Raw genomic sequence first — 72,089 nt, 5'->3', positions numbered from 1 at the left:
GGACAAGGAATTATTTTTTTTAGAGTAGTTGGGACCCAACTTCGGCCGATGAATGGAACGGTGAAGATGAAGGTTATGCGACCCCCGAATCAGATGAGGATTGGGACTGGGAACAAGGCGATGATGTTGCATCAAGTCAAGAAGAAGAAAGCGAAGATGATAGTGAAAACGACGATGATGTGTCTAAGGATGGAAACGAAGACCTTTAGAATATTATATGTTTGGATATTCATTAGGGTTTCGTGGTTTGTCTTTTTTAATTTAAGGTAATGATTTTGTTAAATTATGCATGTAGTTTTCTATAAATTAAGTTTGTAACTTATGGTTATCGGGGTCAAGTTATGTAGGTCATTATTGTGTACAGTTTTGGTAACATTTGGTGTATTAAAGTACAACCAAATGTTTCATTCAACTAATATCAGCCCTCATATTAGAGGCCTCCTTTTTATTAAATTATTAATATTTTTCTTATTTCATAATTATTGTACATGATATTTGTTTTATGATATTTGTTCATAATTAGAGTAGGATAGGAGTGATAATTACTCTTTACTTTTGAATTATTATGTAAATGGTTGAAGTCAATTCGAAAAGTTATAAAGGAAAGGAATAGACTAATTAAATCTAAAGGATTGATTGACTAGATAGAAATGTAAATGGTAGATGACTTCTAAAAATTAATTACAAAAATAGGAAATAAAATCCTATGGTTTGAAGAACAAAAACACCAAATGACAGTATAAAATCTCACACTCATTGATGAAGACCACATGCACAGAGTATAAAAAGTGAACAAAAAATCCCTTTTGCCTTGACAAGAAATGAAAGTATATTAGAATACTATATCTAAAAAGTGAACAACTTTTGGATTTTTTTTGAAAAAAATTTCTTTAATATAATTACTGTTACAAATTACTTATGGATTACATTTCCTTACACAATTTGTTGTCAAAAATTATAAAGCACTTAAATTTCAGCATATACTATCCCTTTGCATAGTACGGTCCTGTTTTTGTGAACAGACAAACTGAACTGAATTGAACTGAATAGAGCTAAAATGAATTTATGACAGAAGGACGTTAGGAGCTCAACTTAACTATAATGAACTGAAATAAAGCTGTACTGAAGAGGCCCCAAAATTTTCTTTTTAATATTTATTTTTATGTGTTTACCACTCCACTCTATAATAAATTGACTCTCAAATAAAAGAAAATTTATAACATTAATATCAAATGAATTGGATAGAGTTATACAGCTAACATTTACTACCAACCATCATATCATTATTACTTTACTAATATTCTACGGTAAGATTTATATTTTAGGGCCTGTTCTCATACGATTATTTTCAGTTCAGTTCAGTTTAGTTCAGATCCTAATTTCCTTCTCTTATAAAATATTCATTTCAGTTTAGTTTAGTTTAGTTCAGTTCAGTTCAGTCAATGAGAACATATCCAAAGTTCATTGCATATTCATGACTTCTTTTCTACTATGGCGAGAATTTGCCGTATTATATTTTGGTCTTAACTAAAAGGTCAAAATATCATTCGTATTTGAATAACACAAATATGAAATTCTATAGAGGAATTGTAAATAGTTTCATTACATATTATGAAAATTATCCAAAATACAACTAGATTATTGATTTTTTGAGTCCTTTAGGTTAACTGAGCCAGTAATCCGTTATTACGACTTATCATAAAGTCAAATAATTAGTCGTTAAACAATATTAATAGTTAATACGGAGGGGTTTGGATAACATTTGCCAAAATAATAAAAAAAAAAAAAAAAAAAAAAAAAAAAAAAAAAAAAAAAAAAAAAAAACGGCAACATACTTTGACTTAACAGAATATTACAATGCAACTAAAAGGAATGATGAATTTATTAGACAGACATACTAAAAAAAATTAAAAAAAAAAAAAAAACAAAAACAAAAACAAAAAAACCAAAAAAAAAAAAATATTTTAAAAAAAACAAATAAAAAAAATTAATAACTAAGGACAATTCAGAATATAATAAATTTGTAAATGAATAATGTGAAAGAAAGAAAACCACAGTCCATATATGAAATGCACAAACAAAAGGGTACAGAAATTTTATATGTAATAAAATGACTAAATAAAATCCTTAAAGTACAAGTAGAAGGAATATAGTGGGAAAAGTAAAAAAGGTAAATCAAGTAAAGGAAAAAAAATTGGGTGTCTACAAAGGAAAGGCAAAATTAAATTCGCAAATTTATTTATTAAAACATAAATAAAATTAAAATTAAAAAAAAAAAAACACACATACAAAAATAATAACAAAGTGTGCGGATTTGAGCCTCGCACTAATTAAATAAAAACGAATCTAGGGGGTGGCCAGCCCACCCACAACCCTATGATGCAAAAATGGTATAAGAAATTTAAGCTACAACATAATAAAAGGCAAGGTTACTTGATTGATTTAGTTTTAGCTCACATCTCATAAGATGTAGGTTAAGAGTTCGAAACCCAATGAGCCCCTTTATTACTTTTTTTTTTTACTAATTTTTTTTTTTATCTTTCTTAGTCTTTGTAACCAAACGTTAAATAAATCTTGGTTAATGTATACATAAGCTTTATAAATTTGGCCTTTCTAGATCCGTCCTTGTAATTAAGTGATCAAATGAAGTCTCACAAATTGTCGATGTATAATATATACTATGTATATATTCTCTAACACATTGCTTTTACTAACGACAAAAATTAAAAAATAAACTGCCTTTTTTTTGGGATTTTGGGGGACGGATATTCCCCCTCCGTTCCTGGTTTACTGCACTTACCTAATGTACTTCATCTATTGTGAAAGATCCTAAAGTCATAGAGTAAAAATCATGGCCAAATCGGTATGTGTAAATGTCATGGATTACTAAATATGAAGGACTCAAAGTTCGTGCAAATTAAAAATGTGATGGACAGTTTTAAAATATTATCATCACCTCCTTATCATTTAATAGGTGGTTGAGAAAGTAGGTGTTATGGTGTTAAAAGAAAGTCATAAAAGCTCCTCATATTATTCTCACTCCACCACCCATACATCTTTATAATAGGTACTTAATAGGCATAGTAAGTACTACAAAATTATTATAAAACACATTTTATTCCTATTGTTTTACTAGTAGAAAAAGAGTACACACCAAGCTAAGGTTTCGATTTTTCATTTTCAATTTTAATACTATTTTTCAATTTGTTATTTTTAAATGTAACATGTAATTTTAATTATTATGGTAATGTTGTTAATTTATTTGGCAGGAGAAGGTCGATACGGTGACTTCTAAGATGGCAAAAAAGGGGAGGAAACAAGTGAATAAGAAAACGATTCGGCAAAGGAGAGAGGAGGTGACCATGGCACAATCGGAGGACTTACTCAAACAAATGGATGAAAAAGGGCAGCATGACGTTAAGCACCTTATTGGTACTCATTATATTCTAGAACCTCAAAAATTGATGTTGCGAGGACACCAACTGAGTACTATAACCCACTGGGTTGGAGGCCGTTAGCGGTATTACTTGTCATCCCGAGTATCCGTTCTTAACACCTATGTCACTCGGGAAGGCAAAACACTTTAGGAAAGAGGCCCACTGTTATATTTTTGCCTCCTAAATTATTGCAATATGTGCTTTAGCTTTAACCTAGCTAACCTAAGACGCACTTTACTTAATTGCTTTATGTTTCCTCACTTTTATCGTTTCCTAAGAAGGGTCTTTGATTTCTTCATGCCATTGGAGGATTGGCTACTCATGGTTCAAGAAAAAACAGAAGCAAACAATAATGACTGTACTGTTTGGGGTTTGTTAGTGTTGGGTAGAAAATTCTTTGACCCAACAAAAGACCTTGCAAAACCCATCTTAACTTTGGAGTGGATTGGCTTCTCTCATGATGATTTTTTCTGAAATTCATCGCTCAACTAGTTTTGGATATGATGCAAAATATGTCCAATTCAAGGCGTTGATGTTTCAGAAAAATGGTTACGACCCTCCTGCCTATATTGCTCTTTGTACGGCCAACCCCTCTAAAAAAGTGACTACCCAGAGGAGTACAAAATAGTGTTGGACTTTGCTGGCCAAGTGTGGGAAAGGAATTACTCTTTTAACACGTTTGAGGAGGTAACTTCTGCTGATGAGTGAAATGGCGAAGACGAGGACTAGGAGACCCATTCCTTAGAAGAGGAATGGGAACAAAATGATGATACCGAAGATGAAAGAGAAGATGATGATGCATCAAGTGAAGATGTTAGCGAAGATGAAATGGCATATGAGGGTGTTCAAGAGATCTAGTATATTGAGATGAATGTTATTTAGGGTTTTGTTGTTTGTCCTTTTTTATTTAAATTAATGACACTATTAAACTATGCATGTATGAGCTAATTTTCTATTTTTTGGGTGTAACGATGTTAATCGGGGTCTAATTGTGGAGGTTATTATTGAAAGTTTTTGTAACTAAAGTGCAATGAAGTACGTAGTCTCATTTTCCAAAACCTAACACTATGTATTGTCAAACTCAACAATAAGACAATTTCCAAGTTGAAAATACATAAATATATTTAAAAATTAAATAACTTATACATTTAACTCTTATGTTGAGGAGTCAAATGAATTTACAACGTATATATTCAGATTGAGTAACATTTAAAGAGATTGAGGACATATGAAACAAAGAGATTGAATTGAAATATTGAATGCATTAAAAGACATTGATAATTGTCACATTTAGAGTAATAATGCCTATGGTGTTATAGGCACCTATGAAATCCCATCATGTCATAGGGTGATTTAATTAACTTGGTGGTGAGTTAAGTTTTAGAAGTGGGAATGTGACATTGATGATCCCATCATCCCAATATAGATGCTGCATAACTTCAAGATTATCTTTGCAATTTCCACTCTCAAGAGTGTCAACCAATTAAGTTGATGATCTTAATAAACTATTAACTCTTAATAGACTTGGTCAAAACATACAAATATCATTACAGTTAGGCAACAGTTGTCCCGATCACCGGTTATTATTAATCAATCGAGTAAAAAGAACTCTTACGAATTCGGGAAAGTGGATACAAAACTTATAATTTACTTTATTACTAAAATGGTTTGGTAACCCAAATGAATAAATAATAGCTAGCTCCATAAATTATTATATTACGATATCTTTTCAACAAAGCTAAATCAGCTATTACAAGGTTTAAAATACCATAGGAAACTTTTCCTTCCACACTCTTACACAATCAACAGAGAAACACAAATGAGTAAATCCTGAGTAGTTTATGGACTCCCATTTATGAACATTTCTTGATATGACAAGTACCCAAATGGACATTATGTATGTGTTATGACAATACATATTGTGCTTAGTCTGATTTAGATTCTAAATAACTTAATAGGATGTAATACAGTTTCCCATAATCAAAATAAAAATAGGTTCTACAAAATGAATAGAATTGGCCATAGTTAGGGGAGGAATGTTTGGGACATAAGTTTTTTTCTAAAAAATAAAATTATTCACAAAATTATTTCAAAATATCTATAAACAAATTTAACTAATAAAAAAAGAAAAAAATTATACTACTGAAAATACCCAGGGTGAAGGGGTTGGATTGTTTTGTTTGAGTCTTATAAATGATTTTGTTAGGATGTATGAAGTTTAGAGAAGTAATTAAAGCGGAAGGGGGAAAAATTATTAATTATTCAAATTTTCATATACTTTGTAGAACATAAATACCTAGGGTAATATGGGGTTTGATTTTTTGAGTCTTAATAAGTGAGTTTGTTTGAATATTGTGAGTTTACAAACGTCGTTAAAGTAAAAACGCGAAAACATAGTGTTTAAAAGGCAAATAATTAGATGTTTCGAGAAGTTCTTAAAGTAAAAGGAATATAGAGTAGCAGTCCATTGCATGCATCATTTTAAAAAAATAAATTGGTAGTCCATTACATGCATCATAAATTTGTTTATCATATGGCAATTTGATAATTTTTAAATATTTAAATATGCATAATATTCAAAATAAAGTGGTAGTCCGTCAAGCATCATAATATTCATAATATTCAAATTCAAATATACATAATATTTGATTCCAAATCTAAATAGTAGCCGTCAATAATATGTCTATGGGATAACGAAAAATTAGAATAGGAAATAATTTAGCTAGAGCTTGATGCATCATTCTCGTTTAAGTTGGAGTTCACATATAAGTCGTGCATCATAGTTTCAAACTCCCCAAAATCCCCGGAGCCATTATCTGCATTTTCGTCTTCATATTCATTTTCAGTTTCATTTTCATTGTCATTGTCATTCACACTTTCATTTTCGTCGTCAGAGTCGTTGTAGTCGTACGGTGGAACTTCATAAATCTTTCTAGCATTCCATGAGCCATCCGGAAAGGCCCTCTGTTTATGAATACCAAATATCAATACTTTGATAAATTATTAATTTTCAAATAAAAGAAATTTTTTCACATTAATATCAAAATCTTGGATAGAGTAATAGTGCTAACATTTATTATCAACCATCATATCATTCTTAATTTACTACTATTCTATGGCAAGAGTTATAGTGTAGTTTTTTTATTTTAAAGGGAGTTATAGTTTAGTTCTTTACGTAAACAACATTACCAAAAAATAAAATTATTATTTACAATCTCCCTTGAAAGAGAGGGTTCCGCTCCTTCGAAAGAAAAGCCGCCGCTCCGTCTCGAACGCAATTCTCCGGCAATGGCCGACGATCTCGCTGATAAGTGCTCGTCTCTCTGTCTTGAGGATGATGAAAACGAATTGGTGGATCTTGGAGGAACAGAGTCGACAGAAACCAAAGGTAAAATTGCTTTGATGCTTGTGGGGAAACTTCTGACTAATAGACCTTTCAATTTCGAAGCGTTTAAAAGAACTATGCTGAAATCTTGGGGGCTCTCGAATCTGATAATCAGAGCAATTTGACCAAATTTGTTTGCTTTCCAATTTTTTCATTGGAAGGATAAAGAGAAAATCCTTAAAGGTAGACCATGGTGCTGGGAGAATAACCTATTACTTTTGAAAGAAATCTCTGGAGATGAACAACCAGAGAATGTTCACTTGTTCCATTCACCGTTTTGGATTAGGGTTTGTAATTTACCCTTTAATTGCCGATCGGACAATGACATAAGAACCTTGACTGCGAATCTTGGCGAACTGATTGAATTAGAGGATGACCATTTGGGACTGGAACGGTTCCGTAGAATTCGTGTGATGATTGATGTGCGAAATCCTCTTAGAAGACATCAATGGATGAAGAATAAAAAAAGGGAACAAGGTGAAGGTGGAATACAAGTACGAAAGACTTTCCTTCTTTTGTTTTGCGTGTGGAGTAATGGGGCATTTGGAGAGGGACTGTGTGGTGGCTACGGAAGATGACAAGAGTAGTAAGATGGGATGGGGATTATTTCTGAAAGCATCTCCGAGGAAGGGATATGCGAAGGAATTAGAAGAGCTGACTCGCATCAAATCTGCCCGCAAACAACTCTTTGTCACTAAGCAAGAAGATAGAATGGTGAAGGAGTTGGAGACTACAAGGGAGGGAGGGAGTAGTGCTGTGTGTATGGAGAAAGAGGGGCAGGGGGTGCCAGATACGGTGGTGGAGCCCTCTGCTCTTGTTGTTGTACTGAAAGAAAAAGGGTGTGAGGGGGATAGTTTTAGAAGTGAGGCAGGGGAGGGTATGAGGGATGCTGAAGGAAAGGTGGTTACTCAGGAGGGTGGGGAGTGTGCTGTTTCTGATCCTTTTGTTTTTAATGCCACAAAGTAGAAGGTGGGGCCTAAAAAGTGGAAAAGAGCAGCTAGGGAAAGTGAGGTGGGGATGGAGATAGATGAGGAAGCAGGGGAGGTGAAGTTGGGGGTGAAAAAAAGGAATTCGGAAGAAGTTGATGAGATCTCGAAACGAGCTCGTGTACATAGTACATTGGCTCTTGATACAGTAGCGGGAGTCGGTGTCACCCAACCCCGTGAACAGCCATGAATCTGTTATGTTGGAACTGCAGAGGGGTGGGCAACCCTCTTGCAGTCAAGGCACTAAAGAGATGGTGCTTACATTATGCCCCGGAGATTGTTTTTATCTCCGAAACTAAAATAAACAAAATTGAATCAGAGAAGCTAAAAGACAGACTTGGATACGATTGTGCTTTAGGGGTGAGTAGTATAGGTTTGGCTGGAGGTCTGTGTTTGTTTTGGAGGAGTGAGTCTATTACTTTTTCCTTGGTGTCTATGTCTCAGAATCATATACGCGGTGACATTTCTGCTTCGAATGGGATGTCCTGGAGGTTTGTTGGTGTATACGGTTGGCCGGATGCGGGGAATAAATATAGAACATGGAAGCTCCTTCGAGATTTGTGTGCTTCCTATGAGGGTCCTATTATAATTGGGGGAGACTACAATGAAATTTTATGTTATGAGGAGAAAGAAGGAGGGGTTGATTCAGTGCGAAGGGAAATTAATGAATTTCGTGCTGCTCTAGAGGATTGTGGGCTGCGTGACCTTGGTTTTGAAGGGCAGTGGCATACGTGGGAGAGGGGGTTGTCTGAGAGAACCATGATCCGGGAACGTCTTGACCGTTTTTGTGGCAATGAGGAGTGGTTTAGATTGTTTCCGGAGGCATCAGTTGAGCATCTTGTTCGAGTTAAATCGGACCATTCTGCTATTCTTGCTAGACTCAAGAGGCCAAAGAAGAAGCGAAGGAGAGGAAAGAAAAATTTCAAGTTTGAAACGGCATGGCTCCTTGACCCTTCTTGTGAACTAGCTGTTCGGGAAGCTTGGGGAGAGTCTGCTGGACGTCCTATCTCAAAGAGGCTGGAAAGTATGTTGCGAGCTCTTAGGTTGTGGAGTGGAAAAAATTTCGAAAATATTGACAGACCAATTGTTGACACTGAGAGAGCTTTGAAAGAGGTGCATGGAGGGGAGATTTCAGAGGAAAATATTAAGCTTTGTTCGTCTTTAGAGGCAAAATTAGATGAACTAGTAGAGAAGCAAGAAGCTTAATGGTATCTCCGATCAAGAGTTTCTGAGATAAGAGACGGAGACCGAAACACAAAATATTTTCACCATAAAGCGTCTCAACGAAGGAGTCGTATTGAAATCGAGGGGTTGTTTGATGAAAAGGGGGAATGGAAGGAAGAGGAAGAGGATTTCGAGGAAATTGCCCAAAATTTTTACACGACACTTTTCACCTCCTCGGAGCCTTGTTTGACTGATGTTGAACGAGTTCTTGATGCTGTCTCCTCGAAAATTTCTGGTGATGATAATGCTGCCCTGCTACAACCTTACACCAAAGATGAGATCTATGCGGCTATTTGTGCTATGCATCCCTGTAAAGCTCCGGGTCCAGATGGACTTCATGCGATATTTTACCAGAAATTTTGGCATGTGATCGGGGACGATGTATTTGGTGTGGTTAGCAGCATCCTTCATGGTACGTGCTCCTCTAAGCCGGTTAATAATACGAATATTGCTCTAATTCCGAAAGTCAAGTCTCCTATGTATATGTCAGAGTTCCGTCCTATTGCTTTGTGTAATGTTATGTATAAAATTGCTTCTAAGGCCATTGTTATGCGTCTCAAATCTATTTTACCGAATGTCTTATCGGAAAATCAGAGTGCTTTTGTACCGGGAAGACTGATCAGTGATAATGCCTTGATTGCAATGGAAATTTTTCATACTATGAAGAAACGAAGTACGAGCAAGAAAGGGACTATCGCTTTGAAACTTGATATGAGCAAAGCCTATGATAGGGTTGAATGGTATTTTCTAGAAAAATTGCTTTTAAAAATGGGCTTTGCAGAGCAATGGGTAAGATTGGTGATGGACTGTGTTTCGACGGTCTCCTATTCATTCATTATTAACCGTAATGTGTCTGGCTCTGTTGTTCCGTCTAGAGGGTTGAGGCAAGGTGACCCTCTATCTCCGTACCTTTTTATTATGGTAGCTGATGCTTTTTCGGCTCTCATTGAAAAGGCTACAGATCACAGATTAGTTCATGGGGCGGGGGCTAGCAGGAAAGGGCCAAAGATCTCTCATCTTTTCTTTGCCGATGACAGTTTGCTTTTTGCAAGAGCCAACCGTGAGGAATGCTCAAAGATAGTTGAAATTCTCAACTTTTATGAAGCAGCATCCGGTCAGAAAATTAATTATGAAAAATCGGAAGTCTCTTTTAGCAAGGGCGTTGAAAGGTCAAAGCAGGAAGAGTTGGTGGATTTACTGAAAATGCGACTTGTTAACAAGCATGACAAGTATCTAGGTATTCCTTCTGTGATTGGGAGATCGAAGAGAATGGTTTTTGCGGCCTTGAAAGAGAGAATTTGGAAGAAGTTATAGGGTTACAAAGAGAAGCTTTTGTCAAGAGCAGGGAAAGAAGTCCTCATTAAAGCAGTTATTCAAGCTATTCCGACTTATCTGATGGGAGTATACAAATTACCTGCGAGTATAATTGATGAGCTCCGTTCTCTCACAGCAAAATTTTTTTGGGGTAATTCGGATAGTAGGAGGAGGGTACATTGGATAAATTGGGATGATCTCTGTAAACCAAAGTGTTTGGGTGGTATGGGATTTCGAGACTTGGGGGTTTTTAATGATGCGCTCCTGGGGAAACAGGCGTGGAGGCTTATAATGAAGCCTGATTCTCTTTTTGGGCGTGTGATGAAGGGGAAATATTATCCAAACTCCGATTTTTTGGAGTCCTCTCTTGGGTTGAACTGTAGTTATTCGTGGCGTGGGATTTGGGGTTCAAAGTCCTTGGTGAAGGAAGGTCTTATCTGGCGTGTAGGGGATGGCTCGAAGATTAAAATATTTGATGATCCTTGGCTTGCTGATGGCAGTGGGAGGTATGTTTTAACTCCTGCTGTTGAAGGTTTATCGGTGGTGAAAGACTTGATTGATGAGAACACTGAAGACTGGAATTATGACCTCCTCTCGACATCCTTTGTTGAGAGAGATGTTAAGTGCATATTGGCAATTCCCCTGAGTCCTCGTGATCTGGATGACCTGCTAACTTGGGCTTTCTCTATGGATGGAAACTACTCGGTGAAGACATCTTATATGTTGGGCAAGTCATGTGATCTGGATGCGTTCCATCAGGTTTGGGTGTTAATTTGGAGCCTCGATACAATCCCAAAGGTTAAGCATTTTCTATGGCGTGTATGTACTAGCTCTCTACTGACTCGTTCATTGCTACATCACAGACATATGCACGAATCTGACTGCTGCCCATGGTGCTCTAACACCCCTGAAACGCTGCATCATGCTTTCTTCAGTTGCCCAGCTGTTCGTGATCTTTGGCGTTAATGTGAATGCTCTGAACTGATTGTTGATGGGCAGGATTTCGATTTTAAGCAAACACTTCTTGACTGGATGAAGATAAATGCAAAGAAGTGCCTGGTAGGAGTGGCTTTACTGTGGCAAATATGGTATCGCAGAAATCAGATGGTCTTCAACAACTTTGACATGCCACACTTGGTTGCAAAAGACAGAGTGGTGCGCCTCATTGAGGACTGTGGGATGTATGCCTCGAAAATCTATGGATCAGTAAAGAAAGGCAAGTGCAAAAGCTCAAAAAAATGGCTCCCTCCCCCTACCAATTTTGTTAAGATAAACTGTGATGCATCTTTAAAAGATGATGGGTGGGTTGGTTTGGGAGCTACTGCCAGGGATGAATCAGGGGAAGTGTTGTTTGCTGGGGTGCGCCGTGTTCGTGGCTATTGGCCCCCGGAGGTGGCTGAATGCAAAGCTTTGCATTTTGGTGTCAAGCTGGCGCAACGCTATGGGTACAAGAATGTGATTATGGAGTCCGATTGCCAACTCGTGGTGACTCGTCTGTCGAAGGCTGCTATTTTCTTTACGGATCTCGACTCAGTGCTTGATGATATTTTTGCTCTTTGCTCTTGTTTTGATTATATTTCGTGGTCACATGTTAGAAGGGATGGGAACTACGTTGCCCACCACCTTGCTAGTTTAGTACCTTGTGGGGTTGAACAAGTTTGGGAGAATTTTTGCCCACATGTAATCGCTCCGTATGTTCTAATGGACAAGTTGTCCATTGATTAATAAATTGGTACTAAACGTTCTCTCAAAAAAAAAAAAAGTTTAGTTCTTTACGATTAGCTGTTATAGGACAAAATATCATTAATATTTAAATAAACACGAATCTGAATCAACTAATCCATTACATACAAATACTCTTAAAGTCATATAATTTCCTGTTGAACAAATTACTAGTAAATAAGGAGGGGTTTGGATAAGAATTGCCAAAAGAAAAAGAAAAGAATGCCCACTTACTGTGGAATAAATAAATAAAATAAATGGATACCCAAAAATAAATTTACTGGAAAAAAAATGAAATGATCATAAATCAAACATTTATATAACTGAATAATTTAAAGGAAAGAAAACAACGTTCCACTAGTGAACTCCAAAAACAAATGACTAGACAAACTATGGAATAAATAAATTAAATAAATAAAATAAAACCGAGAGAACTTCAAGAAATAGTCCTACGCATTAAAGCAGTAGGAAAGAAGTGGGCAAAAAAATCGCTAAAAAAATAAAACAAATAAATAAATAAATAAATATAAATTTTAAACCAAAAAAATCCTACTGTGAGGATTAGAACCTCGCACTAAGTGATTAAATACACATACACTCTCACCATACAAGCTCAGCCACCAAGCCAATTGTATTTTACCATCAGAATTTCGAGGTAAAATGTACATATTACCTACCAAATTGCAGTACTTAACAAATTGATTTTACTTATAATGAAAATAAATAATTATATAAATCGTATAAAAAAAATATATTACAAAGAAAATATAAAAACCAATAAAATCTATAATAAATCTCAACTCAACAACTAAAATTAGGCAAATATGTCAACTGAATAAAAAGCAATTATTTATTATAAAATTCTTACCTCATATTAGGACCCACAATGTCTTTTTATTTCTGGTTACTAATTCAATTAGTTCAATATGCACACATATCTACATTCACTAATTTTAAAATTAAAAATTATAAAATTTAACAAGATCAATCCTAACATTTATAACTAATATTATAAGCATCGTAAAGTAACAAAGTTAACTTGACTCCAAAAAAAAAAAAAAAAAAAAAAAGAATGACTCTAAAAAAGTAACAAAGTTGACTTTCTGAACAATATCCAACTCACTTCAACATGAGGAGTAGTATAACTAAATAATAAAAAAATTATTATGTTTTATTTTTTCATTTTGACAGGAATTAAATAGTCCAATAAATTTTTTTATTTTTTTGGTGGGGTAAATAACCAAATAAGTAAAACAGTAAAATTTCCCCCTAGCAAAATATAGTTAATACAATTTTAAAAAAAAACAAACAAACCAACCTCAATTAGTAGAACTCTGTGTTTGCATTTAAATTAAACTTGGTTAATAAAAATTAAATTGTGTCGATTAAGTAGTATTACTCTGTGTTTGCATTTATGGGAAGTCAATTGTTTTGTTTGACTATGCTTCAAACATTAATTAATTAGTTGCTACTTTAGTGCCTAAATAAATGTAAGCAACGTTAGTATTTGTTCTTAGACTAAGTCAGTAGTTAGTTAATTTAGTGGAGTCAAGAGTGGACCATGTTTATCCACTTTATTTGTTAGTTGCTTAATTCTAGCTAGTTTGTTTTTTTTCTTTGTAAAGGCTATATATTGGCCTAACTTCTTTCTCTTTGACTTATGAATACAAGCAGTAGCTTTTGGTTTCCTATTTTATTTACTTTTACACTATCATGTTTCACGGTTGTCATCTCGTGAAATTGGCTCTACATCAAGAATAAAATTCCACCCCAAAGCCGTGTGTTATTTTAAACCATGCACAAGCACCACCGCGGAGTCTGATTTGAACAAAACAACCTACTACGAGGATGAGTTTAATTATTACAATAGATATGCAACACCTAATGAGTTTATTCATAACGAAATTTTATCATCCACGGCTATTCGGACGTACTATGGTGGTGGAAATCCTCGCCATTTGATGAAAATCCCCAAAGGTGATATCGTACCTGCACATGTCCCCTTAAAAGAGGATTTCATGGCCGGCCAAAAGAAGTCAGCTCGAATTTTCATCTTATGGGATATGCTGAGGATGCAAAGAGAAAGTGATTTGGTGGTTCCAAAGGAGCTTCAAGTCGTGATTTATCCAAGGCCCTTTGTAGATCCACAACCGAGTGTTACTGTGCTTGTGCTGGATACTCCGACTACAATTTTTATGGGTGGATACAGCGATGGAGTGCATGCTATGGAGGTGAGTTCAACAATTCACGCAATCCAACTTGAGGTTCGTTGCCGAAAGTTACCAAAATCAAAAAACCGTTACTTTCTTTCTCATTTAAGCCCCAAAAAGAGCTTTGCTATTGAAAATAGGCCTCCAATTCCATTAGGAACCATTGTGTAGTTTTGAAATTTTTGAGGAATGACAAGAGTTTCATTCGAAGACAATTTTATTTTCTTGTATCACAAGTACGCCCCTTCAATTTTCGTACTCACCGAAGCCCGTATACCTAAAGAAGCCCTTGAATGTGTTGGAAGTTGAGAACTAACTACAAAATAGAGGTTTTCTGGTCAACCGGTGGACCGAGTGGTGTGTCTTTATTTTGGGATGCGGTTCTCCTGACTCATTTCTACGAGCATAGGGGGTATAAAGATTAGGGTCTAGCCGTGTCGGTAATATACGAGGTAATGCGTGACAATGTTATTTGCTAAATTAACTATTTATTTGGTGATATGTTACTTTAATTATCATGTTTACTAATAACTCAAATTTAGAATGTAAATAAAATAAGTAGTTAATTTATTTAATGTTTTTTGTTGATACATAATAGTGAAATTGATTTGTTAGCTTTAAATTTTTTTATGGTTTACATACTTATTTCTGTTTTAAAATACGAGTAGCGTTTAAGTGTTATACTTAATAATAGTTTTTAGGTTTTTATGAAGCTAAGTTTAATGATATCATGTTTATAGAAATATAAAAATAAATTATGAATGATATCAATGCAAATAAAAAAAAAAATACATTTAATAAGTTTTAATTAAAAATAAGTGACAAAAAAAAGTCTAGGGTCAGTGACCTAGGGTTGAAAACCTAGAATGTGGAGTGTGACAGTCAACTAGATTTACTTGTCAGTCACTTTTATTGGTAGATAGATAGATTGAACTCCCACTTAATGTATGGTTTGTGCTAGATTTATGCTTGATATGTTGAAGCAATTATTCCCTTTTTTTGGTCAGTCATGGTCTAGGCATAAGTGTACTTATTAGGTAGAAATAAATAAATCTACTCACTTCACCCACTTACTCACTATAACATTATCAATGTAACATTAATTTAATTGCTTCCCCCATTCAATTAAGTTACACATAAATTAATTCAAGACATAATTATGTTTTACATTTTCTTGTTTAACATGTGGTTCTGTTAAACATTATAAGTTTAAATTACCTTATAATTAACATGGTGATGAAATTATAAATTAAATGTAAATTAAAGGTTTTATTTAAACACTATTTTAAATAAAACAAGCCATCAATTTACAATAGTGTTTTATTTAAAATAACCTATCAAAACACACAAATGAGAAATAAGCCACAAAATATCAAAAACCTTAATAAAAACACTAAAATGCTAAAGGAACTTATCCAAAATCTAAGAAACATATATATAAAATAGTGTCAGAAATGACACTCATCAAATTCCCCCACACTTAGATCTTTGATCATCCTCGAGCAAAGCACTCACACAGAAAATAAATCTATATACCACCAAACCTCTTTTACTTGACATGGACTCATAAGTACTCCACAATAATTTAAAACGGAACTTTGTTAGATTAGCAAGCTTTATACAACAAACACAAAGTTACTTGTTAGATTAGCAAGCTATGCATACAACTTCTTCCCATACTCTAGCAATTTCAAAATCATAACACAATTAACTCATAAGCAATCTAGGTGCTCTAGTGCAAGTGTGTTGGCCCATAGAATCAGGTTAGTCAAGTTGGACCATTATTGTCTTTCAGTTGATTCCTTGGTTCTTTCTCGTACAAAAGGCACTTAACTAAGTACATGGATCATTCCTTTCATATGTCATTGCACTTACCACCCATTGATCTCAAAGGAGCACTCGATACTTTGCTTTTTTGCCAATGCTTTTGAGGCTTTTTAATTTGCTTTTCCTTAGTTCCTTTATCTCAGAAACCGATTAAAATATCTCTTTTTTTTTATTCTTTTTTTTATAATGGTTCAATTTCCTCACATTGGGATTACTAATCCACTTTTCAATTTTTTAATTTTTGAACCATTTTTCCCTCGTTTCTTTAAGAAAGTCAAGTAATTCTCCAGTAACCAAGAGTAGTGAAAAGTCACCATAGAAAACACCAAGTACTAATTAGGTGGATTAAATAAGCAAAGGTCCTTCCCGACATCACCACATCTTAAGCCAACAAAGTAGTGTTCCAAATTGCTTACAAGTCAAATTTCAAAAATACTTTATTTGTAATAATTGCTAGAGACGAAAATCTTTTGTGCATAACTTCAAAAATGCCAGTTTAATAAAAACTATTAGATTAGAATTAATTAGATTAGAATTTATTGTCTTTCCCAAGAGTTAGTCTTTCCAAGAAGTTTAGAGGTGGTAACCTAATAACACATATGCTCTCATCATGTTCCTCTCCCCCATACTTAAACTCTACATTGTCCTCAAAGTAGGAACTTGGCATGCGATAAAGAAACAAAAATAAGAAAGCATGATTTATTAAACGACCAAAGCAATAAAAAGATAGGGAAAAGAAACATCCTTGGGTTGCCTCCCAAGCAGCGCCCTTATTTTAAGTCATAGGCTTGACCATCCAGCAAGTTCCAATCAAACTCCAGCTCCTTGATAAGCAGCTTTAGCTAAGGCCATCTCCGTAGATTTAAGTGGCCAATGGAACTTCAGATTACAAACCTGCAAAATTTTCATTTTAACACGAGGTATGTAATCCACATCACATTTAGCATGTAACTTCTCATTCCATTCAATTTTATCATAAAAAGGTTCCATGCTAATCCACTCATCCTTCTTTTCACAAAAAGAAAAGTAAGGGACACACGAAACAACATTAGACTCAACTAAAGGAACAACATGCTTATATGAAAAAGTAGACTCAATCGTACATGGAATCATAGGTATAGAAGAAAATTGAATAATAGGCACAGAAACTTCATCCTCAAATAAATCAAATGACTTGCCATCAAACAAGGAACAATCAATATCACAAGTTCCATTCGAATTATCAAGTTCCTCATTAGATTGGTCAACAAATGAATCATGCATTACATAATTATTGACTTCAATTTCCGCTTCCATAACTTCCTCATAGTTAAGTGACTCAACCTCAATAAGTTCCTCTTCCTTTTTCCCCAAACTTAGCGTGTTACCACTAGGGTCATTAGGATTCAAGGTTGCATCATCAAAATTATCGGTTCCTAGGTCACATACAAGATTAGCTAATTGTCCAATCATATTTTCTAAGGAATCTAACCGCGCATTAGTATCCCTTCCAAATTGTTCCACAAGATTGGCTAAGGAAGAATTAGAAACTTGATCATGCATGGGGTCATATATGTATGAAGAATCAAAATTAGAGGAGAAACTTGGTGGAAAATCAGAAATAAAAGCAAATGAAGGATACTCAAATGAATATGCAATAGTAGAATCATAATCATTCACTCCCTGTAAACCATAAGTTCCTTCATATAAGTCAGAACAGCGTTGGGTTCCTGCATATAAATTATCAGTAGTTTCCAAAGGAACTTGAACAAATCTGCTCTTATTTTCTTCCACTTCTTTAAGGCGTTGGATCTCTGTAAGCCTTGCAAAGACATTGGACATAGCCATATAACCAGCCTCTGAAGTTTCCTCATCATCTTCATCTTCATTGATTTGGGAATTTATGTTTCTCGCCATCTCAAGGAGTTCCTGTTCTTCTTCTAAAAACGAATCCATGTTACCGTACCCCTCAAAAAAAGTAAACAAAAAGGATCAATTTCTTAAATTTGATAGCAAAATAATCACATTCCCCGGCAACGGCGCCAAAATTTGATGCGGTGTCGAAACGCACACAAATTAATAATAATTACCCTACTTCCACTAATTACAAGTTAGTAGTCTTAGGGTAATTATTATTAATTTATGTGCGTTTCAACACCGCATCAAGCTCCCCCAAATGAGAGCAAAAAAAAAAAAAAAAAAACAACACTATGTGTGGGTAAAGATTCGAACCTGAGAACAGAGCTCCACCAACCACCAAACCAGACTTTACTTTTGATCTATTAGTTGTTTATGTAGTGCATTTATTCATATATATGAACCTTTTTAACATTTAAGCTAGAGTAAATTAATTTTTTATTGTTATTTGTTTTGAAGTATATGGGGGGACAACTGTCCGGCCATATTCCTACCGTAAATAACAAAGATTAGTTTACCAATTTATTCAAGTAATTCTGTTTTCTCTTTATCTTTATTGTAAACAATAAGTAAAAAAAAATAACAGAGATTTGTTTGCCAATTTATTAGCTCATTGACACGTCGATCAATGATACTTTCAAAATATACGAAGTAGTAGAAACTCGTCGATCAACCATGCTAGTATAAGATGAAAATTGTATGACTAATAAGTAGAAAAGCATAATATATAGTTAGATCAAATGAAAATCATAATAGTCACATTTCATATAAAGTGACATACTACTAAAACCGAATACTTTAAATTCCTAAGGAAGCATAATACTTCACTTTGGACAGCCGAAACAAAGTGACATTTGATGCTACATAAACACTTTACAAAAAACGAGTGTCTCTAAGTATTAATTTTGAATTAAAGACACAAAACAAAATACATAAACGTTAAACGCAATTCATGTAACAACAAACATTGTTGCATAGACACTGTTACTAGTTAATAGCCTTTCAAAATAAGAACCACATTCACAATTGCTATAGTCACTGCTATCTTCATTACAATTGTAAGAGACCTTTCTAGGAACTCGAGCCTATGCATGAAGTACCGGAAACCATCTTGTATAGGTGTGTGAACCAAATCCATGTTAGTTGCCCAATCCCAGTAGTTACAACGTCTGCATTTGTAGTATGGTTGATTCATGTTTGCTTCTGACATCAAAATGCGAAATTCAGCCACAAATGGAGGATTGCATAAACATTTCCTTGTTGCTACACAAGCAAGGTCAGTCATGACGGTTGGATTGCTTGAACGGGTATTATTCCTAGCCAATTTAATATTGTGGTGATAGTAATAAAGATGAAAAATAAGGGGTATGTTTCAATTGTACAGGATGATTCAAGGGGTTGGACATAGCTTAAGTAGGTGACAATATTGGAGGAAAACCATGTACTTATTTCCCGCCATATTCTTGTTGGACATGTCATCACACGCACACACACAATATATATATATATATAAGGTACTCCCTATGACATGATGGGATGGCATAAGTGCCTATAACATCATAGGCATTATCACCCTAAATGTGATTTTTATCAATCTCTTTTAATGCATTCAATATTTCAATTCAATCACTTTGTCTCAAATGCCCTCAATCTCTATGAATGTTACTCAATCTCAATATTTAAGGTTTAAATTGAGTTGACTACTCAAAGAAAGAGTTAATTATATGTTGTTTTTTAATTTTTAAAAATATAGATGTACTTTAAACTTCGAAATAGTCTAATTTTTGAATTTGATAATACATAGTGTTAGATTTTGGACAATAGCACCACGAACCGCTTTGAAACAAATATTCGACATTTTTTAAAAATCAAAAGACATGCTACAAGTTACAAACATACAATTGGTTGTTGTTAGTCGTACTAACTTATATCGTATGAAATCAACGTTGTGGTATAAATGTGAAAATTAGTTTATCGTGACTAAATAGCTAGGCTGAACTTAGTATACATTATCATATACTGCCTAAAACCTTCAATTATAGATCCCTCACTTTTTTTATGAAGATCCAAAATTAGCTGTTCGATAATCTATTTTTGGAAAGTATATAAAGACCATTCCATCACTATTTTTAAACTTATTCATTACACTTCCAACTTTGCCCTTGATATTCGGACATGACTTGAACTTTTCCCCTCTTTTTCTCTCTAACTATTCTCTATAATTATACTTTTCACTTGTATTAATTTACTTCATCCACTTTCTTTTCCTATTTCTTAAATATCCTAAAAAAATATAAACACAAATACTCAGGTTTACGCTGGTCTAGGGTTGGTTAAAGGCAGATCGGGTTCGGATCCCCATATTTCTAGGTTCAGACGGGTCGGTTAAGAATCGGGTTCGAGTAGGGAAAACTTTTGACACCTCTAGTTAAAACACTAACTAGGTTCTATCTCGTTATTGATTAGGGTCGGTTATGTTTAATTTGTGACTTCGGTTGGTATGTTGTCTGTTTCACCTTATCAATAATTGCTAAATATAATGTTGGAATGTGTTTTCTACTGCAATTTATGTATGCAATATGTATGAAGGCTTTGTACTTAATGTGAAAATTCTAGTGTTGTTATCTGTGTTCCTGGTATGATGATGATATAGCTAGAGGGTACCAAATTAAACATCAAGGTTACTTGATTCAGAATTGAATAATCAATGATAAATTAAAGGGAACATCTTGATTTATAGTCATTTTCAACTTAATTTCTAATATATATGTGACTTGTAGTAATTAGATTCTTAATATAGTACATCAAATAACAAAGAACTATATACTAATCGTGGGATATTAAATAAGGTGTTAATGGTGTTTTGACTTTTAGTCACTTGGTCTAACAAATCTTTTACTCTCTAGAAAGCAACATATGAATTGTATACTGACGATCATATACTTTGCACCACAATTGCGTGTCAACAATTGATCGCACAACTAAAGGCATTCGAAACAATTGAAAGTCACATGCATTAAAACAAAGACATGAGGAAGTTGTGTTTGGCAAGTATGATGACACTAACTGATGTGTGTTATTCATAAAGTTGACTAGTACCATAAGTGTTATACTACGTCCCCTGAAAGAGAATATTCGGATGATAAATAAACAAACAGCAGGTACTAAATAAGTTATGGTTCAACCACACATCTACAAGTTCTCTACAAAATTACTATCCCACGAGTATCACATGTTCTTTATTTTCCAACAATTTTTACTAAGTTGAATAATTATATACGTCGGATAAAAAAGTCAATAATGTTTGGTACCTGTAGGGAATATTTCAAGCATTAACCCCAAGCTTGAACCCCATTGTGATCATACACTTAAGCATGGTGGCGTCCAAAGGGAGGAAGCTAGAGCAAAAGAGTCGCCAACAAGTTTTAGGAACTTGTAAACCGTTCACAAGGTGAAGATTACACCCCTTAACGATCCAAGAGATCGTCAACTCCAAAAGGTCTTGAACCAAATAGGGTTCGGGGTTCGGGGATGAAGGTACAAATCCAACCTAAAAGAGATTTCACCTGCCCTAAATAGGCCTCTACTTCATTCTTCTCGTATTCATGTGCGCTTTCTGACTAACATGCAAACAATAGGTCAACCATAAACCTGTTTGCGCTTTCTGACTAACATGCAAACAATAGGTTAACCCTAAACCTGTTTATCTATGTTGGTTGAATTTAACGCACAAACAAAACTATTATTGGCGATCACTTGAGTTATAATCATATTAACCCTAAACAAGATTATTAATTATCTTATTAAGCGTGATTACAAGTACAAATTCCCTTTAAACATGCATAAAAGGCGTGATCAAGCAATAACAATGAATAAGATATCAAGCAACATAGTAATCATCATAATCATAACAATTATAATCATGTTAAAGCATAATATTAATAGCAAGATCCTAGGCATGATACTAACAAGATTAATAACAAATCCTAGCATGTCACTAAGCAATAAAGATCAAAGCTTTATACCTAACATGATACTAACATGATATTGATATGATATTAGAAAGCATAGGAAGCACCCTAAACATGATACTAGAAATCAATAATAACATCCTAACATGATGGTAGGAATTAATAAATAACAAACATGCTTTCTACAAGAATAGAGCAATAAGACTACATACTTTGATGCCTCGTATCTCTTTCTAATAACAAAATACACACGTTAGTAACTTCAAGGGAAATACAAAATCAAACAATTAAATTAAATAATTGAAATAGAGATTTGGGACCAAATCCTCAGAAATTATAACCTTTCACGTCTAGGGCGAAGGCAACTTCGAACTCGGCTAGGTTTTTCTAGATCTTGTGAATGCGGAATTGTGTTTGAGAAAAGTTAGAGAGATGAGAGCATAGAGAGAATTTAGATGATTGTAGATGATGATTGATGATTGTGAATTGATGATTGTTGATGAATAAAAACGGAGGTTCAGGACCCTATTTATAAGAAAACAGTCCGGAAATAGGTAGAATTTGATAAGGAATAAAACTCCACTCTGTCGCCACAAAACCAACTTTGTCGCTTTTGCGACAAGCTCTGTCGAGTGGCGACAAGGCTTGTCGCGTGGCGACAGGCTTGTCGTTTGGCGACAGCCTGGATTTCTACACTCTTTCAAACACGGAGTCAACTTATCAATTAAAATCGACTCGTAAAATCCGTATGAAAACTGAAATTGTATTTTTCATAAAATAATATTTTATTCCAAGTAAAACTTATCAAAATATAATTATTAATTCTAATTCTATTAGGACTTAAAAGAACCCTCTAGAGAATTCTAGAAGACTATAATTAATTCTAATTACTTTAGGAATAATAATTAACATTGGGCCCTCCCCTAGATCATTAGGCCGCATGTAAAGATCAAACCGGGCCCAGTTTAGTATTTTGGCCATAACTTCCTTATTATTCATCGGAATTGGGCTTATAATATATCGTTGGAAAGCTCTTTGCAAGCCCCATCCAACTACACTATTATTGGACCCTTGTCGTGGACCAAACTAAACTGGATTGGCTGTTTTCATAAAATAGAGTTGGTTTTCGAAAACAGAAAGAAAGAACTTTTAATAAAAAACTAACCGCAACACCAGACCTTTCACACTTTCACCTTGTTCGATTATCATTCTACGAAAAAGGTGTTCATCATTGGGTTTGGTTTTGGGGAGACACATTTGGGTGTCTACAGAAGCCCCCACTTTTACTGAGTTTGGAGAAACGCATGTTTCGAAAACGAAAGTCAAAGTAGCGATATGGATGGAGAATGATTCAGAACGTTCTGCGATCCCAAATCATTCTTATAACGTTGATACCTGCAAACTAGCGTTAGTTAAATAGATAAAAGAGTTAAGAAACTCGTATCTTACACCGTCGAGCACACATCTCTGAAGGTAACCGATTTGTTGCATTATTGTTGAAGACCGCTCTGCTTGTAGCTGCCTCCTATTTAATCGAAGATGATTCCGCTTGTAGCCATTCTCCGCCGCTTGTGACCATCTTCCACATCCTAGGGAACACGATCGAAGATAACTCTGCTTGTAGCCATCTTCAGTTGTCGGTGACAACCCTCCACAATCTTAGCGAATGCCGTCGAAGACCGCCCATCTCGTGCTATCTTCTCAAATCTTGGTGACAACCTCCACAATCTTAGCGAATGCTGTCAAAGACGGCCCATCTCGTGCTATCTTCTCAAATCTTGGTGACAACCTCCACAATCTTACCGAATGCTGTCGAAGATGGTCCATCTCGTGCTATCTTCTCAATTCTTGGTGACAACCTCCACTATCTTAGCGAACGCTGTCGAAGACCGCCCATCTCGTGCTATCTTCTCAAATCTTAATGACAACCTCCACAATCTTAGCGAATGCTGTCGAAGACGGCCCATCTCGTGCTATCTTCTCAAATCTTGGTGACAACCTCCACAATTTTAGCGAATGCTGTCGAAGATGGCCCATCTCGTGCTATCTTCTCAAATCTTGGTGACAACCTCCACAATCTTAGCAAACGCTGTCGAAGACCGCCCATCTCGTGCTATCTTCTCAAATCTTAATGACAACCTCCACAATCTTAGAGAATGCTGTCGAAGACGGCCCATCTCGTGATATCTTCTCAAGTCTTGGTGACAACCTCCACAATCTTAGCAAACGCTGTCGAAGATAACTTCGCTTGAAGTCATCCTCAGTTGTTACGATAATGTTCCAAAGAAAATTACCGAAGACCAACGCTTGTCGATCTTAAAGCTCGCTTGAACTTTGCTGTTGCAAAAATTTTTTGCTGTAATTTCCGCGGTGCCAATACGTCGGCACATTTTTGCTGTTTGTGAACCATTATGTTGGTGCCTTCTGCTGCTTGTGAACCATTATGTTGGTGCCTTTGCGATGAGCCAATGTTTAGGCGCTTTAAGCTAAGTGAGACGATCTTTCATCAGGTCAATCACCTATTGCGATTGTAATCGAGCCGATTACTTAATCATGTCAAATTACTTATAGGGGCTAACTGGCGTACCAAGGATCCCGAAATTGCTGCACTATGTCTGCATAATCTAATATGGGGGTCACGCATTGTGTCGCCGCACCAGCGCCTGCTAGAAAATGTGGCGCCGCACTTTGCTTCTGTCGCTAGGCGACAGCCTTGTCATTTGGCGCTGGAGTCGGGTCTTCCCTATTTTGCTTTTGCTGCTGCTGTTCGTTGCTTGGTTTCGCTCCAAACTTTGAACTTGGTCGTTTCCTTTCAACCAAATCCGCTCAAATCTTTTGTAAATTAAAGCTCTTCATCTCTAATTTAATAATTTATGTAACTCCTCTTATCTTGGAAGAATCTCATGTGTCATATTCGCGATTTTGAAAAAATTCGGGAGTGTTCTTGCTTGCTGGGATGCTCCTGCATTTATATTTTGGACTATGGGTCTTTGCTTATCTTTCTTTAGGGTTGACCTAAGACTTAGAGTTGCTTGACTCATTAACTTGACACGACTCAAGGTATAAACTTGTCTTAATGATGACTCACTTCGTGTGACTCGTGTGTGCATAGTGTTGACTCATTAAGCTCGATATGTACATGACTCAAAATGCAGAAAAACAAAAATTTCATAGACGGCCTTGAAAGTATTCAAATTATGTTGATACTTTAGATGTTTTGAATACTTCTCTTGGAGGTTCTTGATAAACATCCTCACAAATTCTTTTTCGGAGGGCACCTCAATCATCTTAGCGAAAGTTTCCCTCCACTTATTAAAGAAAGAAGTAAAGCCTTCATTCTCTTTTTGTCTTAGCATCTCAAGTTGTCTATAATCGATTTCGACTTGAATGTTACATTTATATCTATCAATGAAAGCGTTTACAATAGCATCCCAAGTAAAGGTTTTCTCTTTATCAAGAGAAAAGTACCATTGCTGACAAACGGTTTCTAAAGATAGAGAAAACACAGAATGAAAAGCTTTCTTATCTATTCCCTTAATATTCATTACAGTTTCAAAGGCTCTTAAATGAAAATAAGGGTTATCCATTGCCTTGAATTTCGGGATGTCGTTGGCATTGAACTTCTGCGGAAGAAGATCCTTGTCCACTGAGACCCCTTGTGAGCTAATGCCCTGGAATCTATAGTCATTGGATAATCTGCTCAAACTTTCCTGGATGAGCTCCATTTGTTGTTGTCTCACAGGGTCATTGAATTGAAGAGTCATATTCTTCAACATTTCAGCCATGTTAGCCACTTGTCCCTTGAGTTCGTTGACTTCTTCCTGACTTGCCATTATCTTCTTAGCTTTCTTTTTTCGACCGATTGACTTATAAAAAAGTTGAACTTGAATAAAGGTGTTGTCTTTGATTAATCATCCTTCTCTCCTTGACCAAGTACTGTGGAAAGGGAAATTAAGGGATATTCATTGTTAATTATTTGACTCAACTCTATTCAACATGCAATAGATGGAAGAAAGTAGGAATAATGAATATTGTGATATGGGGAAAGCATGTAGAGAATGGAAAGATGATGTAGATGGAGAGATATGAAAAAATTAGGAATAAAATGTACCCCTAACTCAAATGACGGAAAAAACCGACTCATGCATGAACCTAAGACATGGTCATGGTGACATATACAAAGTGTGTGCTAAGACTAGTGAGTGTAGGTGACATGTTAATACTTGTGTCATGACCATGTGGCTAGACTATGTAACTAGACTCAAGCAAAGACTAAGTTAAGACCTCACATATGTGCACTAAACTGGATAGGCTGTAGTATTTTAGTCATAACTTTTGATCTGTGAATCCGAATTGGACGAAACCAATGGAAAATGAAAGATAAAACTCGGGGCTACAGATCCATAAGTTATACGACTCGTAACTCTTCCTAGAACTCTGGCTATACGGGAATAAAAATCCGAGTTGACTCAGAGGAACTATGACTCGATTTTAGACATATTTATTAGCCAAATTAATTAATTAATTAATTAAGCAAAGTCCTTTAGTCTTTGGTTAGTTTATTTAGACTTAAACACAAGTCAAACAAATGGTTAGCACATATAGGGTATGCACAAGCAAAGAATGCACAAATAGTTCAAATAGTCACAATATGATGCAATGAGTTTGCAACCTAACCATGGCTCTAGTTCTCTAAAGTTCAAGGATATGGGTTAGTCAAAGAGGGTCCATGGTTATGAGTCCGGATGTATCGCGTGGAAGCCTTACCTTTGGAAGGGTCGGCGGGTATGGATGGGACCCCGTAAGTTAAAAATTTGCTTCGACGGTTTGGTGGATTCACAAACTCGGATGTACCCGTCGTTGCCAGGAGCGTTTGATTGGGTAGATGGAGCGTGAACCCCCAGAAGGTTATGTCCAAATGTAGAACACATATGGGTTTCAGAAAAGAGAGAAAAACTCAATCAGGAAGTAGAATCGAGCCAACAATGCTAGAAATGGTCAAAATAAGAAGGCAAAGTTCTGGCTCGGTATTGGAAGAACTTGGCGCCAGACTACAGGGACTGTCGCCGCAAAAGTACCCCTGTCGCCAGGCGACAGAAGCACTTTACAGGCGACAAGCCCTGTTTTCTAGGCGCTAGTTCCTACATGCCTCAGCAGGTATCTACGTTCATAGAATTTTCCAGATTTCGCAGTATTATTTCAATTCTAGTTGTGAAAGATATTTCTCAAGTTTCCTACGTGTAAAAATCCTATGTTTTTGACTCATTTAGGATGGTCTATCCAATGAGGACCTTTTTTATGCATATGACAATAATGCTAATCAAAATTACGCACATGAAATACTTAGAACTTTTCGAGTCTCATCTACTCATTCATTGCCGAAATAAATTTCAGGAATTATAATAGAAATCCTCCCCAGTGGAGTCACCAAAAACTGTAGGGAATATTTCAAGCATTACCCCCAAGATTGAACCCCACTGTGATCATACACTTAAGCATGGTGGCGTCCAAAGGGAGGAAGTTTGAGCAAAAGAGTCGCCAACAAGTTTTAGGAACTTTTAAACCGTTCACAAGGTGAAGATTACACCCCTTAACGATCCAAGAGATCGTCAACTCCAAAAGGTCTTGAACCAAATAGGGTTCGGGGATGAAGGTACAAATCCAACCTAAAAGAGATTGCACCTGCCTTAAATAGGCCTCTACTTCATTCTTCTCGTATTCATGTGCGCTTTCTAACTAACATGCAAACAATAGGTCAACCCTAAACCTGTTTGCGCTTTCTGACTAACATGCAAACAATAGGTTAACCCTGAACCTGTTTATCTATGTTGGTTGAATTTAACGCACAAACAAAACTATTATTGGCGATCACTTGAGTTATAATCATATTAACCCTAAACAAGATTATTAATTATCTTATTAAGCATGATTACAAGTACAAATTCCCTTTAAACATGCATAAAAGGCGTGATCAAGCAATAACAATGAATAAGATATCAAGCAACATAATAATCATCATAATCATAACAATTATAATCATGTTAAAGCATAATATTAATAGCAAGATCCTAGGCATGATACTAACAAGATTAATAACAAACTCTAGCATGTCACTAAGCAATAAAGATCAAAGCTTTAAACCTAACATGATACTAACATGATATTGATATGATATTAGAAAGCATAGGAAGCACCATAAACATGATACTAGAAAGCAATAATAACATCCTAACATCATGCTAGGAATTAATAAATAACAAACATGCTTTCTACAAGAATAGAGCAATAAGACTACATACTTTGATGCTTCGTATCTCTTTCTAATAACAAAATACACGCGTTAGTAACTTCAAGGGAAATATAAAATCAAACAATTAAATTAAATAATTGAAATAGAGATTTGGGACCAAACCATCATAAATTATAACCTTTCACGTCTAGGGCGAAGGCAACTTCGAACTCGGCTAGGTGTTTCTAGATCTTGTGAATGCGGAATTGTGTTTGAGAAAATTTAGAGAGATGAGAGCATAGAGAAAATTTAGATGATTGTAGATGATGATCGATGATTTTGAATTGATGATTTTTGATGAAAAAAAACGGAGGTTTAAGACCCTATTTATAAGAAAACAGTCCGAAAATAGGTAGAATTTGATAAGGAATAAAACTTCACTCTGTCGCCACAAAACCAACTTTTTCGCTTTGCGACAAGCTCTGTCGCGTGGCGACAAGGCTTGTCGTTTGGCGACAGCCTGGATTCCTACGCGCTTTCAAACACGGAGTCCACTTATCTATAAAAATCGACTCGTAAAGTCCGTATGAAAACTGAAATCGTTTTTTTCATAAAATAATATTTTATTCCAAGTAAAACTTATCAAAATATAATTATTAATTCTAATTCTATTAGGACTTAAAAGAACCCTCTAGAGAATTCTAGAAGACTATAATTAATTCTAATAACTTTAGGAATAATAATTAACATTGGGGCATCCCCTAGATCATTGGGCCGCATGTAAAGATCAAACTGGGCCCAGTTTAGTATTTTGGCCATAACTTCCTCATTATTCATCGGAATTGGGCTTATAATATATCGTTGGAAAGCTCTTTGCAAGCCCCATCCAACTACACTATTATTGGACCCTTGTCGTGGACCAAACTAAACTGGATTGGCTTTTTTCATAAAATAGAGTTGGTTTTCGAAAACAGAAAGAAAGATTTTTTAATAAAAAACTAACCGCAACACCAGACCTTTCACACTTTCACCTCGTTCGATTATCATTCGACGCAAAAGGTATTCATCATTGGGTTTGGTTTTGGGGAGACACATTTGGGTGTCTACAGTTTCATGTTAGTTGTACTTCGTCTTCTTCATGAGTTTTTCCGGAGGCAAAATAAACAAGTTACGGATCCTATATAGAACTCATGTTGTACCAATAAGAAGTCCTTTTGCAGTAAAAATGTTTCCAATGTTAAGAATTCAAAATATTGGTTCTATCGAGGTCTAATAAATAAGTCATTTCAATTACGGCTGGAAATGATCCACGCCGACTCAAGATTTAAGTATTTGTGTTTGAAATACTTCAACCTTGAATGAGCTTCTAAAAATCTGGTTCGAACTAGCCAATATAAAAAATTTGGCATTTTGAGGCGAACATACTCATTTGCATTTTGAATTTAAGTTCGAGCTTGAACGGGTGTACATCAAGCTTAATTAAATAAACGAGCCTAATTTTATGATAAAAAATACGATCACTTTCACTTTGTAGCGCATCCATTTAATTTTGTATAAGATATTTATATACTTTCTATAGAAAAAGGTAAGGACGAAGTTTTCATGCATTTACATGATGCTAAGGTAATTATTATTTTCATATATGTATGAATAAACGATTTCTGAATTACCACTAGCATAAAAAAACCTTTATATCCGAGTCGCGTGTAAATGACCTAATGAGTCGCCTTACAGGTGACTCCACAGCCACCGACACAATAGCTTCCAACTTTAAGAGTCGCCTTTCAGGGAACTTGATAGCTTTTCTATAAGTCGCCAAGTAGTTGCTAGGCGACTCTATATGTTAAGCTATTGCCTCGATTGTGTTGAAAGAGGGGACTTTATAGGTTAATCTATTGTGTTGCCTGTTTTTAAAGATGCGACACATGAAAAATCAACATTTTTTTCCAACTCTTATTATCAGCTCTAATGCAGTGTTTGGGGTTTAAATCAACAACGCACCTAACGAGTCACCTAATATTCATCAGGTGACGTGATAGATTTACAAGTCGCACCATATATGCATGTGACTTTATAAGCCGCCTTATTTTTGTGGCGTACATTAGATTTCCAAACTCACCTATTGAGTCCTCTTATACTTATTAGGAGACTGATAAGGTGAGAGTCATAGCTAACAAAACTCACCTAATGAGTCGCCTAATACGTATAAGTCGATTTGACAGGTTCTCGTTAGTCACACCTCGTAAACAGGTGACTTTGAAAATCTAATTTAAATCACCAATTAAGTCGAGTTATAGAGTGGCATGCATATATGGTACGACTTGTTAACTTATCAAGTCGCCTCATATATATTAGGCAACCCGTTAGGTGCTTTGTTGATATAAACCCAAATTTATACCATCTAATAAGTACGAATAAAATTAATTCTGATTGGCAATTCCCACTTAAACTATTAAACTATCTTTATGTTCAATAATTTATTTTTTCTTAAGCTTAAAATGTTTTCCCCAACATTCTATTCAACATATGTGATGTTTCATTTGACGTCCCGATATGAAATAATTAACTCCGGCATCTAGGCCCACGTAGCAAAGCTTGCTTTTTTTTGAAATTGCTATTGTAATAGTTAAAGGATTTTTTGGAAATAACACCTATTATTATTGTCATTTTATTAATTACCACCTTCAATTATTTTTTTTTGGAATTTTACCACCTACTATTTTTAAAAATATGAAAATTTCCCACTAGATTTTCCCAGCCCTCATACATGACATCATCATGCCTTCTTCTTCCTCGATTCTCATGTTCAATGATTTTTTTTTTCAATATAAATTAAAATTAGATTAGGGGAAAGCATTTAGTAGTCGATTTAACATAATTCATGCTCTCACACAAACATAATTAAGTCACTAATATATGTCATTTATAATTTGTTGTTCTTCATTTAGGGTTTATCCCAAATTTGGGGAATTTTTCAAACTAAGATAATTTTTGAAATTAAAAATTATTTACATTTATTAACGGTATATATAGAACTAATATATGTGCTCAATTTAGGATTATAAATCATAATTTAGAAAAACCATTGATTTTAAAATATCCCTAAAATAAAATGAACCCTAATTTTTTATATCAATAATAAGTAATAATTTCTTAATAATAATATCAATTTCGGTACTAATTGAAGACATAATACGCTAAATCGATGCAAAATAGTCACAATTTCATAATTTAATCACTAATTAACAAACTCCTAATTTCATTTCAAAACCCTAAATGATGAATACCATCTTTAGTTAGCCACAATTTTGTAAATTAGGTACCTTATTTAGTAGTTTGTTTGCATATTTTAGATTTACAATTCAAAAAATCGAAGAACTAGGTTAGAGAAAGTAATGAAATTGAAAAAATTCGTCGATGGGGCCCACAATGACGTCATGTAGGCAATCAGGTGGGAAATTTTCTTATTTTTAAAATAGTATGTGGTAAAATACAAAAAAGAGAATTGTAGGTGGTTATTACTAAAACGACGACAATAGTAGGTGGTCATTGCCAAAAAATCCATAGTTAAAGCTACCTATTTTTAATACTACAATTGAACCGTATTATTTATTTCCTTATTTCTGTAAAATACTATAACCGTCATAACCATTAACATAGCCTAGAGAGGTAAAGTTATTAAAAGACACTTATATCTATTAAGAGAGAAAGCTTTATTTTTTCCAAGAGTCAAATCAAGCTTTTATTTATGTAACAGCAGTAAGAGAAAAAAAGAGGAGGGGGTTATAGGGGAAATACCCAATCAACAATTAATAGATACTTGGTAGGAACTACGAAGTCCTCTAATTTCAGTAATAACACAAATAAAACCGAAGTTCCATAAAGTTTAACAAAATGCAAATTTTAGTAGTCGTACATTAGTGTAACATAATATATTGTCTATGAAGGTCGTACACTAGAATATTAGAATAAATAACACGCTCGTCTTGAATATCATATAATTTCAGTAGTCATCTCTTGGGTCCTCGTCCTGTTTATTGTCTTCCTCCTCTTCTTCCTGTTCCTCCTCCTCTTCCTCTTCATCTTCCTCATACTCAACCTTTGATTGATGCATCTACAGATCACAATATAGTTAGCGTAAAATGAAGGCTAATTCTATGTGGTAATAGTTTTTGAATAAAACCTTGAAGTTAAAATATATTGTATAACTTAATCACGATATTTATGAACAAATAAAGTCATTGTGGTTAATAGAACCTCATGCTCATAAAATATAATGTAGGTGAGTATATTCACTTAATTTTTTTCTCCTTAAAATAAAAATATTAAAAATAAAAAAGGGAATCCTGGTTTGAAAAGAACAGTAAAGCCTCAAAGATGAGAGAGCAAAAAATGGGAAACAATGTTTCACCGAATTTAGCATAAATGTAGGAAAAAAATATATTTAAAGTGGGGGTTCAATCTATCTACCTATATATTGAACTCACTGACATGTAAATGTTCCTAACAAATTCTAGCTAGTATCTACTTCATACTAGTTCACTGACCCTAACCTATTTATATTTCCTTTTTAAATTTAAAGTTCAATATCCTAAATGTTTTAAATTTATAAAAATGAATAAATTGAAATCATTCATTTTTAACTTTTACTTGCATTTAATACATTATCAACCTAACAAGTAGTAACAACTTTTACTATAAGACTTAAAAGCATTAGCTCAACATGTTGAAACATGTACAACTATAAATAGAGAAATCAAACAAATAAAGTCACTATCAATTAACTTGTTAAGTTGTAACATTTCAATAATGGTAAATGTACTTTTAAAAAACTAATAAATAAGTAAACCAATATTTAAGATCATTTTATTTGAATCTTAAATTTGATTATTTACTCAACAAGATAATTATATTCACATACTACCAAAATAATGCAAAACATAGAAAATAAAAGAAGTTCGAGATGACCTCGTATATTACTGACACAGCTAGACCCCGCTCATTATAGCCCTTGTGGTTGAAGAAAGGACTCATGAGGACCGGATCCCAAACTAAAGCCACCCCACCTGGTCCCCCGGTCAAGCCAAATAACTCAATTTTGTAGTTAGTTTATAACTTGCCTTCAACAAACTCTAGGGCTTCAATAGATATACGAGTTACGATAATTGAAGGTGAGTACTTGTGGTACAAGAATACAAAATTGTCTTTGAATGACTTTCTTGTCATTCCACGACAATTCCACAACAACACAATAGTACCTTCAAGAATTGGAGGCCTATTTTCAATTTCAAAATTCTTTTCGGGACCATGATTCACAAAATAACGATTTTTGGATTTTGGTAATTTTCGGGTAGCAATTTCTAGTTGTATTGAGTGAATCGTGGAACTCACCTCCATTGCATGCACTCCATCATTGTAGCCTCCATAAAAATTATAGTTAGAGTATAAGGAAATGGCAATGTAACACTAGGTTGTGGATCAATAAAGGATCTTGGATCAATTAAAACCTCGAGGTCCCGTGGAATAACCAAATCCCTTTCCCTTTGCATCTTGAGCATACACCATAAGATGAACATCTTAGCCCCCTTTTTTTGGCCGGCCAAGTAATCTTCTCTTAAGGGAACATGTGCCGGAACGACATCACCTGTGAGGGTTCTCATTAGACGGCCAGGATTTCCACCACCATAGTACGCTCGAATAGGCGTGGATGCTAAAATTTCGTTATAAATATACTCATTTGGCGTGGCGGCTCCATTGACGAACAAGAAATTATCCTCATAGTAGAAAGTCAGGTTCAACTCAGACTTTGTGGTAGTGCTTGTGCATGGTTTCAAATAATAACAGCTTTAGGGTGGAATTTTATTCTTGATGCACAACCTATTTCACGAGAGGACAACCGTGAAACAATTGACTTTCCTTTGGTGTTCATCTTCGAATTTAAGTTAGTTTTGGAAGAAGTTTTGGAAGGAAAATAAGACTTGTATGTTTATGATTTTGTTTTTAAAAATGAAAGTGATAAATAAGGTTGAAAAAGATGGAAAAGAAAGAAAAGGAGGAAGATGAAGGGAAAAGGTGATAATTATGACAAGTGAAAGAGTTGGAGGAAGTGTAATGGGAAAATAAGGGGCTTTTTAAAATTTTATATTGTTGTATCAAAATTTTTTTTTTTTTGGTTGGTGTCACTTCACCCAGTAAGTGAAGGTTGGAGTTATTTTTCGTTTGTAATAGTATACAAGGTTGGAGTTTCTTTAAAATAATTTTTACTTATTTTTTTCTATTTTTTTTCGAGTTTAATGTAACAAAAAATGCTAATGAAATAAGATGCATATTTTAAATTAATACTTCTTCAAAAAAATAAAAGATATCTCAGAAATGTTATAGGGCGTAAAAATAATCGCATCCAAAAAATTTGGGCACACATATTTTATGGTGTATCAAATGTTGCGCGTAACAAGGAGTACTAAACTAGTGAAGTTTTCTACCCTTAATTCCATCAAAATGTACAAAAAGTAGGAGATACAATAAACCAACAACATTATTCAATCACCAACAATTGGGGAGCCCACAATAATGAAAAATAAGTGAATTCTTAAAAGCTTACTACATTAATCTACAAAATCTTGGACCTTAAATCAACAAATTATAATAACAACACTTATATTTCAATAATAAGATTTAGTCAACTAAAATTAACAAAGTCATCAACATTAACAATATATTACAGAATGCATGTGAAAACTAAAATATAAAATGCTTAAGATTTTTTTAATTCTATAAAAAAAAAAAAAAGAAACTCATACATTAACTCCGATTTCAACATGTCATGCATAGGTTCAAATAAATGAAATGATAGTGATGTTGTACTTATGAAAGGAATAATGTCTATAAATTGGAGTCCAAATTAAACTCGTAATTGGGTTAGCATTTACCATTTTACAAAAGAATTGTAAATATTGTATCTAGTTTTGTTTACGATTTAGGGTTCCGATTTGATATACAAGTTGTTATTGCATCTTTGAGTGACACTTAATTCTTATTATTAACTCTTTACCCTTATTATTTACCAATTCACAAACAAGGTGGGGGTATCATCTACTCCCACCATTAATACTAACATCACTTCTAGTGAAAAAAAAAAACAAAAAAACAAAAAACAAGATGTGTAGGGAAGCATTAGATTTTAAAGCAGGCAAAATGCCGGAAAAATAAGTACAAGGAGGATATATTCGGTTCGACGGTTAGACCCGGGGGTATTTAATTTTTACGGAATCCAACCATTGTTAGGCCGCTCCACTAGTATGTGTAAGGGCGACTATGATCGCATTATTTACCTATGACCCTCCAATGCTCTGATTTTTAAGTTAGATTCTATGTCTCTAATTCAATCAACGAATGAGTGACATCAATAATACTTTACATATTTTTACCCTTTATAATTGACATAGTATTGGTACCCTAAATAATTATAAGGCTACTGATTTTCTTTCTAAAATTGTCATATATATATTTGAAGTACTATTGACATAGTATTGATGTCATAGCTACTTATAATTCTATAAATGACATCTACCAAATATGATTATGAAAAAATATCTATTGTGAAATTAGGTCAAGGAGAAAATTGTTCATATGGGTTACCAATACGTTGTCGTTTAATACGTAATATTAACATTTGTATGATTATGTTGGTCGAATGATTAATAAGAATCGATCGGATCATCGTTGGCCTAATTTTAATGACAACTCAATGTTTTAACAAATTCATATAATGGATATAGGCCATTTATATCACCTTAATTTTAAGTAAGTAAATACTCCATAAACAATCTTGAAGTAAACTGTGTAGCAGATGTGGTGCAAGTTTCTCATTATGTTCTTCCTATGGAAATTATTTCTTTACCTGTCTCACAAACAATCTCATAAATATATTCTAAACTTACAACATAAATGTTACACTTCCACCTAAAAACTTATCTCATTACCACCAAGTCATTTTAGTCTCCCCACCACACACCCCCCCCCCCACCCAAAAAAAAAAAAAAAAAAAAAAGGTTTTCACATTAATCACCTTATGACATGATGGGGGTGTCATAGGTACCTAAAACATCATAGGCATAATTACCCTAAAAAATACTATTCTCAAAATATTTCAATGTCCCCAATCTCTTTTAATCCACTCAATAACTTAGTATATGAAATGCATTCAATCTCTTTAAATGTTATTCAATCTCTAATGTTAGTGATACCTTCTTATTGTAATTGACAAAATAAAACATTGAGATTTATGTGCAAATGATGTACCCATTAGAAAAACTATGGCAAACGTGATGAAAAAAAAAAATTGATATATATAATAAAACTCATGTACAAAATAATATGTGCGACGAAAAAAGTATACAAAATTAAATAACATAAAATGTTGGGAATGGGATTTGATCGCGCGTGAACAAGGTAAAATATTACGTGACAAAAAAATATAAATACAATATAACTTAACATAAAATGTTGGGAATGGGATTTGATCCCACGTGAACAAGGTATAAATAACAACTTTAAACCAATGAACTGTAGAGAAACGTATTTTTTATCAATTCCATTTGCATGTACCCGGTGTACAGTATTTTTATTGTACATCGGGTTTTTCCCACGTGCAACATATTTACTGTTTTTTTTTAAATTGCGGAATTTCAAATCGCGGAATTTCATACCTAAAAATCAAAAAAACGCAGAACAATAATGGAGGAGAGAGAAAGTGAGAAAACGCAGCTCTCGATCATCCATTGAGGAGAGAGAAAGTGAGAAATCGCAAAAATTGCAGAAAACGATCATCAATCGAGGAGAAAAAAGGTTAGAAAACGCAAAAATTGCAGAAATCGATCATCAATCGAGGAGAAAAAAGGTGAGAAAACGCACAAATAGAAGAATTCGATCATCAATTAAGGACAAAGAAAGTGAGAAAACTTACAAATTGCAGAATTCAATCATCAATGGAGAATTCGACTTTCGATACAACAAATTGCAGCAATCTCATTCACGAATTCTACAAAAACAGAGGCAAATTGAGACTGAATTTGAAATCGATTTAAATCGATCGATTATAGAAGAAGAAGAAACTTATTGTTTTGGAGATGAATTCGTACCAATATTGAACCATCCAGACAATGCAGATGAAGCAATTGAGAATGCAGAAGACGCAATTCACAATGCAGAAAATCAAGTGGTTCCTGATAAATCAATTGATTCAAATTCAGAACAAACAACCAAATCAAATGCAACTGAAGGTAATTTCTATAAATTTTTGAGATTGTATGCAAAAAGTAACCCTTTGAATACATAATTGTTACCCTTTTCATGCATAAATGTGACCGTACTTATGCCTAAATGTTACCCTCAGATTGAATGCAGAACTTTTGAGATTGCATGCAAAAAGTAACCCTTTGAATGCCTAAATGTTACCCTTTTCATGCTTAAAAGTGACCCTATTTATGCACAAATGTTACACTCAGATTGTATGCTGAAAATTTAGATTGTATGCAAAAAGTAACTCTTTGAATGCCTAAATGTTACCCTTTTCATGCTTAAAAGTGACCCTATTTATGCACAAATGTTACACTCAGATTGTATGCTGAAAATTCAGATTGTATGCAAAAAGTAACCCTTTGAATGCCTAAATGTTATCTTTTTCATGCATAAAAGTTACCCTATTTTCACACGAATGTTACCCTTTTTTTTATGCTGCCTGTGGTTATTATCTGATTTGTTTGTATTAAATAACAGATACAAATCCAATTGATGCTTCTGGTTTAGATCTTAGAGGATCATTTGTTGGTGTGGTAAGAGAAACTTTTGAAGAAATTTTGGAATTGTATGAAAAACATGCTGCTATACTGGGGTTTTCAATAAGAAAACATACAACTAGATTCAAACAACACACAAAAATAGTAACTGAGAAAAACTTTGTGTGTTCTGCTGAGGGAAAGAGACATTCAGGTCAGAAGAAAACAAAGTTAGTTGAAATGGTTGATGAAGAGTATGTAAATGTAAAAGCAAGAAAGCCAAGACAAGTAGCCATTACAAGATCGAATTTCAAGGCATGCATTAGAGCAAAAGTGAATAAAGAAGGACAGTTTGAGGTGGTGTCTCATGTTATTCAGCATAACCACGAGCTAACAAAGCCACAGTGGCATTATTTGCATCGTTCTGAAAGAAAAATGACAGAGGAAAAATCTGAAGCAATCAAAACAATGAAATCTTCAGGTCTAACTACAATGGACACTTACTATTACATGGCTACAGAGGCTGGAGGAGAACAAAATGTAGGCCATAGTGTTGTAGATCACCTGAATTTCTGCTCAAGGTTAAGAATGGAACAAATTGAGGCTGGAGATGCTCAAACTTTAGTGAACATTTTAAGTCAAGAACAATCAGAGGATCCAAACTTCTTTTTTAGAGTGAAGTTTGACAAAGAAGGAAGAATATGCAATATCTTTTGGAGAGATTCAATGATGCTAGAAGACTATAGGATATATGGAGATGTTCTTGTCTTTGATACAACATACAGAACCAACAGATATAATCTTATATGTGCTCCATTTGTTGGCATAAATAACCACTGGCATAATTGTATGTTTGCATGTGCTTTTATTGGGCATGAAACGACAGATTCATTTGTGTGGTTACTACAAACCTTCTTCAAAGCTATGGAGGATAGAAAACCAACTTCAATATTCACTGACCAGGACCAAGCAATGGCAAATGCAATTCTGGAGGTAAAAGATTTATATTGACATCTTACAGATTTGAGTTGTGACAATAAAGTTTTCCTTTTTCACATAAAGTTACCCTTTTAGCTACATAAAGTTACCCGTTTTAGTGCATAAAGTAACCCTTTTAACAGCATAAAGTGACCCCTTTATTTTCAATGCAGGTGATTCCTAATACAAGGCATAGACTTTGTATATGGAATTTGGAGCAAAATGCCATAACCAGATTTGGAGCTCTTAAAAAAGACAAAGAATTCAAATTTGCATTCAACCAGTGCTTAAAGATGTGTGTGACAGAACAAGAATTCGAAGAAAAGTGATAGGCAATGTTGCAAAAATATGAGTTGACAGAACACTCTTGGTACAAAAGAGTGTATGAGTTGAAAGACAAATGGTGTCCTGCCCTTAGTAGAGATTTCTTTTCAGCAGGAATCTTATCGTCACAATGGAGTGAAAGCACTAATCATGCTATAGGATTCATAGCAAGTAAAGCAACTACTTTAACAGAATTTTATACCATATTTAAGAAGACAACCAATCATTGGAGAAGCATAGAGAAATATGATGAGTTTACCTGTAGCAAGTTAATAGCATTCACTTCATTACCTCTGTCTGGAATGCTAAAGCATGCTGCACAGGTAAAAAGTTAACTGACAACTACATAAATTACACCTAATATATGGCAATTTAAATGAACCTACATGATTTTGATGTACAGGTTTTCACTTTATCACTCTTTAGAGATTTTGAAGAGGAGTTTAGATACTCTATGGCAACAACTGTTCAGATGTTAGGCAGTAATGAAGAATGCCTACTTTATTAAGTAACACTAGAAGACAAGCCATGGTCTGCACATCAAGTAAACTATATACATGAGAGCCAGACTGTATGGTGTACTTGCAAAAATTTTGAAGCATCTGGATGGTTATGTTATCATTGCATCAGAATTCTACATTTGCATTCAGTAACAAGAATACCAGACAAATATGTTTCAAAAAGATGGACTAAGTTTGCAAAAACAGAGGCATGGGATAGGTTGAAGAATCAGGATCCTAAACAGCAATATATTCCATGGACGCAAACAATGATGAGGAAATTCTACAATCTAATCTTAAAAAGTCAAGAAAATGAAGAGACAAGAGCATTTATGGAAGAAAGCTTCAGAAACAGTCTTAAAATGGTGGAAGACTTACTTGCTAGTGCTGCTCAGAAAGAAAGTGCAGGAGCTGCTTCTAACATTCCTGATGTGGCAGACAGCACTCAAAGCAATACTGACGTTTCTTCAGCATCGAGTACAAGCACAAGTGTACCAATAATACTTGATCCTAAAAGGGCTGTAACAAAAGGAAGAAGCAAGAGAACAAAAGGAGGACTTGAAAAAAGCAAGAGAAAAAGAAACCAGCATTGCCACCTTCAAATTCAGAATTTGGATCAAAGACACCTAACTTACGACTCTTTTAAGATCTTTTTTAGAACATTTTTTTTTTCGAAATTAATATACCTTGTATTGTTAAACTATTTTTCTTTTGTTTTTTTACTTTATGACAAGTTTAATGAAAATGTGATTGACACTTTTATTAGCAGATGTTTAATTATTGGAAACATCAACTTATGTTACCCTTTTAACGTATAAAAGTAACCCTTTTCATGAATAAAAGTGACCCTTTTCATGCATAAAAGTTATCCTTTCTATCCACTAAATCACTTTTCTTTGGTAATAGTTACCCTTTCTGTTAATAAAAGTTACCCCTTTTATCAATAAAAGTTACCCTTTTCATGCATAAAAGTTACCCTATCTACCCACAAAAGTATACCTTATCAAGTATAAAAAGTAACCCTTTTTATGCTACAAAGTAACCCTTTTTATGCACAAAAGTGACCCCAAAAAAACATACACAAGAACCTTTCAAATTACTTAATGTATGCACATACATCAGTATTCCAAAAGAACCAAAAACTATCCACTAAGTTTAATTACATCATTTAACTTGATGTATATGCACAAACATTAAGTTTTTTCATTGTTCAAAAAATACTCCTAGACCTAATCAACTAATAACTAACAGTCATTTCACCCTTTAGAAGGAGTGTACTTGTCTGTCTTCTTTTTTGCCCTTTTTCCTTTGGGATTCTCTTCTTCTGCCTCTGCCTTTGCTTCTGCTTCAGCTGCCATTTTTCTTTCTTCATTTTCTTTCTTCTTCTTTGCAGCAATTGCATCCTTTCTTCTCATTTCAATTCCCTGGCAATAAGCAGGATCTTTCTTCTTCTCATTGAACTTCTCTAATTCTGACAACACATCATTCCTAGATTCATTCAAATCACACAACACCAGTGTCGTACAGATCTCACCTGGCAGAAATTTTCTCCCAATAATCTCACAATAGAAAAAAAAACTTATCAATATGTAATTAATAAAAGGGAAAAACTACATAGAAAATAGATGAATAATTATTGTTTTCAGTTCATTTAATTTGAACGATTCGCCAACAAAATGGAGCATGTGATACATGACAAACACCCCACAGTCCAAATTGTCAACCTTTTCTTTTCTCCATTCCAACTCAACAATTTGAAACCCATAAGAAGGTAGTTGAGAACTCTTTGGATGATTTCTTTTTCCGAGAAAAACACCCATTTGATCACACTGACATAAAATATAAAAGTTTAGAATAAAATAAAAACAAGAAAAAAGAAAAAAAATTAAATGGAAACAATAAGTAAACAGAAACATAACAATGAATCAACATAAACATACCAAGTGTGAAGACAATTCTTTGGTATATTCAAGAGCATCATCACGCCAGATAATATTGTCAAGATAATATACCACCTTTTTTGTATGATCAATAACAAACAAAATGTAGTGATTCTCAATAAGAACAGGAAAATAGATCTGAAACAGAAAAAATTAAAACACTGATTTAGACAGAGTAACACAAAAACAGAACTTTTTTAAAGTTTTGATAGTAATTTAGCATGAAATATACCAGTTCAGCATCCATAATATCACATTCAGGATTCTCATAGCTCACCCAACCTTCCCATAAATCGTGCAAATCATTAACAGCTTGTGAAATTCCACCTTTGCCAATGTTTTCACAAACATGCAAGAGTGCAAACTATTAAAAGTATGAGAACTTGTTTATATAAAGAGATAATAACTTTAGTGCACATAAAGGGTAACTTTAGTGCATACAAAGAGATAATAACTAAATATAAAAAAAAAAATCAAATTACTTACACTTTGCCTCACACCAAAGAAGAATTTTCTAGGACCAGAATCAAAACATGTCTTCTCGTTCAAATACAGACAGTAGCAATCAATGATGCACCATCTAATTCTAAGTGGAGCTACCAGGGATACCATGTCTTCTCTTGGAATTAAAAAATTCATCCCAATAGTAACAAGGTTCTCACTGCAACAATAAAAAATAAGATAAGCATTAAAAAAAATAAAGGAAAAAAAACATATAAAAATATAATTATCATAAAAAATGACACTTAACTTCCTCATCATTGAATCATCCTTCAGTAAACAATAATCAAGAATTTCCAAATGTAACTTAGGCAAATTCTTGAAAATCCGAGCATTAGCCCTCAAAAACAGAGTAAGAAAAGGAACATCCACACCTACTGGCCCACAGTCGAGTGAGCAAAAAGATTTATTGCCTCTGACGATACGTCTAGAAGAATTTGCTACAGAAGGCCCAACATTACCATTGACATCATCCTCAGACCTATTCATCAGAACACTTTTTCCTTTACCATTGACATCATCCTCAGACCTATTCAAATTCAAATCTTGTGCAACATTGTTATGACCTTCAGGTTCATAAAAATCACGAAACATTTCATGAACAGACTTCATCTTGTTACACTCCTCAATTAAACCATCTAAAAGCTTCAGGTAATGAGGATCAGAGAGTAGCTGTTGAGTTTGAGAAAATGCAACAGCATCATCAGAGGATAATGATTCAGTTCTGCGAGAAGAAATCATATCACTCAAGGCTTGAAAACCCTGTGACTGAACCAACAATAATACATCCATATTTCTTTTAACTAAAAGAAATGTTTCATGAACAGCCTGCAAACATATGAACTAATAAAAAACTATACAAATGTAACAAATAAAAATAAAAAACAAATGAAAATTCATGATATATGCATAAAGTTACCCTTTTAAATGCATAAAGTTACCCTTTTAAATGCATAAAGTAACCCTTATAACTGACTATTTAGGGTAACTTTAGTGCACACAAAGGGTAACTTTAGTGCACATAAAGGGTAACTTTAGTGCACATACAGAGATAATAACTAAATAAAAAAAAAGAACACTTACATCAGTTGAAATTTCTTTAATTTCATCATCAGTCATCACATTTTCTGGAAGCTTAAATGCAAGAATGCGGCTACTTCTACCACTTGTAGAAGCCCCTTGACCACAAGTTTGCTTAACAACAGGATCCCTAATTTCAGGCTGTGAAACAGGATATGTATGGGTATCCAATGGTCCCTGCCCAAAATCACCAGCTTTGATCTCCAAATTGATCCGCTTCTTAATCTTCGCATCAGTTCAATGTTGAATCAAAGGAAGGGTACTACTTTCCTTTTCTCCTTGGAAATTTAATCGATGAAAATACATAATTTGCAAAGCTAGCAAACAACCACTTACATTTTGAGCATTTTCATCATTCTTATACTTCACAACAGCCTTCTTTAATTTTTTCAAAACATATGAACACCAATCAAATGTTTTGATTTCATCAACTTCTTCCACAGCCTTCAGTAACTTCAATGAAACAGTCCTATTAGTAGTAGGAGCTAAGAAGCTAGAAATAGCATGAAGCACAAAACATCTCTTGAATTCTTCCCCACCATCATCCAAATCAACCATCCTAGATTCCACTTTTGACAAATGCAGAGGTTGCTTCTCAGTAAGACCATAATCAAGTCTCCATGACTGAATGATACGTTTATCTACACTACCTTCTTCAGGATTCTTCTGAAGTTCAGGAACAATAATCTCACTCATAGGCAAGCCAAAGACATCGCATATATCGTTTTTAGTAACTACAAACTCTTTACCAGCAGCAATAGTAAACATGCAGCTACCACCATTAAAGTGTTCAACAAGCCAATGTAGCATTTGATGATTCAAAGTTTTCAATTTCAGATGTAATAAACCACCAAAACCTATTTCTTCAACAGCTTTTTTTTTTATTAGGACTAAAAGTACTCATCATTAATTCCAATGTGTGTGGTCTGCACCTTGCAATCAAGGGTCTTTTTTCCCTAAATAATAATAAAAAAAATAAGTTAAACAATATCAGAATCAGAATCATGATATATATAATTAAAAAATGCAAAACAAAAAAAATTTATACTTACACAACAGTATCAGAATCACAATCATAAACCACTTGCAATTCAGAATCTGCTTTGGCCTTCTTAGATACAATTTTAGACTTCTTAGGAGCTGCTTTAACCTTCTGAGACTCTGCTTTTTCTTAGGAACAGTTATAGCCTTCACAGTTTTAGACTCTGGTTTGTCCTTCTCAGGAACTGTCTTGTTCTTTTTAGGTACTGTTTTGACCTTAGCAGGCTCTTTACCCATTGCTTTTCCCCTTGAAGGCGATTTATAACGATATCCACCTATTGAACCACCTATATCTAATTAATACAGAGGATAACCATAAATTACAAATTCACAAATTACTCATGGGAAAATTCAGAATATATGCATAAAAATCCTTTTAAATGCAAAAAGTGACCCTTTTAAATGAATAAAGTGACCCTTTTAACTGCATAAAGTCACCCTTAAAATACAACAAGTAACCCTTTTAACTGAAAAAGTAACCCTTTAACAAGCATAAAGTGACCCTTTTAAATATATAAAGTGACCCTTTTCACTGCATAAAGTCGCCCTTTAAACTACAACAAGTAACCCTTTTAAATAAAAACGTGACCCTTTTAACAGCATAAAGTGACCCTTTTCACAGCATAAAGTGACCCTTTTAACAGCATAAAGTGACCTTTGTCATGCATATAAATAACATATGTATATATTACTCACACACAATGCACAATGCACATATTACTGGTACTCAAACACATATACACAAACACAATGCAGATATGCATACTATTCTCATAATCTAACTAAAACCTAACATACAAAATTTGAAGAATAATGAATAAAACTTCTGAAAACAAACATGCAAAATTTGTTTCACATATAACAACACCACAACACATGTATAACAAATTTTGAACCAATTATCACAATGAACAATAAAATAAAGCAAAATTATACATAATAACTTCAAAATTAAAATTCAATTATCATAATATGCATAATAAATCAACAGAAAACTATAAAAAAAAATAACATGCACTACTAATTCGACATATATAAGCGAAAATTCAATTGAAAAATTGAAAAAATGATGAAAAATTTAAATAAACACACCTTCTTCAGCATCTACAGCCTTCTTTGTAATCTTCTTCTTCACCATTGCTGAAACAAACACTACAAAAAACGAAAACAAAATCAAAATCAAAAAACCTAAAAATCGAAGAACCAAAATAATTTAAACTAACAAAAATCTCAAAAAAATAAGTAAACGAACCAGAATTAAGCGATAAACAACTTCACAAGTGAAAGAAAAGAGAGAAAAAGCTCGAAGAGCAACAATGGAGGAGAGAGAACACGCTCGAAATCGCCAGTTAATTGGTTTTTAGAGAGAGAAAAACGAGGAGAGAGAAAGCTGAAGTGAATGAAGAGAGAAAATCGAGGAGAGAGAAAGTTCTATTGTTTCTTTATTTTGGCAATCATTATGAAGCACGTGCCATGGCAGTTTTCTTGTCCGTAAATCCGCCATTCAATAATGTTCTTGAACACCGGTTTTTTTTAAAAATTTGTGTTTTTTTATTATTGAAGCTTTCATTAAATCATTAACCATAAATAAACCTGGGTCACGTGCGCCACTGCTCTACTCTGGTATTAGTTGAATGGATGTAGTTTAGTAATAATATATTTTGTAAACGGATTTGGTGTAGAAAAGGAAATGGTTTAATGGTTTATGGGCTTACTTGTATTCTTAGAGGTCATGGTTTTAATCCCATGCTCAAGCATATCTTACCTTTTTTTTTTTTTTTTTTACTAATACTTTGTATGTATTATCAAGTGGTTTATCCATTATTGAACAATATTTTTTACCAACTTTTACTATGTGATATTATCTTGATTTAATTTGTGAGCTTACGTTGAGGATGCAACAGATTATACTATAAATTAAGAATGAAATTTTAGGATTGACTATTAAGAGCGAGTAATTTGGATTTATGGATGTATTAAAGATTAAATTTTGTAAAACAAATATATGAGAAATGTATTAAAGATTAAATTTAATGTTTTTCCTAAAATTATGAATCGACATATTAAGGGCATGTTCTCATCAAATTAATTTCAGTTCAGTTCAGTTCAGTTCAGCTCAGTTCAGTTTATGTCTAATGATATTGCTAATGATATAAAGCTAAATTTCATAATTTTAAGCTTATATTACAAGAACGACAAAAATAATAATAATAATAATAATAATAATAATAATTATAAAATAAATGAAGAGAATAATAGAAGAAAGATATAGAAAGTAATCTCTATTCTATTTTCATTAGGCAATGCCTATTATAAATACAATTGAATATAGTAACTCTCCAAAGGTAATGAAGAGTCACAATAATAATGCATAAGTTACAAAGGTAAGCAATAAGGTAAAGGGTGTTACAAGGGGTTACTTAGGGAAGCTATAATGATAAGGGGGTTACAATGGTATGCTTAATGGACATACATAATTATACTTCATAACGCTCCCCCTTGGATGTCCATTATTGAAGATTGTGCCTCGTTAAAACCTTATTAAGAAAAACCTTGTGGGATAAAAACCTAGTGAAGGAAAAAGAGTACATCATTCTTCATTATACGCTTGGAATACTAAGCTACCTCGTTAAAAACCTTACCAGGAAAACCCAGTGGGACAAAACCATGGTTAAGGGGAAAAGAGTGTAGCGCGTATTATTTCCCCCTTATTTTAACATCACTTTAGATCTTCAATGTAATAAGTTGAAGACTAACCCAAGTAACTTGTTCTCTGTAGCAGCAAAACCTTCATTGATAACTGATTTTTCAAAATTTAACTTGAGTCTTCAAAACTTCACTTGAACCGTTGAAATACCTTCTTGTCTTTTGACTTATGAGAATAATACACATAGAATGTAATGTTTTATAGATCTCTTTCTTACCAACGTTTTTCTCAAAATGCCAAATACATATATCTTGATAACAACCTCATATTTGGTAAACACATTTCTCATATAAAAGATATGTTACAACCCTTATCTATGTATATATATTTGATTTGTACATAGTACCTTATTTATGAGGTCATTTGTAGTTAAATTCATCAAACGTTTGATATTCATGAATATTTGATGAAACACTCTTAAATTATATCGATATTATTGTGAAATCAGAATCGATAATGTGAAGCATCTGATTGCATCGCCATTGGTTCTTCGGGACCAGAATGTAATCATTCATACGAATAAGTGTGTCATTTATGTATACATTTTATATTGAAATATGAAATTGCTTTTGCAAATTCAAATAATAGGACTTTTCACGCAAACTTAGTCATGCTCAAACTTCAGGTTGAGATGTCATCTATTTGGTAGAAAAAATAGATATCATATAAATATAATATGTATAATTTCTTCAAAAACTCTTCTTTAATCTCATATGCATAGTTCATAACATGCTATTAGAACATTGTTAGCCCAATGGAGTTTGAATCTCCTTTTATAAATTTTAATAAAGCTTGCAAATTATTCTTATTATGACGGGCGTGCATATTCATTTATATATCAAAATTCATAATTAAGAAACAATAATAAATAATCTCTAAATGACATATGAAATGTGGAACTATATAAATAAAGAAAAATAATAAAATGATAAATATGCAAATGACGAATGATGCATTTATCTAATTCCTACCCATGCATATGTATGTAAGACTCAAAAATGCAAAACATTGTACAATGTGGATTTTAGAATCCATATATTATTGGACTTCAGGTCCATGAGCTCATTCTCATAATTATATATATGTCGACAACAAAATGGACGTATAATTCAGATCCCCTCTTCACCCGTCCATTATATTACTTCAATCTATCAGTTTCATCGTATACCGGTATCATTAAAAATATGCATGTAACATTTGCATGCTAATGAACAATGATATCTGAATACATCTTCCACCATCATATTTTGCTCATATGTTAGGCCATCTTATTATAATTCAGATATATTTTTTCACTTTTGGAGTATTCTATACAAAATTAATTTATCAACAATTATGCTCTTTACAAGTATCAACTGCACTTTCTTGCCAGGCATCACATCTTTATATTGGAACCGATCATATAATCTACACTTCAGGTGTAAAGATTCAAGTAAATATTGGCAAGATTTATCTCAATGTATATTTATAATTTCACAATGACCAATGTGTATCTTCTATGCCTCTAGATGGGTCATAACTGATTACAAATCAGATCATAGAGTTACGCACAACATATCTTGATGAATAACAAAGTTGGCATATAAACTTTTCAAATTACCAATAATTAAATATGGGGATCAAGTAATAATTTCAAATTATGCCAACTTATATTATAATTCTTCTCCCCCTAAGTTGGTAAAATATTTCAAATATAGATATGTCAAATTCTTGACCAACTTAGGATATAATTTCATGTGAAACAAATTTCATTCTTTAGAAAACTATAATTAACAATTTTTATCTCTTCTAGGGAATTAAATAATTTTCAAATGTAATTTTGATAAATATTTCAAAATTGTATTCTCTTCTGGAGATCAATATCTATGGGTAGTCATGAATTATGCAGTTGCCTAGCTCTTTCTTATTTTTATTTCTTATGTGCTGACATACGATATTCTCAATCAATCGATAATTTTACTAATAAAATTACTTGTATGCAACATATACCACTATTTATGGTGATGTTTAAGTCATCTAATTCTTGGCTACGTATAAGCTATCGTGGTGAACTTCTGGCCACATATTACTTGTTTGCGTACAAAGTTGTTCATTCCAATATTTATCCCTTGATAAATTTCAAATTCTAAAAAAAAATGATTCAAATACTTTTCAATCCTTATGTTATGTCTTGCCTTTCAATTCATATTTATACATGTGACATGAAATAAAATCAGCACATTATCTCTATATATCAAATCAAAGTTTAAATTTTCATAATGGGTACTTTAAACCCGGATGGCATAGCTTATCACATCTAATGAATTTTACAAGTCTAACTTCTCATTATTCTAACAACATCAGTGATCACTTTATACAAATTGCTCATCATGTATTGCCATGTATATGATGTGATATAAGAATGTCAACATTCATTTTTCAGCAAGACATAAATCTTGATACATGTCAAATTTATTGATCAAACATATTTTACTCTTCAGGAGCATCCTATATATAATCTTGGCATATACCAATTATTACTTTATATAACAATTCTTAACAATAATGCCTTATCAATATAGACAATGATATTTGTTCATATTCATCTTCAAGATGGTGTCATGGTCTAGTAAATATTTAATAGTTTTATTCCGATCCTTGACATTTAAGCTAGTGTATACAAAGCCGACCATTAATATAAAATAATATTGGTCATGTGCAAGGATTACATAAAATAAGGTAATCTCCCCCTAAACCTTACATATGGGGAATGAAAATTTAACAACCTTTTATATATATGTGCAAGCTCGGACGCTTTATTTTGGCAATCTTATATGTATCAAGCAAAGTGTTTAAATGCACTACTTAATCATAATAAAGTATATTCAAATAATATATGCTTAAATATAATAATTCTTATAGAACTCTTAATCTAGCCAGTTCCTCGCGCCCAATTACATCAATCATTGAATTGCAGTCTCTTATAAGCATGGATATGACAAATATATTAATCAAGTTAAGTTAATAGGCTATCATAGGCTTTCATAGTTGGTTTGTAAAAATCATAAAACAAACCTTTCTTTCTCAATTAGATAACCTTTAATCACATTTGAATTGCTCATGACTTTCACATGAATTGTAAATAGGAAATATCATGCAACTATGCTTGTTATTCTTTCCATAGAATGATATCACATTCACTTCTGGGAATGAGTATATATAGTTGGTTGTAATTATCAACATTCTTTTTACCCATACTTCACTATTTTGTTCATTCAACAATAGATAACATATTAGTTATCCGAAAAAATAACTTTCTTAAAATTATTTAATAATTACTATGTCTACAAGATCATAGCAATTCATTTTATGAATATAGAGCATATAGTCTACAAAATCATATTCTTAGTCATTTCTTCCTTCTACTACATCTGAAATTACATAATTTCTCCTTTGTTATTTACAGAAATCAGGTTTATATATATGAGTTTTACATATATAATATGCCTATTCAACATTATATTCCTATAGTATTATTTGGCACTTCACTACATACTTTGACTAATATACAATGAAACATTCTTCTACCGAAAGAGGTATATATATGGTATAATCACTTGATTTAATCAAAGGGAGGCTCCTATGGTTATAATTGTAACAAAACATATATACTCCATAGCAAAAACAATAGTTATTTATATGAACAACTTATATCACACGTGTGCTTTAATAAATTATTAATGATGATTATGCACTCATACTAATAAATCCAAATATAGTACATGATTTAAATAAGTTAACGAAATATTCTGATTTTAATAATGCCAAAGTCACAATAATAATGCATAAGTTACAAAGGTAAGCAATAAGGTAAAGGGTGTTACAAGGGGTTACTTAGGGAAGCTATAATGATAAGGGGGTTATAATGGTATGCTTAATGGACATACATAATTATACTTCATAACAATAATAATAATAATGACTATTATACGTTTACACCATCTTTCACTTAATGACTAATATACAATATTTTATTATTTGACGAGCTAGGAGTAAAAATAGGATCAAATTAGTTTTTAAATAAGACCGGCCCAACTCTTTGTTTTTTTTTTTTAATTATTATTTTTTTTTTCATTTTGAGAATTTTTTAAAAAGTGTTTTGTGTTCTTTTGTCATTTTAATATTTTAAGTTCAGTTTAGCTCATTTCAGTCAATGAGAACAGATCCAAGTCCGTCACCCCGAGTTTGAATCCTGGTTCCGCCACTGGTTTCCTTGAAATCCTTTTATCCATATTTAAAATTCATTTCGTATATTAAATTCGGGAAACTAATGTAATAACTACATTTACGTAAACCAATTTTCCATTTTCCTATTATATGAGGTTCATAACTAATGATTTCATTTATACTGTCTTGTGGAGGGAATTAAATAGTTGTGCCCGACTCTATAGTAAGATTTATACACAAAGACCAATTACATACATTTTATTATCTCTATATAACTCCTTTCTCGTATTCTCATTCTACCAATCCATGTGTGACCAAAAACATCTAACCAAATGATGATTTGTCCTTAAATACAGCTCATAAATTAAAACTGCTCAATTTTCATTACAATCTTTGTTGTTTTTTTTTAAGGTATGCTTTAACTTTAGGGAGCCCATAATTGATCTAAGAGATTGAAGATTCTAGCTTATCACCTCTCAAGGCTATCACAACTTTATGCATTGAAATCTGCGTCACATAATTATTTGACTTTTATCATTTAAAAGATAAAGGATAATATGTAGTTAGGTTTTCAGAGGAGATGAATTCACTATCTTAGAGATAAACTTTAATTTACCCATACTTACGTACACTTCACACTAATTTAGGGGTTGGACAATGTTATTTTAGTTTATATGAAGTAGGTTTATTGTGAAGATGGTAATTAAATTTTCATCAAGTTATTTATAAATGATGATTTTAGGTTAGCACAATCTTTCATGACTACTTATTATCTAAACTAAGACAAATTACAAGTTGGAATAGATCGATAAAGACTTGGTAATGGTTTGTTACAACCTAGTGTTGTTCATCACTTGTCAAGTACCACACTCAAGATACTTATAAAAATGTGAAGGGTACCGATAACATTACTTAGGGTACTAAAAACATTATCAGGGGTAATGGTTTGTTACAACTTAGTGTTGTTCATCACTTGTCAAGTATCACACTCAAGGTACTTATAAAAATGTGAAGGGTACCAATAACATTACTTAGGGTACTAAAAACATTATCAGGGGTACCAAATGAACATTTGAATGATCAATGATAAAGTAATGATAAATAAGTGGAGGAAGGTAATTGAAACAAGACATTTCAAACTATTAAGTGCCTGGTCTACTGAGCATATTTTCATTTCAGTGTTGTTCTTAAAACAATCAGTTATGTCCAGTTCAATTCAATTCATTCTTGGTTTACAATTCTCATAAAAAGTTCAATTCAATTGAGTTGAGCGCAAATAAGTTCAGCTCAACTCCAATGAGATCCGCAAATCAGTTTAGTTGAGCTACATGTTAGTTCAGTTTAACTCAGTTCAGTAAATCAAAGGCCCAAAAATGGTTATTATAAAACCAAAGGCAAAATTAAATAAAACCAATATGGTTTCGTTGACGGCACGCATCCCAAATTCTTTCAAAGTAGATGTGTCAGATACTCAGATCTGTGGTGATATGTTAGATATGTGTTAAAAAGCCATTTCACAAAGTTATTACTATCATATATACGTGCTGAAGAGGTCATAAGTTTTAATTCCAATAAGGAAAACTAAAGTTTCGATTAACTTATAGATGTATGTAATGATTTTATAATGGGAACTTTGGTTATGTATAATTCAATTAAGTCATCCTTTAAGTTGCTTCACATATCTAATTTTCTTATTTCAAACATAATTAGATTAGATTTATTATTTCAATTTTTTACAACTACATTTATTTTAAATTCATAGTTGTGAAAATGATGAAGGGATAAGAGAGCGATCTCTTTGATTTGTAATTTGAAACTATTTAATTATAGACACTTGATCACCAGAACCCTTAAATTCCTAATCTTATTTCGTATAAAGTAATTAACAATCTATGTCATGTACATAATTAAAAGTTTTTATAATTAAATGATTTTTTAATTTTTTTATAATTTATAGATTACTTAACAAAAATTAATGACAAAATCAATTTATATTGTTTCTCATCAACCTTGAACATGTTTGAACCCACCCTTAGCTTCAATATAAAGCACCGTGATTATCAAAGACGTAATCATATTGTCCAACCAAATTAAAAACATTAAGCATAGTAGTTGTTCAAAAGGCGCACAAATGTTGACAATTAAGACCATTACAAGTACTTCAATGCTCTAAACAATTAGGTGTAGGGAATTAGATACACATTCCACCTAACAATGTTCAAAAGGATTAGGGGGGTGTTTTGAAATACAACCCTCTTAACAATGTTCAAAAGAATTAGGGGAGGGGATTAGATATACATCCTTCTTCACTGTCAGTTGCACAGTTGTTAAACTCCTCCAAAATAATAAACCTCATCAAGGGGCAAGGTCTAAATAATGACTGCCCTAGAAATGCTCCAAAAAATTACTGTCCCCTACTTTTCATCTATCCTTTAACATCCAAAAAATTACACATATTGTAGTTTATACCCAAACCAGATCATGTTGGGTGAGAAGATCATCATCATCAAGTCCAACAACACCTCCATCATCAACATCCATTCCGAGAACACCTCCATCATCATCTGCACACATCACAAAACCATCGGAGTCTTCTTCCACTGTGCTAGTGAAGTGCCCAACTGAACCATTTTCAGTCAGCATCTCAATGCCACCAGCTGACAAGCGAGGCACTTCATCAGAGTTCGCCTGTACATAATAAAACCATTAGTAATTGAAATTATAAACAATAAGTTAAACCTGAACTTCTTATTGTTACAAGTTTCCAAAGGGTGTAGTGCTTTATTTTTGTTGGACTTGCTCCTCTTTGGAGTTCGCTTTTTAGGCCTCTCTACACATGACCGATGCCTGCAACTTGGAGTTATATGAGGCTTTTTGCGAGAAACGGAGTCATTGACTAACAAATCTGTAGATGGCGAACCAATCTCAAAACAGGACGAAGAAACATTCAAAGTGCACTGATTCTCTTTATCTTTGACAGTCCCTTTTCCCTTTGTGTTCATAGACTTTGGAGTTTTCTTGTAGAGGAAGCAGGAGATTTTTTTATTAATTTGGGTGGAGTTTTCTTTGTTAGTGTGACTCCAAATAAGCCTGTTGCGTTGACTATGGCATCCACATTGATGTCCAACTGACGAAGTGTGTCGATAAATATAGGGACACAATTAGCCACTACAGATGCCTTAACGCATACGGGCTCAAAAGCTACCATCATTTCATCAAACCTTTTCGCCTCTACCGTCTTCAAAGGATCATTATAAGTAACCTTTACCCTAGTGTGCTTACTGAAAACATCCTTACACCAGCGACGTAAGACAAACATTTCAGGGACGGAAGTTACCTTATGCATGTCCAAAACCTTGATTTTATCAAGTGAACAATCATTAGTTTTAAGTCTAACAGCATATGAATTAGGCATATGTAATTTAAATAACAAGCATGATGACCAATACAAAAAATGATAAGCACATACATAAGAATACCTTAATGATATGACGGCATACAATGCCATGAGTTTCAAAATGCTTGCAGCTGCAGAAAGCTTCACTGTTTTTTGCATGTATTGTAACATGATATATCCTCGTATATTGATTCGGGAATTCTTTTCGATTTTCCTTGCACAAGACCCACACTCTGTCCTCAATAGTGTGGGTAATAGTGTCAGCATCAGAATCGAATACCTTTTGCAAAGGGGTCAAGTACAGCACCCTATTGCATTCTTCTTGGACCTCCAAAAACTTTGAATCTGTGTATATTTTTCTGAAAAACCATTTGGCCATAAAACCAGTGAGAAGTGGTCGACAAAACTGCCAATTAGCAGCATCAGCTTGTTGCTCATCATTTGCTCTTGATTCCATTACTATTATGTACTTCGACCCAAACTCGTACAACCGTGTATGCTTGTCGAGGAAGCCATCAAAGAAAGAGTTAATGCTCTCAACACGGTGAGTAGTCTTCATTGCTGCCGAAAATATGTATCTCATGTAGGCCGGAATCCACATTTTCCTCTCGGCGTACAAACCTATTGAAGACAGGTGAGCAAATACACAAACCTAATTACGCTCAATTGAGACCTTGTAACACAATGGACAGTAATTGACAAAATTGCGATAAAATCTATGAATATTAACATGATAAGCATCCAAACCAAAATCAAACACCAAAGAATTGTACAAAGTTATTATTATAAAGATTATTTCTATATAATTACAAAATTCATGATTTAATACACAATTTTTTTTCAAACTCAGATAACTACCAAATGTAACAACAGCCATGAATTCATATAATAAACTAACCTATGTCACTAAAAATAGAAGACATTTATATATAAGACTGGTAAAACATTAAACATACTAACCTGCCAGCAACAGATCATCCTCGAGCTTATATTTTGTAATGACAACAGCCCACTCCTCAAACTCATCGGCAGTGAGGCTGTCATAAATGACATTGTGAAGTTCCACCTTAAACAATTCATAAGTCTCATACTTACCAAGTTTCTGGCTGAACTTGGTAAGTATGTGTCATAAGCACCAGCGGTGACGTGTTGGAGGCATAACATTGCTGAGAGCTTTCCTCATTGCAGCATCTTGGTCAGTTAATATAGCTAAGGGTTTCTTGTTAGACATACACGCTAACCAAGTTCTGAATAACCACTCAAATGTTTCGGTATTCTCATGGGAAAGAAAGGCACATCCTAGCAGAATAGATTGTCCATGGTGGTTAACACCGACAAAGTTTTGCAAAAGGCAAGTCGTACTTGTTTGTTAAGTATGTAGAGCCAAACACAATCACGTCCCCAAACTCCTCATAGGCAGCCCTACTTCTTGCGTCAACCCACATAACATCGGACAATTGATTGAATTTGTCTAGAAGTTCTGATTATCAGCACTCATGGTGTTGAAGTAATCAAACAACGCATTCCAGCCACAATTCTTCATCTTCTCACTTCTTTCCCGGGAGATAATATTCCTCAAATCTTTCTTGGTAAAGGTCACATTTTCAACCTCATTCCTCTCACTGGCTAGTGAGTTGAAGACTTGGGTGACCTTAGACCCAGCAGCAACATCAGTGAAGAGCTTTCTCCTCACAACAGCATTGATGTCGTGCTGTCTATACATAGCAATGTACCGATACTTTCGAGGTGTAGGGACATGATTCTTGTGTTGTAATTCCAACCCCTTGACTACCCCGTCACCAGATTTGTTTTTGCAGCAGTATATATACACAAGGCAGTCACATTTCTTTGACTTACGCCTCGAAGGCCCTTCTCGTTCAGCAACCACCCTTTTCCCATTAATGCAACGCCTATAAGTAGTGCTTCCATAACATTCACATACTTCCACATGTACCCTCTTAGCTGATTAGACGCAACATCTTTCTTCTGGGTGTAAGAAACAGATGCACGAAGAATCCCAAAACCTTGTTGCCTTCCATAATTCTTGAAATAAGCATCAACATCTCCCTAACTAGCAAATTTCATTCCCACAAAGGGCGGAGGAACAACCCCATTAGAAAGGATGGCATCATAGCACCTCATACTCTGTGTTCCATCACAATAGGTTGAATCTGGTACCTCTTTGTTGCCTTGGGGCGTAACCTCACAGTCAGAGTCCAAGTGAACAACATCATCGTGGTCAAAAATCCCACCACTCGTACTACCACCCCCCATTATCCTAAAAACAGATGTACATGAATTTTTTATAAGCACATAGAAAGTTTTATGATATTCTATTTGGATAAGTAGGAGTACCTAATATCAAATGTGATTGAAATAACAAGCACATTCAATTCAAGCATGTTTTGTGTAATGAAATAACAAGTATGTTGACCACAATTCAAAATTCAAACAATATATAAGCACATTGATACTTTTATGCGTTGTTCTCCCTTTTAGCTTAAATTGACAAAATAAACTTTCTACGTTGTATGACATCAACATTATATTATTGTTGGTATGTGTAGGTTTGTTTACTGTAAAATTCTTGTAACAATGGCAAAGAGCAAGGACAAGAATGCTACTCATTCCTCATTAGCTAAAGTTAGTGACATATGTATATATTATAATCCCAAAACAAATAAGCTAATAGCTAGTGACAAATAAGCTACTAACACACAACTAATACAAATAAGTTGTAAGCCAAACCCAAACACATACAAGTAACTAATAACTAGTCACATGAACTATTCCAAAAACGAAACAAATAAGTTTAGATTTTCAAGGTTCAAACTAGAAACAATTGCAATGTCAATTCCAAAACCAAACACAAACAAATAAGTTGCAGATTCTGAAACCCTAGAAATAACACTAAAATTATTAATATGATATGATCTACAAACCCTAGAAATTGAAACCTAGAACTTATTAACATAATATTATCTCAAAACCCTAGAAATTTTATATTAATTAACAACCTTCAATACAACACACAATCAACTTAGTATGTTACTCCTAATTATAAATTTCACATTACGATAAAAATTCCTAACAGAAAGCCTATAAAATAACAAAAACACTAATTAATATTAAAGTATAGTACCTGAAATTGTTGATCTTTGTTGAGTTTAGTAAAGAATTCCCGAAAATCCAATTCAGAAACCTTAGAAATTCAGTTTAATACATTAATAAATTAAATTGAAATCAACAAAAACACTAATTAAATAATAAATACTACTACAAATTAAAGTGTGTTTACTAGATTTTGTTTGCTGTTTTCGAACTTAACTTAGTTGAGTTTCTTCTTCAACGTTCTTTGTTTTTTTTCTTGAAGTTTTTGTTGAAAGATGGAAACTTTAGCTTTCTCTCACTTCCTTTTCTTTCAATTTGAAAAAGCAGTGACCTCAGCATCAATCAGCACCATTTTGGCGGAAAATTTCCCCCCAAAATCATTCCCCGTTCCCGTTTTTGCAACCGAACGGAAGTTTTTTTTTTTTTCTGTTTGCCTTTATTTTTAATTGGAGATATTATTATTATATTGTTGCGCTAGTCCAATTGGACCCTCTCCAATTTCGTCCAAGACTTCCTCGGAATCTCGGTCGTTAGATTAAGCGCGATCAACGATCCTGATGAGTTCCTAATTGGGATCATGTGAGAACAAAGGTGAATAATAGGAATTAGGAACCAATCTCAGCCTTTAATCACGCTACATCCGACGGCTCACACCTCACTCGCATTCATTAATGGCATTTCTGTAATTAAAGTGATTTCCAGTTTCACCTTTTAGAAATGAAACTGGAAATCACTTTGTAAAGTTAAAATATTACAAAAATGTCATTAATGACACAAGAAGTATGTTGACCGTCCGATTAACATGATTTAAGGGCCTAGATTAGTTCCTAGTTCTTATTATAGCCTTGGTTCTCATTATAACTTTGTTTTACATACATATATATATATATATATATATATATATATATATATATATATATATATATATATATATATATATATAAAGAGAGAGAGAGGAAGGCTCATGTGAGAATCCTCCTCTATATAAGAACTCAATCGGTAGAAAATCTCAGGGGGGTGACTAACCTTCCATTGATTTGCAATGTCAGTGTTCAAGTCTTTTATGGTCGGGGTCTCACCGAAATGCAAGGGAGATCCTTCTATCACTCGACCCAGGGCACGTCTTCACTCTCGAAGAAAGAAAGCAAAAAGATCCTGAGTCAAAGACTAAGTCCAAAATTATGAGTGAGAAGGTTCCACTCGTAAAGGCCTTGGAGTCTAAACTAATACTATCACTTCAATTACTTGATCGAATTGGCACAGCTCCTCCATCCAGTCTCAGATCCCATTGCTTTCGATCAGTCGCTCCTTGATAGACTTGTAAAGTGCTTTATCTCGTGAAATCAATAATAGGAATTTCTTAAAGGTAGTTTACTTGCTTACTCAAGAGAGTAAGGTAGTTTTTACTTACTTACTTGTTAGAGTATAGGGGGGCGGCAGTTCCAGCCGTCAGGTTGGATGGAGAAAGATTAGCAATTGGGCTCTGTGGTGAATCCCGTGAGTCAAAGGACTAAGATCAGTCTATTGAGAACCAATCTCAGCCCTTTATTAGTTTTGATCTAACCATCTAAAATAATCCTTTAGTAATGGCATTTCTGTAATTTTGAGGTGTTTATATTTAGAACATAGAAAAAAAAATCTAGAATATAGATAAAAAATTTAGAACATAAGCTGAAAAAATTGAGAACATAAGTAGAAAAAATTTAGAAGATAGCAAAAATTTAGAACATAAGCAAACAAAATTTAGAGCATCAGAAAAATTTAGAACATAAGTTGAAAAAATAATTTATAGCACGGGAAAAAATTTATAACATAAGCTGAAAAAATAATTTAGAACATAGGAAAAAATCTAGAACATACGTTGAAAAAATAATTTAGAACATAGGACCAAATTTAGGACATAAGCTAAAAAAATAAAAAAAAAAATTAGAACATAGAAAAAACTTTAGAACATAAGCAGAAAAAAATTTAGAACATAGGAAAAAGTTTTAAACATAAGCAGAAAAAAAATTAGAACATATATATATATATATATATATATATATATATATATATATATATATATATATATATATATATATATATATATATATATAAGGTGGTCAACAAATTTCCCTAAAAAATAAATAAAATTGTAGTACTTGTTACTTGTTAGGCCTTGTTCACTTCACAATAAACAAATTATATTCAGTAAAAATAATTTCAGTTCAGTAAAAATCAGTAAACTTAAAGTAGAAATATAATAAAACATCAGTAAAACAATTTCAGTTCAGCAAAAATAATTTCAATTCAGTAAAATTAATTTCAATTCAGTAAAAATTATTTAAGTTCGATAAAAATAATTTCAATTTAGTAAAAATAATTTTCAGCACAAATTAGGTGAAGTGAACAGGGCATTAATGATAGAATTTTTTTTTTTTTTTTTGACGGATTGTTAATGATAGAAATTAGAATAACAGAAGGGTAATGCTATATGCAGTCTAAGCATTTAATATACTTCCTTTTTTAGTATTAAGTTATGAATTTATCGACAATTTATGAGTAAATCGATGTAATAAATGTTTATTATTGTCAATTCTTTTCATTTTTAGCTACTTATATACAGCCCTAAGAACTGCATTATTATTATTATTTTTTTTATCTTATTATTCCATAATAAAATGATAGAAATTAGTATAATAGAATCCAAGTAAATTGTTAATGGTAGAAATTAGAATAATAGAATCCTGGTGTAAACCAAAGTGCTGAAAGTTCCCACAGTAGAACAAATAAAGTTTTAACTGTAAGTCTAACAACCACCTTGGATCTCTCCGACCCACCACTTCATTCTCACATTATTTCCAACCCAATTTCTCTCCTCCCTTTCTCTCTCTCCCACCACCACCACCATCTCCTACACTTTGGTGCCAGGTTAGGTTGTTATGTCAATGCCAGCAGCATCCGCAGTGGCCATTGGATCACTATGTTTTCCAATATCAAGGATCAGGCCCTCTTCCTTCCGCCCAAGGATGACGGCCATCCGATCCCCCGGAGTCGACATGGTTAATCATGTCTTGACTAAATTGCAAAAGGAGTGTGCTACACCACTCCCTATTTTGCGCCACGTGGCTGATTCAATGGCTAATGATATGAGAGCTGGACTTGCCGTTGATGGTGGAAGTGATCTCAAGATGATTCTTAGCTATGTTGATGCTCTCCCTACTGGGTATTATTCTTTTTTCTTTTTTCTTTTTTTTTTTTTTTTTTAGAAAATATTTCTATTTTTCCTTACAATTGATCATTGATGTGTGCTTTAATTTTGAGAATTAATGTTTGAATTGAGTTAATGCATTATGAAGAAGACAATTTAAGTTAGCTTAGACTGTAAGTGTGAGTCATGATACTTGTATTTAAAACAGTGTCTATATACCCTGGTGCACGGATTTAAAACAGTGTCTATATACCAGTGTCTATATACCCTGGTGCACGGTACACTCGTTTTAAAACAACAGTTCAATCAACATTAAACGAACGTACCTCACTATCTAAAGTGAACATAAGAACAAAAAACAGTAAACATAGATTTAAAGAATACACTCTTCAATGTGGGAGTTTTCATATGTGTTATTGTCAATTCAAAGCTACTAATTTTTATTTGTCTGTTGTATTAAATTTGAATTTTGGGATTAAGGTTTGTTTTTGGCCCCATGCTTTGGATATTGTGAAAAGGATTGATTTTTATACAAGTATATATCAGCATGCTATACATTCAGCTGAAGTTTCATAGTAGTTGAATGTGATTTTTGGAGTTGCACAATAATAAGATTGTGATATTTTGTGACAATTGTGATGGTGAAAGGAATGAGAAAGGATTGTTCTATGCATTAGACCTTGGTGGAACGAATTTCCGAGTATTGAGAGTTCAATTAGGTGGAATGGATCAACGTGTCATCGCTACTGAGGCCGAGCAAGTCTCAATACCACAGGAATTAATGTCCGGTACCTCTGAGGTTTGTTGAATCAATTAGTAGTATTCTATTAATTATTTCCCTTGCTTAGCACCCTGAGGATGTTTATTAGAGCTTGTCTGCAGGAACTCTTTGATTTCATTGCTTCTGGTTTGGCAAAATTTGCTGAGAAAGAGAGTGGAGAATTCCAACTCTCACAAGGAAGAAATAGAGAACTTGGATTCACTTTTTCTTTTCCAGTAAAACAAACATCTATAGACTCGGGTATTCTAATCAAGTGGACAAAAGGCTTTGCAGTTTCAGGAACGGTTCGTGCTTTCTTAACTCTTTGTTCCTCAAGTTTATTTGGATGCTTTATGTATTATAACTTTGAAATTAATAGGATTGTGTTTGAAATCTGTGTAGGCAGGAAAAGATGTAGTAGCCTGTTTAAACGAAGCTATGAAGAGGCAAGGGCTAGCAATGCAAGTCTCGGCTCTGGTATGTGTCGAATGTTTTTCAAAAACTTTAATACTTTAACAAAACTTTAGGAAATAGCATTCGTTCTAGCCACTGATGGAACAAGTTAGGTTAATGATACAGTTGGAACTTTAGCGGGCGCAAAATACTGGGACAACGATGTCATGGTTGCTGTAATCTTGGGAACGGGAACAAATGCTTGTTATGTGGAGAGGACTGATGCCATTCCAAAGTCGCCTGACAAAAAATCTCAGTCAGGAACAACAGTATGCCAGAATCTCTTTAATCAAAGATTTCTAACCTTATTTTTATTATTGGGATAATGTACTGAAGTTTTTTCATTCTGTCATATCTATATTAGATAATTAACACTGAATGGGGAGCATTTTCAACTGGACTTCCCTTGACTGAATTTGATAGGGGAATGGATGCTGAGAGCATCAATCCTGGTGAACAGGTATCTATATTTTTTTTTCTTTTTTTTTTTTTAATGGTAGGTAAAGAGGAGCTGGCCTAACAGGCCGGAACTTTGCACAACCCATCCCAGGTTAGCAGGGGGTGTGGAGATCCCCACCCCCGAAGTGCCCCAAGTAAGGATTGAGGTTGTACGACACAATCCTGCCCACAAGACCATGTACTAGCATCAGAACATAGGTCTTTTATTCTATTGTTTCTTGTTAACCCATGTATGCTGTTGATACAGATATTTGAGAAAACAATATCAGGCATGTACCTTGGTGAGATTGTGAGGAGAGTGGTATTGAAAATGGCTGAAGCAGAATCTCTGTTTGGCAACAGCATCCCAGAAAAACTGCAAAGCCCTTTTGCACTCAGGTAATGTGACTATTTTTTTAATTTTTTTTGGGTAGTTTTGTGCATTGTGTTAAACCGTTATCATCAGGCAATCAAGCAGTAGTCATTTGGCACTCGTATTAGTTAGTATTCATTTTCATGTATTCTCCATAATCTTGTTATTGAATTCTAAAATTTTGATTGATCCAGACTTCTAGTAGATTCCTTGAAAATTTACACTCCTAGATGGTCCATTTTTATTTTCTAGAATTAGAGTCCCAATAAGCAATTACTTGGTGCTTGGTACTGAAATGCTTATTTAGTACCACACAGGCACACATTCATGTTTTGTTAACATGATATGTGCCTCATCTTGATTGCACTAGAATCATGGCAGGAAGAACTGCCTAATTACCATCTTAATACTGTAATTGGCCCCTGCAGAACCCCGCATATATGCGCTATGCAGCAGGACACATCAAACGACTTGGATGCAGTTGGCTCAATTCTCTTCAATGAGGCAGGGGTAAGTCTTAGCAAAATCAATATGGTTTTAGAATTTAGCCTTTACAGATTAAGGTATCTAGTATTCTGAATTTTTTTTGAGAATGTCATAGCTTAATTTTCTTCTTTGAGATTCACCAGATTGAATCAAATGTAAGAGCAAGGCAAATAGTTCTCGAGGTTTGTGACACAATAGCAAAGAGAGGGGGGCGATTAGCTGGTGCAGGAATTGTGGGGATTCTCCAGAAAATGGAGCACAACATGAAAGGTGTCATTTTTGGGAAGCGAACTGTTGTGGCAATGGATGGAGGCTTGTATGAAAACTACCCTCAATATAGAAGTTATCTTCAGGATGCAGTTACTGAACTTTTAGGACCAGCATTGTCAGAGAAAATAGTAATTGAACACTCAAAGGATGGTTCTGGAATTGGAGCAGCTCTGTTGGCTGCTGCAAACTCTAAGTATAAGCATGATTTCTGATTCAAAAATTTTGCATCTTGATCACCAAGATTCCTAGATGTTTATCCTCACCTCCTTTCTGTTTCTTTCTCAATTCTATTGTAATCTGTAGCAGAGATCCAGATTGAGAGTGCGGCATTTTTTGCACTAGCTTCTTCATGTAATTGTAGTCATTTATAGTGAAACTATTTGTATTTATAAAAGATTTCTGGATTTAGAATGTGACTTTTGATTCTGAAATGCTTAGTTATCTTGAGCAAAAGTGCAAGCTCAAGCACTGGGTGCATTGTTCATTCACTCATCAATCAAGTATCGTATTCGTATATAATATGTCAACTGACAGCAGACAGACATTGCAAATTGTATGCATGTGCACCTGATCGAAGGTATAGAATACCATTCTTAGAGAAGTAACTTAGCAGTGACTCCTAATTTCTGAATTCTGATCTCTCCATGAATTTAACTCACAACATAGCGCACACACAAGGATTAAGCCTTGAATTAGAGTAGTGAAATCTTTCATATATTTACTGTGTGCAGCTTTTTCTTGGTTCAGCAGAGAGCAAAAGATAGTCTGACCGATCATTCCTCACCCCCCCCCCCCCTAAAAACAATACAAGGGGTGGCAATTCGGGTCAGCACATCAGGTTCGGGTCGATTTCAGATTACGGTTAAAAACTATCAAAAATATTGTAAAACTTAATATTACTACAAAATATGAAATTTGGGTCAAATCGGGTTGAATTCGGGTTCGGGTTTCTCTCAATAATTTCGGGTTGGGTCAGGGATTGCCAGCCTTAAATATACAAACCCCCACCCCCTACCCTTCCAAAACAAAAAAATTCTAACACTTCACTTTCCGACCTGCCAGAAGATCATCAGGTAATGGTGCGAATGTCAAGTGTCGTGTGTAGGGCTGATAAAAAAAAATTCTTTGAGAAGGCAAACTAGCTTTACCAATGTGTTCTGCTGTTTCTTTCTAGTATTACCAGTATAAAAATTTAAGTAACGATATCTCAATGGAAAATATGAAATGCAAAACACAGTGCGTTAATTTAGCACAGAAAAGTCTACTATTGCTTAGAAGAACTTCTATAGAATCATGATCTTTGATGAAAAAAATATTTTTACACTTGAATAATGTCAGCTCATGAAAAATCTAAAGTTTTGAACAATTAGCTACTTCACCTTTTACTTTTCCACCAATAACCAAAATTGCAAGTACTGATCACTGCTGATTCAGTATAACATACTGATAGGTAACAGAATGAAGCGTATGCAGTACTCGTCCTCAAAGAGGTCCTACAACATCTGAGAAGAAGCATCACGGCAGGACTAGCATTCGAACTGCCCTTCTAGGTTTTACCACCTTGAAATCTGCTATCCTGCAGCAGCCAGTATGACTTACATATGATCAACTAACATCCAAAATGAAGCTACCTGTTATTTACTATGTTTGTGGTATAGGTCCCACATACAATCTGAAAAAGTGCAAAAGAAAACCCAAACCGTGGCTTCCTGCTTTCATGACGGCTCTAATGCATTTTAACAAACCAAGCTACCCACTAGTTTATATATCCTTAGCTTTGTCTAGCTTTCTAAATGTTATCACCCATAAACAGCTCACAATCCCTGTGAACTCTTAACGTACTTTTATCTAATGCCACCCAGCATCATCCAATTGTTCTTCTGTTAGCTATCCTCTCAACTCAAGAGTCGCTCATTGCAAAGTAGTTGCAATGGCAGCACGCCATCAGAATGAAATCGGCCTCCTTTATCTTCACATATAGAAGGGAGTTGACTGTTTTGAATCTTTACATTGGACATTGGCAAGGATGGACTGAGCCCTAAGTATGGCTGCTGTGGCTGTTGAGGGATTTGAAGATACTTGGAACCAATAGTTTCTAAAGTTGGTCTAGAAGCTGGTAGGTGCGCTTGCATGGGAGTCATAGTGTGTGGATCCCGTGCACTATTTTGCCAATTTGCAATATGGGATGAAAGGAGAGGACTAGGACTGAACTGTGCTGATAGTTGGGCTGTCCAAATCTGCTGCTGCTGTTTAGGATGCGACAGTTGTGTTGATCTTGCTGTGCCCAAAGGAACAGGCCCACAATGATTGCTGTAATATGAAGGTACTTGTATGTGAACCTGTAATATACACATGGTTTCACCAAGAGTTTCAGATAGTAAATCAACATATGGAAGATTACATACTAAACAATACAAGTACAACATAAGACAGACTCAAGTAATCCTAAACACCAAAACCAGTCTCAAACTATTGCCAGCATACAAATATAGAAAGGAAGCGCCATTTATGAATTGAAAAGTTAAAACTCTAAATTTAGAAAAAGCAACCATCAATTAGGATGCAGATCCCTAACAGCCTTTTGGTAAGTACTAATAAATGGTGGTTATGAGTATGAAAAGTACATAGATTTTATGAGAAATCAATGTCCATTCCCATGGTAATGATAGTTCACCCAAAATTATCTCTTTTCCTTCACAAATTTTCATTCTCGTCCATCACCATTTAGAGATAGTATTGGGTGGTGACGGACAAATTTTACTCATGAAGATATTGCTTAGCTCATCAAATTACACTAAATAGTAAAATTCACTCATATTACCACTATTTATAATTTCCTACCAAATGAGCAGCAGATGACACAATGAGCTGTAAATGACAGGCACATAAATGGAACAGAAAGAATGAACAATTTTATTATTGGCAGTACTAAATTCATGAGAACATACAAATTATAGTTTTTCCCTTTTATCTGGAAATAAGTTAATAATTTATACAGGGATATGTATTGGAGGAAAAGCTCATAGCCGGTGCACTTTGTATTAAGGAATTCTGTGTAGCTTCCCCAGGCATTAATCATGTCATTCTATTAAAACTTTAGATTAAAGTAACAGTTAAAATGTAAAACGGTACATGCAAAATGAAAGAGGTAGAGGCCTACAGAGGAAAGACATGAAATTAGAAGATACCTGAGGTGGCATAGATGGTGGTGCAGCTGATACTGCTGCTGCATGTTCCCCGTAACGCATCGGGGGGAAACTATTTTGAGGCATAGAGCAAGGCACGTAGGTATTATGCTGTGCAACTGAGGGTAGTTGAAGTACATGATCTTTAGCATCCATAGTAATACCCAACCTATTTACACTTCCACCTTTGTTTACTTCTGTGCCAGCTCCAGTTGACAGAGACAGGAAACTATAGCTCTGCCAACATCAAAAAATGTATCAGATCAATATAAGATTAACTACAGCAACAACAATGACAAGAACACCATGTACCTCCTCCTTTGAGTTACACTTTCCAGAGAGTGAACGCCCCTGATCTTCAACCTGACACTTTTTGGGGAGTACAGAGACATCATTTGCAGTTTCACAATTCTTGTCAGCAGCAGAGCCAAACATGTGGCCAGCGATAAAAGTTGTACTTAGATCATCCCAGTTGCCAGAAGCATGTCCAGTAGATTGACATTGTGATGGTCTCAGCTGGCTGGTATCTAAAGGATGAGTATCACTTCTTTCTGAGGATTGCAGTACCTGGATCAGGTGGCTAATGTATACATGTGCAACACATCTTCTCCACGTCTTTCTTCCACCATTTATCGAGTAGGGTACCTGGTTTCAACGGGTAAATAGTCAGAAATCTAGAAAATGGCATTGAAGATTTAGCTGTCAAATAGGGGATAATTTGAAATATAAAAGGTCATCTCCAATTCACCTTTCCAGCTGATGGAGTATCTTTGCAGGAAACAATTTTGGATGAGGAAGCTTTATCAGGCCAAGATGGAAATATTGTAGTAGCTGACCTGTAATTTGTAAGAGAAATTTCATTAGACCATTGAAAAGGTCAAATTGTAAATCATTATCATGTCCAAAATCTAAAAGAGAAAGAAGATTACTTTGAAAGAAGTCCATCAACTCCAAGTCCATGTGAAGGTCTTAAAGTCAATGCTGGATAAAGAATCAAAATATTACAGAGTAATACATAATTTAAGATTAAAAAATATAGAGATGAAAATGATAATGGTGGTACCATTAGCTCCACAATTTGATGAGGTAGCATTCTCTCTATCTTGACTAGCAGCTAAGTCTACCGCCTGAAATGCACAATGATCAATTTCATTGAATAACAAAATAGAAAGAAAAAACCAGTCAATCACAATCAATAGGTCAACAAATGAAGCTTACTCCTACATTAATGTGGGATTCTCTCTTAGGAAATTGAAATTTCTCTCCATTGGTCTCATTTAACCTGTATATAGAATAAAAAGGTCTTAAAACCGAAAAACAAGAAAGAAAACACACAAGTATGAATATCTGTGCAAGAACAAACTTTAAGGAGCTTCACAGTCCAATACTCACCTGCTCTCTAGGTTTTGTTCAGTTGAAGAATAAAAGGGGGTAGAATGTGCTATTCGTCTGTCATCACAGGCCCTAAGCAGCGGAGGGATCTGAAAATATGCTGGTGGGACAGAAACCTTCAAATTCGGATTCATCTGTCTTCCTTCAGACAGTTTAGACCAAGCAAGAGGAGTAGATTCATTCACAGTTCTCTTTTTCAAAGAGTCCCTTGGTGGGCCATTTGTGGTTGGTGCAGGATTAGCTGTTTTGGGTTCCTCTGTCAGGACCATTGGATCTAATAAGATGAAAGGTTCTTTACGTCAAATTACAAATAATAACCATGCATAAATCATCCAGAAAATGCAAGATTAGTTACTGGAGGTTATAAAAAAAAAAAACAAAAAAAAAAACCTTCTGATGAAGGCATAGCATCATTGTTTTGTCTCTTCGACAAGCCTGTCATTTTTCCATCAAGACACTCCTCGTCTTTATCATTGGTATGCACGCCATCATGAGGAATCAATCCAGCTAAAGCAAACAATGTCTCTGCCACCTCTTCCTCATCTTTGGAGATTTCCACCGAAACAGTCCCTCCAGAAGAATGATCTGACCAACCATTCTGCTACATAGCAATTAGCAAATGTGCAACATTTAATTATGTCACTTCAACCACTCTCTCCTTCAGTATAAAAATAAGTGTTCATTTACATGATTAGAAACTAACAAGATTAAGGAACAAACCATGCATAGCTTAGGTTTCTTCAGACTATTGTTCGGTCTATTCGCATTTGGCATGGCCACTGAAGCTGATTCACAGCTACGTTTTCGAATTGCTGCCAACCAAAGCAAAATTTTATACACATGAGACAAACCAACTTACCATCTTAAACATAAAATTTATAAACAAAATACGAAGTAATACAATAATCTGTCACGTAGTACTCATATCTTCAGAAAATATATTAAAACCCCAGTTCTTTCTGAAAGAATATTATATTACACATTGCTTCTTTTAACTGAACTAGAAAAAGGGTATACATTGAACATGAAAAATGCAGCTTCCAGCATGTAAAAAAGTGGAAGAACATACAGAATCTGTTTATCAGAAAAAATTTAAAAAGAAAGAAAAAGGATTCATTAAAGCTTTAAAGTACAATTTCAGAATTTTCAGAAATCTTTTTATATTGACCCACCACTTCCCATGTACTGTACACACACAACATTATCTTCCCACAATAAAACCCAAAATTCTTAACTACTCCGTATTGTATAATCATGAAATCCGTGATTTAATCACCAAAAAAACCAGAAAATTCCTTTTATTAATTTTTTTTAAAATAAAAAAACCAAATTTATAGCTCCAAACTATTTTTTTTCTTTTAAAAAAAAGACATTAATTCATTTTCACCTTAAAAAAAACCTGAATTATTCAATAATTATTCTACAAAAATATTACCCCACAAAAAAAAAATAAAAAGACAAAATACCTGAACGAAGCTTCCTTGGAACAGAGGTATTGGAATCACTGAAAATCTGGGAAAAAAAACCCCCAGAAAATATGTAATTTCATATTTCAGAAATGACATTAACTCAAATAAATCATCAAAATCCACAAAACCCAAAAAATCAAAACACCACTAATCATCTTATTTATTACATTATATTAAACAAATCAACAAAACTCAGAAAATTTAATCAACAATTATCGTTTAAAGAAGAAATTGAATCATATCAATCATAAAAAATCTACAAAATCCACAAAATAATATTAAAATTACCTTTCTGGGAAGCTTGAATTTGATAGAACTGACAGTAGTGGAGTGAAGAAGCTGTTCATCTCCACCATCAAAACCCATTTCTCTCTCAACAACACCACTCAATCGTTTCACTTTCTCTCTCCTCAATTTCTCCTTCTCCACGTTACCTTCATAACACCCAGAAAAATTAACCCCAAAAAAAATATTATCCAAAAAAAATGGAGAAACAGAGGCACCAAAAAACAGAGATATAAGAAGATAAAATGAAAGATTTAACCATAATAAAAATCCAAAAAAAAAACAGCAAAATTGTCTATTTCTGCACAAAAATTAAGGAATTGTTTGGTAAAATGAAAATGACAGATAAATTATTTAATAATATTAATTTGTGGGGTACCAGATACAACAGGCAGATGATGATGATGATGAGGCTTCTTCTTGTTGGGGCCAGATTGCCGACTAATTACACGCCTCTCGTCTTCTTCTCCATTTTTCTCCATCTCTTCTTTCTCTCTCCTCTTCTTTCTCTCTCTTAAAATAAACTGAAAATGGGTACTGAAGAAAAGGCGAAAATGGTGGGATTTAATATAATTTTTTTTTTACTTTTTTTTTTTTCCAGTAATAACAAATCCAATCAATTATTCCAAAAAAAATGAAATTTCCAAAAATGTTTTAGCTAGCTGGTGAAATGTATCAATCAATAAATGAATACTAGATTTCTCTCCATATTTCGTAATTTTTATTTTCTCTCTCCTAAAAAGTGGAAATCGTTTCTCGTGTTAAGGAGAATCGGGTTCTTCACGAAATATAGAAATTCAATCAGAAAAACCCAGAAATCATAACTATGTGGGGTAAGAGGAAGAAGAAGCTGAAATGGAGAAAGAGAAAGAAAGTGTGTGAAGAGAGAGAAAGTTGAAACGTTTTTTATTCTCTTGAAAAATGCTGACAGAGGACGTGAAAAGACGTCATTCATAACTAAAATTAGGAAAATCGAAAAGAGAGGATACTTATAATATGGCCCTAGCTCAAACGGTTAGAGACTTAGAGTTTTCATCTTGATTTTAGAGATTTTTGTTTCGATTTTTATCTCTCACTCTTGTAACTCTCTAAACACCAAAAAAAAATATTAATCGGATAATCGGGTTGGATGATTAGGTGGGTATTGGATCTACGAACACGGGTTTTGCTGGTGAAAGATGAGGACGATACAATGGTACATACTAGAGGAGCTGAGGAGGGGTGGGGAAATGCGTGTCTCGTGTAACTGAAACTTTGTAGCCACATCAACAACAATCGTTATTATTACTCTATTTATTGCTACTTGTATTGTTGAAATAGTTTAAGTCCTTTGTCCCTTTTCATTACACCCTTCCACTTGTGTAGAGTCCAGTGCTCCAGTCAAGTCTAGTTCATTTGGCGATTGAGGAGTTGAGGTGATGATATTGTAATGGTGTGTTTCATAGAGGTATTCGAGCTCACCACGGTCATTACAATTTTGAGGTCATGTTGTTTTAATTACTTTACTAAAGTGGAACTTTAATCGATTCTAAGGAATTATGTTTTACCCTTATGTTTCTATGCTGACACTTTTAAATAACGATGGATTTATGAATTTTACAAGAGTGATGTGATTATCCACTGAAGGTAAGTATAATTGTGATTTGTTATTACTTATCAATGGATTTTATTGCCATTCACCCTTAACTTCTTGCATTTGTGTCATAACTCATAATTGCATATATATATGGTTCATTTATTATCTTATGTTGGAGTCTAACCATCTTCGCATGCGATCACCATATAATGGTAAGTAAAGAGTCGAATCATGAGCATAATAGAGATTGCATTAAAAAGGTACTAGGATGCATATGTGTTGACACATGAGATATATCATGTACTTATAAAGGAAAATGATTTTAGAAGTTATCAGAAGATAATTAAAACCGATCTTTATTTTATTGTTTTTCAAAGAAGGGGGAAGGGGGATTGTGACTGCACATAAATTGGGGGTTGAAGTTTTGGAGCTTCTTGGTTGACAGTTGGC

General features: G+C 33.9%; 3 protein-coding genes across 5 annotated transcripts; 1 reads left to right on the top strand and 2 right to left on the bottom strand.

The window, feature by feature from the left end:
* Window positions 1-53,717: 53,717 nt before the first annotated feature.
* Window positions 53,718-55,882, bottom strand: LOC145592140 (protein FAR1-RELATED SEQUENCE 5-like). Its single transcript, XM_081648600.1, has 5 exons — window positions 55,788-55,882; window positions 55,612-55,688; window positions 54,734-55,272; window positions 54,445-54,609; window positions 53,718-53,942 (listed from the first exon to the last, which is right to left on the bottom strand). Exons 1-5 carry the CDS (start codon window positions 55,880-55,882, stop codon window positions 53,718-53,720), a joined length of 1,101 nt encoding a protein of 366 aa, XP_081504726.1.
* Window positions 55,883-60,525: 4,643 nt separating this feature from the next.
* LOC145590871 (hexokinase-2, chloroplastic-like) lies at window positions 60,526-64,113 on the top strand. Its single transcript, XM_081647261.1, has 9 exons — window positions 60,526-60,967; window positions 61,601-61,751; window positions 61,835-62,017; window positions 62,115-62,189; window positions 62,279-62,434; window positions 62,530-62,625; window positions 62,872-63,002; window positions 63,405-63,486; window positions 63,606-64,113. The coding sequence occupies exons 1-9, from the start codon at window positions 60,684-60,686 to the stop codon at window positions 63,942-63,944; spliced, it is 1,497 nt and encodes a 498-aa protein (XP_081503387.1). The 5' UTR covers window positions 60,526-60,683; the 3' UTR covers window positions 63,945-64,113.
* An 890-nt stretch (window positions 64,114-65,003) lies between these two features.
* On the bottom strand, window positions 65,004-71,243 carry LOC145592407 (uncharacterized). 3 transcript variants are annotated; one of them, XM_081648854.1, is made up of 13 exons: window positions 70,443-71,243; window positions 70,067-70,212; window positions 69,776-69,821; window positions 69,030-69,121; window positions 68,700-68,910; window positions 68,310-68,583; window positions 68,136-68,199; window positions 67,981-68,044; window positions 67,847-67,898; window positions 67,666-67,753; window positions 67,230-67,562; window positions 66,921-67,154; window positions 65,004-66,071 (listed from the first exon to the last, which is right to left on the bottom strand). In XM_081648854.1, the coding sequence occupies exons 1-13, from the start codon at window positions 70,543-70,545 to the stop codon at window positions 65,628-65,630; spliced, it is 2,151 nt and encodes a 716-aa protein (XP_081504980.1). In that variant the 5' UTR covers window positions 70,546-71,243; the 3' UTR covers window positions 65,004-65,627. The 3 variants fall into 3 exon arrangements, with proteins under 3 accessions (XP_081504980.1, XP_081504982.1, XP_081504981.1); XM_081648856.1 differs by having other exon boundaries at window positions 68,142-68,199; XM_081648855.1 differs by having other exon boundaries at window positions 68,700-68,907; window positions 70,443-71,242.
* Window positions 71,244-72,089: the final 846 nt, after the last annotated feature.

This window comes from Chenopodium album, chromosome 18 (genome assembly GCF_948465745.1).
Source record: "Chenopodium album chromosome 18, dcCheAlbu1.1, whole genome shotgun sequence".
Classification (NCBI taxonomy): domain Eukaryota; kingdom Viridiplantae; phylum Streptophyta; class Magnoliopsida; order Caryophyllales; family Amaranthaceae; genus Chenopodium; species Chenopodium album.
Note: the sequence above shows the minus strand (reverse complement) of the source record. Positions and strands in the feature narration are given on the sequence as shown.

Coding starts and splice junctions, on each gene's coding strand:
- LOC145592140 (XM_081648600.1), bottom strand. CDS start 55,882: ATGTCTAACAAGAAACCCTTAGCTATATTAACTGACCAAGATGCTGCA. Junction 54,610..54,733: donor TATGCCGTCATATCATTAAG/GTATTCTTATGT, acceptor GATAAAATCAAG/GTTTTGGACATGCATAAGGT. Junction 53,943..54,444: donor TGATGGTAGCTTTTGAGCCC/GTATGCGTTAAG, acceptor TATTATGTACAG/GCGAACTCTGATGAAGTGCC.
- LOC145590871 (XM_081647261.1), top strand. CDS start 60,684: ATGTCAATGCCAGCAGCATCCGCAGTGGCCATTGGATCACTATGTTTT. Junction 60,968..61,600: donor GTTGATGCTCTCCCTACTGG/GTATTATTCTTT, acceptor TGATGGTGAAAG/GAATGAGAAAGGATTGTTCT. Junction 61,752..61,834: donor TAATGTCCGGTACCTCTGAG/GTTTGTTGAATC, acceptor GCTTGTCTGCAG/GAACTCTTTGATTTCATTGC.
- LOC145592407 (XM_081648854.1), bottom strand. CDS start 70,545: ATGGAGAAAAATGGAGAAGAAGACGAGAGGCGTGTAATTAGTCGGCAA. Junction 69,122..69,775: donor TCCAAGGAAGCTTCGTTCAG/GTATTTTGTCTT, acceptor TTTGGTTGGCAG/CAATTCGAAAACGTAGCTGT. Junction 68,200..68,309: donor GAACAAAACCTAGAGAGCAG/GTGAGTATTGGA, acceptor TTCTATATACAG/GTTAAATGAGACCAATGGAG.